This window comes from Cyprinodon tularosa, unplaced genomic scaffold (genome assembly GCF_016077235.1).
Source record: "Cyprinodon tularosa strain WSP-4 unplaced genomic scaffold, ASM1607723v1 ctg1019, whole genome shotgun sequence".
Taxonomy (NCBI): domain Eukaryota; kingdom Metazoa; phylum Chordata; class Actinopteri; order Cyprinodontiformes; family Cyprinodontidae; genus Cyprinodon; species Cyprinodon tularosa.
In genome coordinates, this window is record NW_024037804.1 from 86,959 (window position 1) to 159,047 (window position 72,089).

At 37.6% G+C, this 72,089-nt stretch overlaps 2 protein-coding genes across 6 annotated transcripts; both read left to right on the forward strand.

Moving 5' to 3' along the window:
- Positions 1-16,002: 16,002 nt before the first annotated feature.
- On the forward strand, positions 16,003-46,320 carry glis3 (GLIS family zinc finger 3). The gene is made up of 10 exons (XM_038279025.1): positions 16,003-16,193; positions 17,953-18,425; positions 20,186-20,315; positions 20,402-21,530; positions 34,220-34,381; positions 34,489-34,599; positions 40,436-40,550; positions 40,722-40,794; positions 43,557-43,630; positions 44,377-46,320. The coding sequence occupies exons 2-10, from the start codon at positions 18,047-18,049 to the stop codon at positions 44,496-44,498; spliced, it is 2,295 nt and encodes a 764-aa protein (XP_038134953.1). The 5' UTR covers positions 16,003-16,193; positions 17,953-18,046; the 3' UTR covers positions 44,499-46,320.
- A 2,415-nt stretch (positions 46,321-48,735) lies between these two features.
- On the forward strand, positions 48,736-70,921 carry rfx3 (regulatory factor X, 3 (influences HLA class II expression)). 5 transcript variants are annotated; one of them, XM_038279059.1, is made up of 17 exons: positions 48,736-48,879; positions 54,729-54,841; positions 54,932-55,023; positions 57,774-58,032; positions 61,505-61,579; positions 61,825-62,006; positions 62,131-62,250; positions 62,334-62,458; positions 63,698-63,813; positions 64,159-64,274; positions 64,378-64,532; positions 64,617-64,714; positions 64,811-64,960; positions 65,047-65,255; positions 65,348-65,501; positions 65,646-65,688; positions 66,949-67,229. In XM_038279059.1, exons 2-17 carry the CDS (start codon positions 54,734-54,736, stop codon positions 67,227-67,229), a joined length of 2,283 nt encoding a protein of 760 aa, XP_038134987.1. In that variant the 5' UTR covers positions 48,736-48,879; positions 54,729-54,733. The 5 variants fall into 5 exon arrangements, with proteins under 5 accessions (XP_038134987.1, XP_038134994.1, XP_038134973.1 ...); XM_038279066.1 differs by having other exon boundaries at positions 57,777-58,032; XM_038279045.1 differs by having other exon boundaries at positions 54,729-55,023; positions 66,949-70,921.
- The last annotated feature ends 1,168 nt before the right edge of the window (positions 70,922-72,089 follow it).

Below are 72,089 nucleotides of genomic sequence, written 5' to 3' on the forward strand. Positions count from 1 at the left end.
TGTTGGTCAAAAACAAAAACTATTCGTAATTACAAAAACAATAAAGTTTGGTGATTCTTTTTTTTTTTTTTTTTACAGTGTCCTGTCTGGCAATGTGGCAATAAGAATAATTGTCTTGATGCCAAAAAGAGCCCAACAGATTTTACTTTCACAAGTGTAGCAGTATGGCAATTGCCATATTGCTCCACTTGTTTCATGCATATAAATTGCTTTATTATAATTATGCAGGGAGTTTTACAGTTTATATGGACACTGCAATGTAAATAGAGCAGAAAAACAGAAGAAGAAAAGGAAAAAAGAAAGAGAAAAGATGAAAGAAAGAAGAGAAAGGAGACAATGACAAAACATTTTCAGTCTGCGTCATCACCTGTAAGGAGATGAAAAAAGAACAGCACAACCGAAAGACATGGTACGAGATCGAGAGCAACACCTTGAAACTATCGCTAAAGTAATATTATTAAGTCTGACATGTACTCTGTGTTACCTTGGTGATTCTTGCTCAAGCAGCATTTTTTAACTTTTGCAAGAATAAGAACAGATTTAGAGTAAGACACGTGTCCAACCGAGTTGCGTAGTTCTGTTCTGAATGGAAAACCTCAGCCCTTCTAGCATATTTGCTGGTCTTTCAAAGTTCCTCTGGTGCACCTATGTAAGGTGGGAAAAATTGAACAAGGAACTAGGTCATCAGCTGCAACAAAAAGAGTGAATTTTCTTTTGTTTCTCAGTCTGTAGTTATGAGTTTGGAAAGCTGCTGTACAAGAGATAGTGAATAAATTAGTCAGGTTACATCTCAAGGCTCGATTAATTTTTTCTCTATTTATTTTAAATCATAATTGATCAAATTAAAAACGATTCGTTCAAAGTCGGTTCATCATTTAATACTGAATGCTAAAAGCATATCAAAAGGGAGTTTGTCCAGTTGCTTTAAGTTCCTCTACGTTTCAGATATCCTTCATCCTTGGCATCTGTGGAGAGAAACCACTTGTTCTTAAAGTGAGATGCCTCCAGCAGAGCACTGAGCCAAGACTGTTTTTTTAATGGAGAGGAAAAAAAACAAAAAGAGCACACATAATTAGCAGGAATAGAGCTGTTGACAACTAGACACAGAAGCTTTGAGCTTTGAACCCTTTCTGAAAAGACATAAAGCACTGAGCTTGTATAACTTTTTTATGAAGAAGTAAAACACATCAGAATAATTTTCTGTCTAAAATAAAACTAATCAATCAAAGATTGAATCCAATCACTGTTCCATATGGCTCCAACCAGGTCAAAGACAGACATACTGTAGCTCAAGATAAAAACACAGATTCACGGCTACTTTTTATTGTAAAAAAAAATAAAACAAAAATTTGTATTGCTTCATATACCTTATATAGCAAAAGTTAAGTAGGAAGAAGCAAAATTAAGCACGGGTACATTGGCGTTGGACAAATTTGTATAGGAGAGAAAAACAAAAATAGAGCAAACAATTATTCTAGGTAAAGCTGTCAGATATGGCTCCACCCAGGAAAAAAGGCACAGCTTAACAGAAAAATACTAAGTTATGAACACATGCTATGGGGGAAAAAGAGATTGAACCGAGTTTATAGTAGAAAAAGCTGTTGTAATGGTTTCGCTAAGGAAAAAGGACTCAGCTGAATACACCAGCATTGAGCCAAGTGTACTTTCTATAGAAAGAAAAGCAAAGAGAGAGAACAAGCAGGTGGCGGTAGAAATTGAAAGTAATTTAGAATTTTAGAGCAGCATTGCTCATTTAGTCTCAACTGTCTTTTTTTATAGCTATAATCAATTATTTATGACAACTCACCAAAACAAAAAACTTCAATAAATACACTGTTCTTTCACTACCACATGTAAATTTGTTGGCTATTATATTCCTCTTTCTTCTGTCTCAGTCACTGGGTTAAATAGGATTTATCTCAGCACATTTTCTCAGATGAAAAAATTTGTTTGAAAAAAAAGTAATTGATGAGCACTGTCCAACCAATTATTCTGAGGGAAAGAGACACTCCAGAGCCTTACAAACCTGCAGAACTTTGTCATAATTCACCTTAGCAAGCACATTTTGCAGACATGCATGCCCACCTTTACAATGGATATTGTGTTGGACGTCAATGATCTGTGGTTTAAAATAAATATGGTTCCTGCTCATCCTCCTTCTCATTGAGAACATCTAACACAAATACTCAGTCACTGCAGTTTAATGAGCTCTCAGAGATACATGGTTTCCAAGGCCACGCTTCCCAGCTTGAGGAAACGATATATTGAACAATGTGGGAAAAAAATGTATAATAATTCTGTTCAGGGAGTGTGGAAAATGGTGCACTAGCAGCACTACTGCTACAGAAAAACCATTCAGGTAGACTTCTTTTTCCCCCCTTACAGGCTTTAATCAATTTGTCTTTTCACCCTTCATAAGCACCTCACCAAGCCAATGTTATTGCTTAATTTATTTCTTGGCAGTGGATAAAGTCACATACACACACCCACACACTACTATATCTGGAGCTTCACTTCCACCCACTCATAGCATACAAAGTCCTTATCACCAAGACAGCTCTGCTGCATAAAGTTTCCTTCTGCTACTTTAGACAGCATATCATCTTTGTCTTTGTTGGATAAAAATACCACAAATAGTCATTCTGGTTTTATATATTATAGGTATTTAAATTGGCTTTCTGTAGGTATTCATATACTGGAATCTTTAGATATCTTGCAGCATTTCATCCATAAATGGCCTAGCTTTTTATTGTGATTTTATGTGGCAAACCAAAACAAAGGAGTCCCTTTTTATTTCTATATTCTCTTGTCCTAATCACACACTCCACCAAGGTATGTTGAGTGATTTTGAGAAAACAGCTAATTTTCACTATAACACAGCTTATAAACCAACTAAACATTATCCAAGCGTCATATTTTAATTGTCTCATGAAATAAAAAACTAAATATTAAGAGAAATCTGTGCATTGTTCTTATACTTGGTAAGAACTGGTGTAAGATATAAGATAAGGTTTAACCCACAATAAACCGTCAGCAGTTGAGGTGATTTGTCTTTGTGGGGCAGTAAAATCACAAGTTACAAAAACTTAATTAACTAGGTGAGCCTTGGGGAATCTTTCAAAATGCCTCCCCAAGCAACAGCAGAAAGCACGAATGACCTCCAGCTACCACAGACCTGCTTACTGATACAGAAAATGTGATTGCTTTTCATATTCCACTGAATTTCCAAAATTTCCCATTTCACCCCAGGACACACAGATGCTCCAAACGCACCGCAGTAGGTAGAACAGAGGAGGCGTTTGTGTGCAAGAGTGGGCGTTATTAGCTAAATTAATTTTAATAAGCATCCCTTGAAAAATAATGAACGTGAGACAATGTGAACGACGAGTTTAAAAGCTTGTTGATGTATGGCAGACGGATAATGGGATAAGAGAAGTGAAACGGATGAGTTTAAGGAGGTGCGCAGTACTGCATGTTCAATTTATATGTAAATCAATCCACCTAATGGGATGACCTGGACCAGGTGCGACAGGATAGGAAAACGATCCCACCCGAAAGCGTTTTAAAAGTTTGAAACCTCACAGGGTTTACCTAGAGCTTTTTGTCAGCCCTGTTATAATAACCCATTAGAGAACAACCTAATGAGGTGATTTATTTGAGCTACCGCCACTATTCTGGCGACACGCATCCCTGCCTCAGCCCATAGGTGGGTTCACGCAGCACAGGGAGCTGGTTGGCCTTTCCCCCCCATGTGCATGTGAGTATAAGCTAGATCGATAAGTGACAAACATACCACCGCTAAGGCATTGCTCCATCTCACCTTTTCTGCTCTGTGGTTTTGTGAAACAAAAATAATATATGTCTCTCACACTGACCCTCCTTGTTAGAGCGACAGCAGAAGGATAATCAGCAGAGAACAAATGATGTGCTGCAAACCCCCCTGGTGGGTGACTTTTGACCGTACTGATGCCCTGTCTACCTGATGACTGTCACAATGTGGATGAAAAGTAGACAGTGCACCCAGTGTGTATCTCTACAATTTCTTAAGCAGATTTATAATTCTTTTTTTTTTTTTTTTGGTAGAAAGAAGGTTTTATTGTATTTTGAAGAGGAATTGCTGGTGGTGCAGTCCCTCTGTCTATCAGTCACTAATGGTGTGGAGCAGTGGGAGTCTAGGACACCTGCATCCGCTGCCTGATAATGAATATGATGAAGATGGATATTACTTTTACCCTGTTTGAAAAGCACGTTCACAGCGAGAGAGTGATTACAGCGGTAATTGGCATCCTCAGTGGCTGCCACTACAGATACTCATGATGAGGTTGTCGTGGCAAAAATGTAGATAACATTTACATTATTCATGCTAAAACAGGAGGCCTAACCCAACAAATAACCCATGAGACTTTTAAAAACCCCTTAGAGTTTGCCCTTTTTGTAAGAGAATAAAAATGTAAAGCATACATACAGCACATACATTTTAAGGTCAAGGTGCTATAAAGCCAGATTAGTTATTTTTTATAGACCTCAGCGACACACAACCCGATACAACCGTCTGTTCATTTATACAGGTGGATTAATAAATGCAGATATGATTTCCCATTTGAAGCTGGGGACAGTGTGACTGTCCCTCAGCAAGTCATTTTTTAAGGTAGTCAAAACTAATGACATAGCAGGAACCTTTCCTTATCAACTTTTCACAATTTTTGATTAATAAACAATACAATTTAATGCATAACTGGATAGACACATGGTTTTCCTTTCTTTATGGTATTCCTTTCTTTCTTCTGCTATTCTCTAAAGTGAAAATTTAAGGATTAAAGAGCTACTAGTCTGACAGATTACTTAGCTGTGGATTCTTGTAGCTCCTCCAGAGTTACCATGTTTCACCTACCAGCTTTTTTGATTGCTGTTCTTCCTTATTAAACCTGTCGGTTTAAATAGCCTTGTTTTTGTATGTTTACACTTGTTCCCTTCATTCATTATGGAAAATGGTTTTAACAGAGAGGGCCTCCCGATATTATTTTATGACCTATCAAAGGGGTATTGTTTGCCTCTGTTGTTCTCTAATAAACCCCAGAGGCCTTTTACATTACAGTAGTTGACTGCACCTAAGGTTCAAGTATTAGATTCATAGCACTGAGTAACTAAGATTAAATGTATTGTATTTATTATCATTGTCATTCATCCTTTAAAGAATAGTTTGAAAAAGATTTTTCATTTGCAAAGTATATATTTATGTGAAAAACAATAATTAATTTTAAGTGTGCTGAAGAAAAGTTTCCTGTTGTGAAAAACATATACAGGTGCTGGTCATAAAATTAGAATATCATGAAAAAGTAGATTGATTTCAGTAATTCCATTTAAAAAGTGAAACTTGTATATTATATTCATACATTACATACAAACTCATATATTTCAGATGTTTATTTTGTTTAATTTTGATGATTACAAATGACAACAAATGAAAATCTCAAATTCATCATATCAGAAAATTAGAATATTACTGAAGACCAATAAAAACAAAGGATTTATAGAAATGTTGGCCAACTGAAAAGTATGAACATGAAAAGTATGAGCATGTACAGCACTCAGTATTTAGTTGGGCCTCCTTTGGCCTGTATTACTGCAGCAATGCGGCGTGGCATGGAGTCGATCAGTCTGTGGCACTGCTCAGGTGTTATGATAGCCCAGGTTGCTCTAATAGTGGCTTTTAGCTCTTCTGAATTGTTGGGTCTGGTGTATTGCATCTTCTTCTTCACAATACCCCATAGATTTTCTATGGGGTTACGGTCAGGAGAGTTTGCTGGCCAATTAAGAACAGGGATACCATGGTCCTTCAACCAGGTACTGGTAGCTTTGGCACTGTGTGCAGGTGCCAAGTCCTGTTGGAAAATGAAATCTGCATCTCCAAAAAGTTGGTCAGCTGCAGGAAGCATGAAGTGCTCTAAAACTTCCTGGTATGTGGCTGCGTTGACCCTGGACCTCAGAAAACACAATGGACCAACACCAGCAGATGACATGGCACCCCAAACCATCACTGACTGTGGAAACTTTACACTGGACTTCAAGCAACGTGGATGAAGTGCCTCTCTTCTTTTCCTCCAGACTCTGGGACCTTGATTTCCAAAGGAAATGCAAAATTTACTTTCATCAGAGAACATGACTTTGGACCACTCACCAGCAGTCCAGTCCTGTTTCTCTTTAGCCCAGGCAAGACGCTTCTGACGCTGTCTGTGGTTCAAGAGTGGCTTGACACAAGGAATGCGACAGCAGAAACCCATGTCTTTCATACGTCTGTGTGTGGTGGTTCTTGAAGCACTCACTCCAGCTGCAGTCCACTCTTTGTGAATCTCCCCCACATTTTTGAATGGGTTTTGTTTCACAATCCTCTCCAGGGTGCGGTTATCTCTCTTGCTTGTACACTTTTTTCGACCACATCTTTTCCTTCCCTTCGCCTCTCTATTAATGTGCTTGGACACTGAGCTCTGTGAACAGCCAGCCTCTTTAGCGATGACCTTTTGTGTCTTGCCCTCCTTGTGCAAGGTGTCGATGGTCGTCTTTTGGACAACTGTCAAGTCAGCAGTCTTCCCCATGATTGTGTAGCCTATAGAACTAGACTGAAAGACCATTTAAAGGCTTTTGCAGGTGGTTTGAGTTAATTAGCTGATTAGAGTGTGGCACCAGGGGCCATCAATTTTGAACCTTTTCACAATATTCTAATTTTCTGATATGATGAATTTGAGATTTTCATTTGTTGTCATTTGTAATCATCAAAATTAAACAAAATAAACATCTGAAATATATGAGTTTGTATGTAATGTATGAATATAATATACAAGTTTCACTTTTTAAATGGAATTACTGAAATCAATCTACTTTTTCATGATATTCTAATTTTATGACCAGCACCTGTAATAGGAACCACTTGAATGGGTTTCTGTCCCCAAATATTTCAAGATGTGACCCTAAAACAACACTGTATTAATAATGTGTTGTTGTTGTTTTTTTTATTTCTTTAAAAAATATACTTTTTTCTATGTCATTATTTAAAGTCCCAGTGTATAAGATTTCCTTTTATTTAGTGGTGCAGTAAAAACCAGATGTGTCAAGTACAAATACTTTATTACTGTACTTAAGGACACTTTTTAGGTATTTATACACTATACTCCATTACTTATTTTTCTTCATACTTCTGTCTTCTACTCATTACATTTTTACACAAATATCTGTACTTTCTATTCCCTACATTTTTAAAATAAACATTTTTCGTAACTCTTGGCTTTGGTTTAATGTTTATAAATATTTATTTCACATCAATGTAGATTATTGGCGCCATCCGCATCTAGCGAAAACTAGATGTCGAAATGTCTGAAAGGTCGGACACAGGCGAGAGCGCATCGGGAGATGGAGACCAACAAGACCTCCCTCATCCTTGGCCCTATCTCAAAGAATTTTTTTTGAAATAGTCGAAATATTTAGCTTTCCATTCATATAGAGGCATCTGGCTGTTTTTTTTTTAAAGGTTACTTTACACTTTTATACTTTAAGAAGTTTTTAGAGCACATACTTTTTCACTTTAACTTGAATGAGGTCCAGTTGATACTTCAACTTTTACCAGAGTGTTTTTTTAAACTTCAGTATCTATACTTCTACTTAAGTAACAAATGTGTGTACTTTTGACACCACTGCAGTTATGTTTATCATGGCCTTGCATTTCAAACAGGTGGATTGGGTTAGCGTGTTATATGACATCTAAAGCCACTTGGAAGTTTTGATTTGGGTTATCAGACTAAAAGGCGCTGAACAAAAATACCCAACATCATTTTAAGACTTTCATTTGTAAACCACCTTTTTCTTCTATTTCCCAGTTTTGCACTACTTGTTGTTGGACTATCATATAAAGTCCATATAGAACATACCTGTTTTTATGATCGTGTGATAAAATCTTGATGATGAGGGATGTGATTATTTTCGTACATAAGCTACAGTAGGCAGAGGTGACCTATCTATTGATTTCTTATTTTTCTGTCCCTTACATCTAGATGAAGATGAGAAAGAGAGAAATTGGTATCCATCTCCAACCATCAATCTAAGCTGACTTCTCTAATCATCTTTACAGGGAAGGATGAAAGAACCAAATGACAGCAGGGAACACAGGGGTCTACATCCTCTCCTCCAGGCTCTCTCTCCTCCCTCTTCCTGCTGTGCTTTTTTTCCTTCAACAGGATGAGTAATAAAAGAACGCTGATACAACAGCCCACACATTTAGAGGGTATAGGCCACAGGCTTGTTTTAATTTGAGCACACATTCAGGGTTTTAAGCCTGAGGGCTCCAGGCGCCGTAAGCTCCTTCTTTCATGCTCAGATGTTATTAACAGTGCGCCTCTGGAACCAAATGAGCAATGGTGAGGCCCGAAGGCTCATACTCAGTCACTGCCCAATCAACAGTGACACTTCCAAAAATTTCTATGTGGACACAATGAGTGAACGGAAGCTTGGACCACATACGATGTGGATCATGAATGAAAAGGGATTCATATTAAGAAACTGAATCCAATTAAATTTGTGTTACTCAGTCATGACAAGATGAGGCTCAGTGACAAAGATTAATCCTTCTTTCTGATAAAACTTTGAAGTGCAAGTAAACCCTCTGCCTGTGGCAACATCAGAACATGGAGAACAAGAAGGCATTTACAGGTGCTGGTCATAAAATTAGAATATCATGAAAAAGTAGATTGATTTCAGTAATTCCATTTAAAAAGTGAAACTTGTATATTATATTCATACATTACATACAAACTCATATATTTCAGATGTTTATTTTGTTTAATTTTGATGATTACAAATGACAACAAATGAAAATCTCAAATTCATCATATCAGAAAATTAGAATATTGTGAAAAGGTTCAAAATTGATGGCCCCTGGTGCCACACTCTAATCAGCTAATTAACTCAAACCACCTGCAAAAGCCTTTAAATGGTCTTTCAGTCTAGTTCTATAGGCTACACAATCATGGGGAAGACTGCTGACTTGACAGTTGTCCAAAAGACGACCATCGACACCTTGCACAAGGAGGGCAAGACACAAAAGGTCATCGCTAAAGAGGCTGGCTGTTCACAGAGCTCAGTGTCCAAGCACATTAATAGAGAGGCGAAGGGAAGGAAAAGATGTGGTCGAAAAAAGTGTACAAGCAAGAGAGATAACCGCACCCTGGAGAGGATTGTGAAACAAAACCCATTCAAAAATGTGGGGGAGATTCACAAAGAGTGGACTGCAGCTGGAGTGAGTGCTTCAAGAACCACCACACACAGACGTATGAAAGACATGGGTTTCTGCTGTCGCATTCCTTGTGTCAAGCCACTCTTGAACCACAGACAGCGTCAGAAGCGTCTTGCCTGGGCTAAAGAGAAACAGGACTGGACTGCTGGTGAGTGGTCCAAAGTCATGTTCTCTGATGAAAGTAAATTTTGCATTTCCTTTGGAAATCAAGGTCCCAGAGTCTGGAGGAAAAGAAGAGAGGCACTTCATCCACGTTGCTTGAAGTCCAGTGTAAAGTTTCCACAGTCAGTGATGGTTTGGGGTGCCATGTCATCTGCTGGTGTTGGTCCATTGTGTTTTCTGAGGTCCAGGGTCAACGCAGCCACATACCAGGAAGTTTTAGAGCACTTCATGCTTCCTGCAGCTGACCAACTTTTTGGAGATGCAGATTTCATTTTCCAACAGGACTTGGCACCTGCACACAGTGCCAAAGCTACCAGTACCTGGTTGAAGGACCATGGTATCCCTGTTCTTAATTGGCCAGCAAACTCTCCTGACCTTAACCCCATAGAAAATCTATGGGGTATTGTGAAGAAGAAGATGCAATACACCAGACCCAACAATTCAGAAGAGCTAAAAGCCACTATTAGAGCAACCTGGGCTATCATAACACCTGAGCAGTGCCACAGACTGATCGACTCCATGCCACGCCGCATTGCTGCAGTAATACAGGCCAAAGGAGGCCCAACTAAATACTGAGTGCTGTACATGCTCATACTTTTCATGTTCATACTTTTCAGTTGGCCAACATTTCTATAAATCCTTTGTTTTTATTGGTCTTCAGTAATATTCTAATTTTCTGATATGATGAATTTGAGATTTTCATTTGTTGTCATTTGTAATCATCAAAATTAAACAAAATAAACATCTGAAATATATGAGTTTGTATGTAATGTATGAATATAATATACAAGTTTCACTTTTTAAATGGAATTACTGAAATCAATCTACTTTTTCATGATATTCTAATTTTATGACCAGCACCTGTATTCGAACATGTAATGTCTGGGTGTTGCATTAGAAAAAAAATCTGTTTTGTTTTTATCTATATAGCACCAACTCACAATTCTTTTTATCTATGTTTTCTATGAAGGTGAAACTTTTACACTACATTCTGTAATATCCCTCAGGAATCCTGTTTGAACTGATTTATAAGTAAGTAGACTGATGCTCCAAGCTGTTAGGTCACCTGGATGGTCCAGACATAGAGGAATGTGTCATTAGACTCTTGCCTTCAACTCCCTTGTCAGTGACCCCCCCCCCCCCCCCCCCAAAAAAAGCATCCTTCTTCATTAAAAAGGTTGCTTTCAGAGCAGATGGTTAACAATAACTCTCCTATTTCAACCGATTTTGCTGTAGGACACTGTCTAGAGGACACATTGCATCCCCTGGAGAGCCCTGGAAAAATTGCACCAGCAAGGGCAAAGTAATGCAACTTGGTAATGATCATCATGGGACCTTCATAAATCTCCTGCTGAAGTTTTTCAAAATAGAAAAAAAGGGAAAAAAAGAAGAGGATGGGTCTATTTCACAGAAAATTCAACATGTCATGTTTTGTGACCCAACAGGTCACTAAGATGCATCTCAGAATCCTGTGAACTACAGAAAACATCCTCAACTCATATATGTTGTCAGCATAGCTATGTATTACTCATGCTCTCCAGAATCCCAGCCTTTATGGAACAGTGTTAGGAAGTAAACAACAGTTAAAGGAAGCCTTTAACTGGAAGGAATAATTCCTGTCTGCAGTTTGCCATAAGCTCATAAAAGGGACACTGAAACAACTGGAAGCAATTAGTTAAAATGTGTGCATTCAATGAATGTATTAAATGCTTTTCTTGTAATTTCTAACCCCAAAATTTTATTTACACTGGAGTCAGAATCCCCCAGTCATACTTACACAGTCACAGACATTCCAACTCTGATAAGAAGATCAGTTAGGCAGCATAAGGCAAGAGTTAGGCCCACTCAAGGAAACATTGACATGTGACTAAAGGAAGCTGGACTTAAACCAAAAGCATTCAGATTGCAAGAAAACCTGAAGACTGCACCAGGATACTGCAATGTCTGAGTATCCTGGTATGAAAACGCCTTTCAGTAGAGAATGAGAAGCTGGTCAGTTACAAAAGACTGAAGCTTTAAACACAACGTTCTCATAGAGAACCTGTTATTAGCTTTAAAAGACTTAAGTCTGGGCTTGAGTTTCAAATTTAAGCAGGACAATGAAGATCAACATTTAGCGCTACTTTGGTATAGTTCAGATTGATTGATTTAGAAAGAGAGAATTAAAAAGTCCAGACCTGAAGCAAAAGAAATATCTGTGGCAGGAAATAAAAATTAAAGGTAATTTTCATATGCTATCCATCAAATTAAACTGTGCTGGAGATTTTTTCCTAATTGGATATATTCACCGCTTTTCCTTGGGAAGCTGGTGGAGACGCCAATGTAAAAAATGTAAATGAATATAGATGTTTTTCAGAGTTTGGTTGTAAAAAGAAATTGAAAATCTCATCTCTTTTCCATTCCCCCTCACACAAACTGCAGCGATTGTAAAAAAAAAAAAAAAAAAAAAAAAAAAAAGGACATTTTATAGCTTGTCTAGTCTGGTATCTCACAAAACCTCGGTTTTAAACCACAAAGTCAAAACAAGATGATTGATTGCACTGTTTGGAAGAGACATTTAATACATTGCTATATATATAATCTAACACCCTATGCGCATATTAATATCCTGAGAGTAAGTATAAGAGGTGCTGCAGGCTAATAGCAGCCATTATGATGAGGGATGATACCAATAAATTGATATCTCCAACACTCGCCAGTGTACTCTGTGCTTCTACTGTTAAAAGGATTGACTCAGCCTTCACTAACCTTGTGTTTAACTTGAACCGTCATTAGCAAATCAAAAGTAGATTAATTAATCACAGGTCCATGGCGGTGTGCATTAACTTAAGAGACCATTGTAATATAACTTAAAGAGAAATCACCTACGATTTCTCTTCCTGACACCAGAATGAGTACTTTGGTACTTCCAGGAGTGCTGGGTGCTGTCATCAAGAGGGAGAAAATGGATTCTGTAAGTGGGAGAGAGTCTATTACAGCATTAATTCTGCTACAAATGGAGCTATTCACTAATGGTCCCCGCTTAAATCTTGTCTTGTCCTTTATCAGTTCCTTTTTTCTATTCAAGCTTGATCCTGTTGCTTTTACCTTTTCCATATTTTTCAAATTCTTCACTTTTAAACCTAAGTGTTGCGATTTTGTAACTCTGATTAACATGTTGACCACCCTGACCACCCTTCTGACTCAGTGCAGAAACTATTGTTGTTCTCTCTCCAGCTCAGACACTTTGTAATCCTGTTAGACTCTGACTCATGTTGAGAAAAGGAAAAAAATAAATAAATAAAAAAGGCAACAAATGAATGCCTGATGGAAAGATCCTTCAACAAGAAAAATATTTTTCTGATAACATAAGGCCTCAGTAGCAGTTTTATATCTATCATCTTCACAGGCTTTGTTCTTTGACCTGTAGATCATGTCTTTTCTTATTATTCCTTCACTGTATCGACAAATACGTGGTGCCAATTTGTTAAAAGAAATGACTACAGTGCTGCCAACAAACCCATTAGTTTGCTAATAGTAGCCCCTGCTGGAAGAACTGGGAACTGCGTTGAAAGAGATATATATATATATATATATATATATATATATATATATATATATATATATATATATATATATATAAAGGTCAGTCATTTGATATTTTTTACATGATAATATTTAATTTTAATTTTGGGGATTTTTTCTTTGCAATAGACTAAAATAATGTTATGCATAATTGGGAAGTTGTATGAAATTAACACAAATCGTACCCACAAACGGACCAAGGCACATACTGAAGCAGCCACAAGGTCAGTGGTAACTATGAAGGAACTGCAGATCCACTGTTCAAGGGGGTAAATCTGTTTACAAAACATTCAGTTAAGCACTACATCAATATGGTCAAGATTATTGAAAGAAAGTCAAACGGAAAGCAGAGGAGCAAACATAAAAGTAGGGCCCTCAGTAATAATCACATGCAAAACAGTATGTTGGAAAACTAACGCTTAACTCCATGGTGGTGGCAGTATCATAATTTGCCCATATCTTTCTCAATAGAACTTAAAAGCTAGTATCAGCTGATGGTTCAATTTCTACCTAAACTAGTACAATTATAAAGGAAAAGATGCATGGAGCAGGTATTTTTCTACATATATGTCAGTTTACACACAGAATAAAATGATGTTATGATGAATGAAAATATTAATCTAAAAATAAAATAGATTGATTAAAGAGATAGATAACCACAGTTCCCTTCGGCGTAAACTCATCGTTCATTAACAATTAAATTACAATTACAGTTACGGAGCTTTAGCTTCGTAGTTTATAGAAGTTTATAGTATATACAAGGAATTAGCGGATAGGCATATATCCTTATAAAATTAGTTCTTTGTTTTATGAATTCTTTATGCACTGCCAGGAGACTGTACATCATCTATTCTGCAGCACATCATTATATTCAATAATCCTCTGCGGTGCCTGGTTCCTGTCTTTGTGTTCATTTCTATTGTCTGACAAACCTGAGGTTGATCATTATTACAGTGTGTGAACCAGATTCTTTTCTTCAATACCTTCCCTCCATCTGTAAACATGCTGGTTTCCATGCCGTTCTCAAACACAAGCCACAGACAAACACTTCACCGACGAGCTGAAAGGATACTAACAATGGACCATGTGCAGTGTTTAAGAAAGCAGAGGAGAGTGAGAAAGATGAGAGCTAACTCATAAAAAGGAGACAAATTTATCAGAAGAAAATTATATGATTTGATAGCAACATAGTGGAGGAAAATGTCAAGTGTTACATGAAAATCCAATCAGCTCATCGTAATCTGAAAGGTAATTAAAGAAGGTGTTCATTTCATGGTTATAATGTGGCATATCTGCTGTACTGACAATGACTAAATCTAGATAGCATTTTCCTTATTTTCAGAAAACTGATTTACTTGCTGATTTAATCTATTTATATCTTTTTCACCTTTATGACGTCCGGAAGGTTCTATTTAACCCACTTCTTGATTGCAAAGGTCAGCCAGTAATCAGGAATAAGTGGGACTTGTGACACAGAAATGATTTAATAAAAGTTATTTATTCTAATTTTAAAACTGTCTTACACTATACAACACTGACTGTGGATGGATAACTGAAAAAAAGGTTTCTTTATACCACTGATTAGTCCCTCCAATGTGCACAGAGGAATTTCAGCCCCTTCCTCTTTGCTAAACACCATCAACATTTTGGTGTTTCTTATATGATTCATACCGAGGTTGGGGCTTTTAATTTGCCTTCAATATAAACCATATTTCTCTCCAGCTATTCATTGAAATAATGATGTGCACAAAAGTCTACCACGCTGGTATGTAAACTCTTCATTTTAATTTACAAAAAGGATTCAACTATTTTCATCAAAGCCTACATGTAAGAAAAGCATCAGCAGTCAGTTGGAATCCTAAATTGAACTTTTAGGCTGACATGCATAAAAAAATTAACCCCACTTACTGTATCATACTAAAAAGACAATCCATGCGGTGAAGCGTGGCGGTAGCTGCATGCTGGGGTGATGACATTTAACAGAGAGAAGAAAGCTGGTGAGAGTTGATGGGAAGATGAAGTCAGTTAAATAGGGAAACTAGTGGGAGCAACAGAAGACATGCTGGGACAATGTCAAAAGGAGCCATAATTCATAAAGGCAATAAAAAAATTGTAGTTTTAAGCAAATCTTTTAGACCTCATTCAGCCTCATTACCAAAAAGGGTGTATCTTATCCCTATTATGTAAAAAGCTTTATGTTTTTTTAATTCTATTTAACTAAAATCAAAGATAATAGTTACACCGTAACCTTAGAAGAGAGTTAATGTGTAATTAACAAGCCTAATAGTTTTGTGCTTTTTTTTTTCAAATTAATTTAAAATTCTCTGAACTCAAACTAAAACATAGGCAAATAATGATTGCTTTGATATCAGATCCTGGTTCTAACAGAACATCAATCCCTGTTCAGCATCCCTTAGCAAAAAGTAGTTTATTCAAGTATACTAAAAGTGCACTAATTTCATACTTAAAATCAGGCAGTGCACGTAGAGTTTACTTATTCTAAACTATATTTCATATACAAGTGTACTTGACTATACATTCGTTTACTTTATTGTTTACTAAAGTGTACTTTAAGTGTAATTTAGTAAACTTAAAAATGTCCCAATTTAGTTTAAAGAAGCATTACTTTAGTAATACTTCAAGTACACTAAAAGTACATTGTTCGGTATACTTTCTAAATTTATACTTATACTTAAGTATTCTTAATAGAATTTACCCTAAGTACACTACTTTTTGCTAAGGACTTTTTATATTCATGCAGCCATTTTACCTGAAATGTTCTTTCAGGTGACTTAAAAAATAAATGTTTTATACATAAAGTTTATGATAAAAATAAATCATAATGGATGTGGATCTCTGCCACACAAACATGTCAACACACGCTAAACCAATAGCAAAAAAAAAGGAAGGAAAAAAAACAAAACTTAATGATTTACTCTTAAGGTGCACGTGAAATGACGTCGTGCGCATACAAGGGCAAAAGTGTAAGAAAAGAAAGAAGTTCCTGGAAGCAGGGGAAGGAGCTCGCAGGAGAAAAAAAAATGCGGGGGAATTTCTGACAGACTCAACTTTATTCTCACTAAGTTATCAAACAGCAAAACTAAAAGTTCTAATGAAGGAAATATCCCGCAGGATTGAGGCAGCCGTTCATCCTGACGCGCCAGTTTTGGACATCAACGCACAAATGGTGAGTTAGTGCGTCACAATAACACCGCGTTATATTTCAAATCCATCCTTTATTTAAAACATTCGGGAAACTGTTTTACAAAAATTGTGAGATTATGCCTATGTAGCTATGTGTTGGTCTAACTTATAACCCAAGTCACTTTTTTCACAAAATATTTCTGTGAATATTATCCTATTGTTCAGAGCGTCAATTTTTCTAAATTTGTTTAAATATGATAAGATATTTTTTATGTTTAGAAATAGCTTTATGATCTTGAAAAGATGAAATAACAGAATTTATAGTATTTTCCGGTTAATTTTTCACCTTCTTAGAATGAAACCACTTCACAAAGACTAATATTATATGAAATAGGGTTCAACAGTTGTTTATAGACATTTAAAGTTTTTTAACAACAGGTATAGTTTCTCAGGTTTCTAGGATTAAAATTGAAGGGGCTTTATCTTTATCCAGCCTGTAGTTAATTTTAGCCTCTCAAGAAATTCAAAAACATTTTTAAATTTCAAAGTCTTTCAAGAGGAAGTACAGCGGAATTTCATCAGCATAAAATGATACTAGCATAAGGATTTTTCTCTTAATTTAATCTTTATGTGAAATTTAGATATGCTTAATCACAGTTTCAAAGCATTAAGCTTCTCCTTTACCAACTTAGGGAGCGCTTTGACATTTGAATGTATGTCTAAGTGTTTCTTAAATCTTTTTAGATTAATCAATAATAGTTCAAAAATTGTGTGTTTATAGAATTGGCCCCAAATAGAGATTGCTGAACTCATCATTTGATCAGAATAATCTGCCATGGTTCGCCTTTCATAGACGGTCAAAGTTTGATTCTACAGACATGATTTAAACTATTTAAAAACACTTTAGTTTTCACATTATTTTTTATAGTTAAGATGTTTCTGGACTCTGAATCCTTTTTGATTTTGTCTGCAAGAACCATCATCATAATAGTATGGTCATCATCATGTTGGTCAACACGATTAGGATGCTGTTGGGTTATTGGATTGGTCACTCTGATAAAAATCTGATTCTACAGGTGTTCAGTGAGGTGGAACACTGCAGGAAGTCTTTATAAAACTCTATTTTTAAGGGAAATCATTATAATCTTAAGTGACATAGTTTGATTATTTAAGACTAAAGGTAAAGTATTTCCATTATTTCCCCACCTTTACATTACTTCAAATAATAGGATGGTATATTTATGTGTTGAAGACAAAGATGTCCTTTTTTCAAGTCACAATAAAACATTTGTTTTTTTATTTAGTTTTTTGAGAATAGGAAGTGTTTGGTCAAGCATCTAAATTAAAGCCTGTTAAGATTTCAAAAATATTTTTTGGAGTACTGAAATTACAATACAGAACGAAAACACAATGAGCCTTGAAACTAAGGAATGAAATAAATAAGATGAGCTAAGAAGGACAAATTCCAAAATGAGAGAAAAACATCCCAAAGAAGAAGAAATCAAAGTCTATGGGGTCTATAATGTCTGTTATTGCCTATAGTCTTACTACTGAACATATTTATCTTAAATAATTAAACCATTTTTAAAAACTTTGTTAAATTTGTGGTTGTCTGCAGTTAAATTCTTTTTTTCCTGTAGTGTGTTAAATTGTGTAGATTGTTCATTTTAGATAGTTTTATTATGTTTGTAATTGGGAATGTGAATATTTTACACAACTAATGTTGACTTTGATTTATCCATCCTGTCTTGAGTGATTTGTTGCAGTATATGGTATATGTAATTTATTTTATTTATCTCTAGGCATGATCTTTGGACACTCATTTTACATAGAAAACCTGGCTGCTGGAATAAGTCTCTTCATGATCATAGCCGCTGTGCTGAATTGACCTCAGCCATGAGTGGAAAAGGCTGCCAGCTCCTTGTGTCTCCTTGCAGTGTCTCTCCATCATTAAATGCGATCAGAGGGCACCCGTCTCAGACCATTGGGATACCTGGGTCCTCTTCCCCTCAACAAAACCGATTTGGGTCATCTAGAGGAAGAACAGAGAACCCAAAAAGAAAAAGCATTCCTTCTGTAAATCCTGGGAAACAAAATGAAGGCCATGTCATCCTGCCTAGCCTGAGCCTCCGCAGAAAGGTTTTGACCAATGGGAGAGATCTAACCGTTCCAGACGGAAACTCACAGCAAATGGACCCGTTTACACTTCAAAACACAACCACAGCAATAGTCAAGAATGCAAAACTCCCAAACCCCTCTAACTACAACATCAAAGGTAAAATCTAGCTTAACAAATGGTGGGAATATATCAATATTGAAATATTTATGTGACTAAAATATCAGTGCAGCTTTATTTTCCAGAGCATTGCTTTTCAAAAGTATTTAAGCTTTTTCAAATGTTCTCGTGCTAAAACCAAAAACTGCAACATACTTTTATTGTGAGTTTTCCATCATAATAGCCTGTTTTTTATATCTTCTTTAACTCTGTACACCTTTAATGTCACAACAACAAAAAAAAAAACATGAATGCACAGGTTCTCCCCAGGTTCTCTTGCTTTCTCCAACAGTCTGAGGTACTGTAAACCCCATCTTTTGCTCAAAGATTGCTGGAGACAGGCACCAGCTCCCTGTGACCCTATTGGAGAAACAGTATATATGCTTAATTTATAATGTTCGTCACCATTATGCATCAATGTGTTGGTCTATAACAGAGAATCCCTCAAAAACTATTTCCAAATTTGTACCTTTAACTTGAAAAAATGTGGATAGGCTGAAACGGTATGAATACTTTTGCAAAGCACTAAGATGTTTAGAAGAACGGAGAAAAGCAAGAACTCATCACAGCCTTTAACAAGGTGTATACTGTTGTAGTTTGACTAAAAGAAGAATCCAAAATAGCTTTTGATGCAGGTTCCTTTCCTTTGTGGATCTCCTAAACTCGTTATGGCCTCATTATCTTATTTATTGATAATCTGTCATGCGCAAAGAATGAAAATAAATGTCCTGCAGGACAGCAGGAGAAGGTGAAAAGCTATTAGTGATTAACAGAGCAGAGTCTTCCGTGTCTTATTTGTGCTGTGTGAGGAAAATTCCACAATCTCGCTCCTTAGAAACAGAAATCAAGAGCTGCTCCCAAAGGTGATCACTTATTTGTTAGAATGCCAGGTATAGTAGTGGTTTAAAAGAATAAGATTTTGATTTTATTTTTTAAACTTTTCACTTGTTAATTTTGTACGTATCCAATACAATTCATTTAAGCCACCCAAAAAGATCTGATGTGGAGGAAAAAACTAAGGCTGAATTAGCTGCAATTATAGGTGTAGACTCCTTTTAAATTCTTTCACAGCCCTTTAGTTGTTCAATTTATGTATTCTGTGTGTTAGTAGTCCATCAGCAGTCATTGTTTTGCCCATTTTAGAGTATAAATTATGTTGTGCCCACAGCCCTTTTCAGAAGACTCCACATATTTTCTTACAAATTTAATTCTGGAATTTAGCTTTTTCATTCTGAATGCTGATTATCTTCTGGTAAAGCCCCTGTTTTATTCATTTGGGTTTATTTGTGTGATGCTAAACTATAAAGCCACTCCTGACCTTCAGTTCTCAAGCAAACAATCAATGGTTTTCAGTTAAAACTGACTAATATTTGGAATCTCTGTTTCAATTAAAGAAATGTAACCTCAAACTTTGATGCTGCCACCTCCATGTTTCTCTAAAATCATAGATACAATTTCCTTTTTTTGTTATAGTCAAAACAATTTAGATGGAGGATTTTATCCAAAAAAGAATAAGTGCTGAAATTGACCAAAAAAAGAACTTGAGGGTCTGCATACTAATCTGATCTAACACAGGTCTGTTTGCTTATCACTATTAATGTAACATTTATTTCTTATGGTCAATTTTTACCACATACGATCTGGCTATTTGACAGAGGTGGGTGTGACTTTATGTTAATGGCATAGATAACTTTAACCTGCATGCTCTACTTTAACTTTTATACTCCATGAAAATATTTAATGTTCCCACTTCTCTCCAGCTGACTTTGCAGTGTCTGGATGCACTATAGTGACCAGCAGTCCTACAAGTGTTTTCTCAGGACCAATGTTTCCTGCAAGGCCTTGTCCACCATCATGTCACAGTATGCCCGTTTCTCATACTGATGCCAGGTGAGAAAACTCTCGTAGTGTTATATTATTGATGTGGAAGTCAAGATATCAGAGTGTTTGTGAAGCAAATAATGTTGTTTTTTTAGGTCCTTACCGTCCAGAGAATCCCTGGCATCCACCACCCTCAGCCTGTTTGAAACCCAATCTGTGTTTAGTGGCAAACAAGATTGGCCATATGGTTACCGTGTGCTTCCCCCGGTGGGACTATCTCAGAGCTCTGCCCAAGCCGGTGAGGGGGGTGAACAGTTCAGCCTCCCCCCTGGTACCGCCATGTCGGGCACGACCACATCAGGGGAAACAAGCACCTCTGCCTCCTTGCCCTCATATCTTTTTGCAGCTGAGGCCGGAAGCCCCAGACAATCTCATGCCAAGAAGAGAGCGCTCTCCACATCACCATTATCAGATGTCTTCGGCGTTGATTTTAATAGCATTATTCGCACCTCACCTACGTCCCTTGTGGCTTATATCAACGGTTCATCCCATTCCACACTCTCTCCTGTTCAGTCTGATGGATATGGTCATTTCCTAGGGGTGAAAGGTCGCTGCATACCTCCCAAACATCCATGCAGCATGCTTAGCTCTGTACAAGGACTCTCCCCACTATCAGAGTGTGGCCACATGCAGGGGCTCGAAGAGGGTGGGAGTCTGGAGAACCAGATGGCCAACATGATGGTTGGGCCACAGTACCTTTCAGAAAAAGAGGGGCTTCTGGAGAAAACCTCCGACTGTTGCAGCCAAACATCCCACAGAATCCTACCACTTGTACAGTCAGAGTCAGCAACTTTGATGAGAACCCAAGAAGCTTCTGCTCCACATGGGCCTCCACCACCTTACTACTCTCACCATCACATAAACCCTTCCCGACATCACTGCAAAATGAAAGCCCAATCTCAGAGTGCTGCCACACAAGCTCCCATGTTTCCACACAGGAATGGAGTCGGCTTTTTACCCAAGATTCCCATGCTTGAGGAGGAGGACGGGGAGGTAGAGGACTGTGGTACCCACTTCTGCAGGTGGATGGATTGCACTGCCATTTATGACCAAAAGGAGGAGCTGGTAAGGCACATAGAGAAGCTCCATGTGGACCAGCAAAAGGCAGATGACTTCACTTGCTATTGGGTTGGCTGCCCAAGAAACTTAAAGCCATTCAACGCCAGATACAAGCTTCTTATCCACATGAGGGTCCACTCCGGGGAGAAGCCCAACAAATGCTCGGTATACCTTACATATCTGTCTCTATCTAACTGTGCTGAAGTTGGTTCTGCATTCTCCTTCTTTTTATTCAATTCTGAAAATGCACAGTCAGCTCAAAAGGTTTTACTCTTCTGTGAGATGAATGATTTAATAGCAATGACATAGAAGCAGGATAAATGGCAGAGCTCACAGAATTAACTTCACTATGAGCCAATTAAAGCTCAAGTGTTTATCTGAACAGTTGATACATCAAAGTGCCAAAAAAAATCTTTATTAGTGTGAATACCCTCATGTGCAATGGTACTGTAGCTGGCAAAGGTACTAATTTAAAATATGGCCAATCTCATTTTGACTTAAGCCATAGGGCAATTAGCAGAGCTCTGTGATAATTGGCATGGGAGTTAACTCAATTATATAGTTATTAAATAAGCACAAAAGAGGTCTAGCACTGCAGCACCGGCATTGCCCACTGGGCTTCTACTAGCTATTGTGGTTGTCAGCTTGCAAAGGGTTTGCCACGCCTCCTTTTGAAAAGCTTGGCTGGCTTTCTGGGTAGGTGATGCCCTATAATCCCATTTTCCACACATTTGCCCCTTTGGCCAAAGAGATTATTTTCTTCAGATGTGAAGATTGCCAAGGCAAGAGTTTTATACAGGAAAGATGATGCACAGGGTAATAAAATATATTTTACAGTAAAATACATTTAAAAAATCTATTAAGCCAAAAAAATTTAGCTGGTGGAGATGTTCAGTCATCCAGTTCATAGTCATTCCAAAAAGTTAAAGTTAAAAAAACAAACCACTGGACTTTTTTTTCCAAGTTTGATGACGTTTCGCTTCCCATCCAGGAAGCTTTCTCTAATCAAAATGTTTGGATTAGTGTTGAGTTCCAGGCTTTTATAGAATAGCCCAACAAAGCCCAATAAAAAACATAAAAGCAAGGTTTTACATTAAAAGAACCAAGATGTGGAAGGCAAACTCAAAACAAGCAAATGGCACATTAATGATGACAGTTAAGTAATGTTCTGGCTTTTACCTTTACATTTAATATGTTTTTATATTTTTAGTCCTTGTCTGAAGAATTCAACAGTTTCTGCACATGAAAGTCCTATGTTACTGCAACATTTAACCTCCCCCTGAGATCAATAAAGTATTTTTGAAAGGAATTTAATCTAATTTCAGGTTTTCAGTACATTAATGCCAAAGATAAATAGAAGGCAAAATACAGATAGAATATAAAATGTATAATCCGACTCATCTTGTTTGCCTTAGGGGTCTTGATGTTTTTTACCCGAGGAGTAAACTCTTGATCCACCTAACTTGCTTAGTGCTTCCAAGTTTGGGCCAGGTCTTTGGGAAAACTGTAACTGCTTGAGTATTTTTTAAACCACACTAAGACCTAGTTATGATAACTGAAAATACATGCACTTTTCTTCTGCATCCTGACAGAAAACCCTCAAATCTGTTTTTTGAAGGCAGTTTTAAACTGATACAGCCAGAAGTGTTTTGTGGCTGTATTTAAAGTCCGAGTCTCTAATAGCAACTAGGTTATCGGTACATGTTAAATAATTACTAGCCTATTTTAGCCTGTTTGTTTCCTGATCTCTAACTTTCCATAAAAAAAAAAAATCAAATAAAAAATCAAAAGGTGCATCATTCATTCAGTCACATGTCATTTTTTTTGGGAAATTCTTTAAATTATGGATATTTAAGCCAGCCAGTAGTTTCTGTACTTTTTAATTTACATCAAGCGGGATTATTTGCTTACTTGAGTTGCTCTTTAGGAAAATAGATTTCTTGCAATTACTTTTCGACTTTTAATTTTCAATTTTGTGCATTAGTAGCTGTAAAACCAGCAGTACTGCCAGATTTAGCATCTTCCAAAATCTGTTCTGTAGTCAAATGTAGCCAACCTCAGCAATAACATTAGTGGACCTTAAAGCTACAGTGTGTAACTTTTAGCGACATCTAGCGGTCACACTGCAGACTGCAGCAACATGAACATCTCCCCCCCACCGCTTCTCCCCCCCAACAGTGCGGCGAGCGTTACGGGACAAAATGTCTTCCACGACGTCCGCATCACCTACCTTCTCAAGTGATGAGGTTTGTTTACATAGATAATTTTACAGATAGTATTTCATTTGTCTGTGTTGGGTATAGATTTCATGTAGACTTAAGATAATGAATATACCCGTTATTTTTTCTACATCGTTGTGACGTTTTGGCGATCTCGCAATCGCTAGTTTGTTGGCTCTGCGCTGCCGTAGCGCAAAGATGTCTGCCTCCATGGCTGCGAGACCCGCTCCTATGTAATTATAAATAACGAATTCTAAGGCAACGCAAATATTAAGGTTAAGAGGCTGAGCTCGTAGATGATGATAAATAACATAGTTATGTATAATATATTACATTTCTGACTGTATATCCCTGTAATTATTACACATTGTAGCTTTAACTATATTTTTATAGCAATGTATACGTCAGAGCTGTTAAACTGTACAATTATTATAAAATCTTTCCAAACAATGTATACTAATATGCTTATACTCATTTTGACCTTGTGTTCCGTTGTAAGCCTGTCAACTAAAGGTGGATGTGGCTGTGGTCCAAACGCAGAGTAGAAGGAGGCAGAGATGAGTTTTTGCTGATTTAATGAAGACCCAAAGGCAACAGAAGCAAAGTCCAAAAAGAAAAAACAGAAAACCAAAAACCATGAGACATCAGGGAAAACACACATGAGGAGCAAAGAAACAACAATAATCCAACAATGAGGAACTGCAAAGAAGTGTATATATGTCGGACAGAACAAATAGTAGACTAATCAGCTAATATGGAGCAGGTGTGGATAGAAACAACTAGAAGGCAGCTAAGGGAAAGGAGACTGGGATAAGGGTACAACAGAGAGTAACTGAGAAAATGCAACACTGCTTAAATATAACACAAAATGGAAAAGAAACCAATGACCAACAAAACAGAATGACATTAATAACTGAAAACACAAAAAGACACTAAAAAGCAAGTACAACAGGGGAGAACCATAACAAATCCGGAGTTTTATTTTTTTTATTTTACAGTTTGCCCACTGCTTTAAAATTTACAAAATATACTAAAATGGACATTTTAAAAAAATCACTAGATTATTTGAAGTCTGCTTTTTCTGTCAAAGTGATTAAAAACATTCCAATTTGGAATTAATGTTAGTTTACAATATACAATATATATATATATATATATATATATATATATATATATATATATATATATATATATATATATATATATAGATATATATATATATATATGACAGTGAGACCTGGAGGGGCATGGTTGGGAGGAATGGCCGCCCTGATCTGAACTCGAGTGGTGTTCTGTTGTTGGACTTCTGTGCTCGTCATGGATTGTCCATAACGAACACCATGTTCAAGCATAAGGGTGTCCATATGTGCACATGGCACCAGGACACCCTAGGCCGCAGTTCGATGATCGACTTTGTCATCGTTTCATCGGACTTGCGGCCGTATGTCTTGGACACTCGGGTGAAGAGAGGTGCTGAGCTTTCCACTGACCACTACCTGGTGGTGAGTTGGCTCCGGTGGTGGGGGAGGATGCCGGTCAGACCTGGCAGGCCCAAACGTGTTGTGAGGGTCTGCTGGGAACGTCTGGCGGAGTCCCCTGTTAGGCGGAGCTTTAACTCCCATCTCCGGCAGAACTTCGAACACATCCCGGGGGAGGTGGGGGACATTGAGTCCGAGTGGACCATGTTCCGTTCCTCCATTGTCGAGGCGGCTATCTGAGCTGCGGCCGCAAGGTTGTCGGTGCCTGTCGTGGCGGCAACCCTCGAACCCGTTGGTGGACACCTCCAGTGAGGGATGCTGTCAGGTTGAAGAAGGAGGCCTATCGGGCCTTTTTGGCCTGTGGGACTCCGGAATCAGCTGATGGGTACCGGCGGGCGAAGCGGCATGCGGCTCGGATGGTTGCTGAGGCAAAAACTCGGGTGTGGGAGGAGTTTGGAGAGGCCATGGAGAAAGACTTCCGCACGGCTCCGAAGCGATTCTGGTCCGCCATCCGGCGTCTCAGGAGGGAGAAGCGGTGCAGCACCAACACTGTTTATAGTGGGGATGGTGTGCTGCTGACCTCGACTCGGGACGTTGTGGGTCGGTGGGCGGAATACTTCGAAGACCTCCTCAATGCCACCAACATGTCTTCCATTGAGGAAGCTGGGCCTGGGGACTCTGGTCTGGGCTCTCCAATCTCTGTGGGCGAGGTCGCCGAGGTGGTTAAAAAGCTCCTCGGTGGCAGGGCCCCGGAGGTGGATGAGATCCGCCCGGAGTTCCTCAAGGTCCTGGATGTTGTGGGGTTGTGTTGGCTGACACGACTCTTCAACATTGCATGGACATCGGGGGCAGTCCCCCTGGATTGGCAGACTGGGGTGGTGGTCCCCCTATTCAAAAAGGGGGACCGGAGGGTGTGCTCAAATTACAGGGGAGTCACACTCTTAAGCCTCCCCGGCAAGGTCTATTCGGGGGTGCTGGAGAGGAGGGTCCGTCGGATAGTCGAACCTCGGATTCAGGAAGAGCAGTGTGGTTTCCGTCCTGGTCGTGGAACGCTGGACCAGCTCTACACCCTCAGCAGGGTCCTGGAGGGTGCATGGGAGTTCGCCCAACCAGTCTACATGTGCTTTGTGGACTTGGAGAAGGCGTTCGACCGTGTCCCTCGGGGGGCCCTGTGGGGGGTTCTCCGGGAGTACGGGGTGCCGGGCCCTTTGATACGGGCTGTCAGGTCCCTGTATGACCGGTGGCAGAGTCTGGTCCGCATTGCCGGCAGTAAGTCGGGCTCGTTTCCAGTGAGAGTTGGACTCCGCCAGGGCTGCCCTTTGTCACCGATTCTGTTCACTACCTTCATGGACAGAATTTCTAGGCGCAGCCAAGGTGTTGAGGGGATCCGTTTTGGTGGCCTTAGGATTGCGTCTCTGCTTTTTGCAGATGATGTGGTCCTGTTGGCTTCATCAAGTTGTGATCTGCAGCTCTCGCTGGATCGGTTCGCAGCCGAGTGTGAAGCGGCCGGGATGGGGATCAGTGCCTCCAAATCCGAGGCCATGTTCTTGAGCCGGAAAAGGGTAGAGTGCCTTCTCCGGGTCAGGGGGGGTGTCCTGCCCCAAGTGGAGGAGTTTAAGCATCTTGGGATCTTGTTCACGAATGAGGGAAGAAGGGAGCGGGAGATCGACAGGCGGATTGGTGCAGCGTCTGCCGTGAAGCGGGCACTGTACCGGTCCGTCGTGGTGAAGAGAGAGCTGAGTCAAAAAGCGAAGCTCTCGATTTACCGGTCGATCTACGTTCTTACCCTCATCTATGGTCATGAACTCTGGGTCATGACCGAAAGAACGAGATCGCGGATACAAGCGGCTGAAATGGGTTTCCTCCGTAGGGTGGCTGGGCTCTCCCTTAGAGATAGGGTGAGAAGCTCGGTCATCCGGGAGGGACTCGGAGTAGAGCCGCTGCTCCTCCACGTCGAGAGGAGCCAGTTGAGGTGGCTTGGGCATCTGTTTAGGATGCCTCCTGGACGCCTCCCTGGTGAGGTGTTCCGGGCACGTCCCACCGGGGGGAGGCCCCGGGGAAGACCCAGGACACGCTGGAGAGACTATGTTTCTCGGCTGGCCTGGGAACGCCTTGGGGTTCCTCCTGAAGAGCTGGAAGAAGTGGCTGGGGAGAGGGAAGTCTGGGCCTCCCTTCTTAAGCTGCTGCCCCCGCGACCCGACCCCGGATAAGCGGAGGAAGATGGATGGATGGATGGATATATATATATATTTACTTTTTTTTATTAATAACTTAAGTGTATATTTGGGGATTCATTAGTTACACTTTAGCATATTATTCAAAGACAATATAGGGAATACATTTTTACCTGTTTTTGAAAGTATTTAATAAATATAACTATGCTCAGATATATTTTCTATGATAAAATGTTTATGTCTTTCTTTTCCTGAAAGCTTAAAGAGGGATTTATAATTATTCATAATCTCACCCTCCTCCAAAAGACATAACAGCTTGTTTTTTTTATTAAATAAGTCAAACTGTGTTTCTGGAGGAAAAGCTTTTAACTCAAAATCTGTCATTTTTCATAAAGTATTGAATAGTTTTTGTTTAACGTACAGTACATTTCAGAATTATTTCTCAATAATAAACCATGAAGACCTCTTAAATTATCAGAGGCTTCTTTCTCAGTCTTCCAGGGCCAGGACCAAATAAGGGAGCGCAGCATTCAGAATTTATACGCATCAGTTCTGGAACAACCTCCCTGAAAAACCTGAGCAATGACAAAACTTTGGCTCCCTCAATTTTGGACTGTAAACATATTATTTTCCACAGCATTGATAAGTGCAGCACTAATAAGATTGTAAGATTAGAGATATAACCTGCATTTTGACATCTTAGATTTTCTTATTTAGTTTTTTTATTTTAAGTGTGTCAGATTTATTTGTGTGTGAATGGTGCTATATGTCAATAGATGTACCTTTTCTCGCTGAAGGGTCCTGCAGGTTTTGTATCTGTAGTCAATTTTTACCTAGCAGGTCCAAGAGTAGAGGCACATTAATCGTGTTGTCTTTTCCTCACTCCCACTTAAGACTTGGATGACAATTAAGAAACCATCGGCCAAACATCCTCCATTTTGCTGGTTTTAACAAGTTAAATTTTAACTTCATGCATACCTGCAGTCGACCTTCTGCTCCAAAATACTTACTTATTAGTTGAAACCAGCTCTGTTGCCATGGAGGCTGCTGTTGTTTGATGGCTCCCTCTAATCATTTAGTAATTAAAGATTTATGGCGGCAGCTTATTGCCAAAAGGAGAATTTGAGCTTGCAGTTATTTTTTTAGGAAACATCTGGGCATAAAAAGAGAAAATTTTAACAGTTTAACCACAGTCATTTGCTTGGACTTTCTTACTCCTTATAAGACTCATTTTCTTAATTTAAGTTTGATTTAGTAACCTTTAAGTTGAAATTATGCATAAAAAACAAATCATTTAATAAGTTTAAATACATAAAAAAAATTACATATATTTTTTTTTTTTCAGAAAATGACTGAGAGATACACAGAGTGCATAATATCAGAGGCTCACTTTGCTAACAACACATAGAACAGCTCTTGTTACACTTTGCACACACAAGGCAGGTTCAGACTTGCACCAGTTATCCCACAATTAGGTGAACAATTATTAAACAGTTTCTTTCAAAAATACAACCTGCCTGTCAGTTTCTGGGTCCCAGTGATTATATCCTTAAGGGCTTTACAAGCATATTCTATCCAAAGACTTTAAAGATCATTTGAAAGTGAAATGGGAGTTTTCTGACTTTATTCAAATAGAAGTTCATTATTTGCTGTTTGTATTGACTGCTTGTTAACAAATTCTCATTTCAATTATAGTATATTTTACCTTTTTTCCTTTTCAGGGTAGAGCTCCAAATAGCTACAGTATATAATTTCAGAACGTTTTGGTACAATAGGGTAATTTATTTTCTGAAAGAAGCAAAGTTCTTGCCAGACTATAAGTGCTGGATGGCAAAATGCCTGTCAACTAACCCAATACGCAATACTTCAAAGGAAAGCATCTTGTGATTACTCAGCTTATAGAAAATTTAAATAGCTGTTTAAACTTTGTTTTTATTGTGTTTCAATGTACATATAATGTTATAATAATTTATGTTGCTTTTTTGTTTTTGTTACTTTTATATTTCACAGCACTTTTGTTCAGTCAGTGTTATTTAGATTGTGCTTTATAAACATACTGATATTAACAAGCTGGGCGACAAAGAATACATCCATACAATCAGAAGCATTCCCTATGAACAATCATTGTATGGCAAGCTGCTTGAAGGAGTGCTGTATTCTATGTGTTTGGTAATTGTTAGCAGTTTTTTTGTTGTTGTTGTTGTTGTGCAGGCCTTCAGGACTCTGGGGCTGCCTTTCCAGCTCCTTCCTGTTAGCCTCCTCGCTTGCACCTATTTTGACCTTAAGTTGCCTGTCCTCAGTAATTCCGTGTTCCCTTCCTGAAGGCTCTTTTTCTTGTTTAGCAGTTTTCAGATCACTAGTCATCCAGGGTTTATTAAACACACTGTAATTCTGTGTCATGGAGTTATCCCCATGTAGCTATAGCCTTAAAGCAACCTTGGATGGCTTCTTCAGCATCTTGTGACCATCTTTTTACAATCACTTTTAATGCAGGTTGCTTCTTATAAAGAGGTTTATACTGTACATTAGTCTGAGCAAAGAAAAAGGAGAACAATGAGGTCTTATTTAAGAGAAATGTGATAGCCCAACATTTGCATAATGTTTTGTTGTTCTTGTACAGCAGCAGATAAACTTTAGAAACATCGAAAATGTAGCAGAAAGTGAGGCGAATTTAAATTTATCAATCATTGCCACAACGGCATTTGACTGCTGTGTCTGCAGATTACAAACAATGGCACTGATGCCATTACACACACTTTTGGAAGGTGGAATATAAACAGTTGTCAAAACAACAGCGGTAAACTCTCTTGGTTAAAGATTAAATTTTTCAGTAACATGTCATGGATAGCACCATCTGTTGTTCACAAACACTCCCAACATACCTCTCTGAATTTTACAGTCTTTTTCAGATCTCTGTTTGCTCGTATGGTCAGAAAGCCTGGTGTAGAGATACTGGAGTCCAGGATATAATCTTGTAGCCATGTTTTAGTAAAACACATAATATTGCATTCTAAATATGGCTGGGTTCTTGCTAGGGCTTGGAGTTTTCTTACTAAATCCCTGTGAAATCCTACATTGCCCGTTACGATTGATGGAATACATTGCTTTTATTTTCTCCTCCTCTCTCTTCTCCTTTGACCTGCTTTGCATCCTGTGGAAGTAGTTGAAGTGCTATTTTAGCTTTGAGGATGTTGCTTATGTATTTGCATTGGTTGTTATGGCTATTGGTACACATTATTATTTTTTTGTCCAAAAATGAAAAGAGTTTGGCATAAATCATTTCAGTTGTATAGCATCTAACACCAGGGGGAAAAATCCTTACGAAAAGAGACTTTATTTCAAAATTGGGGAATTGGAGGTCTTCAAAAAATGATACCAAAATAAAGCTAGCAGAGTTACTGCATTAGCAGATACTATGAGCAGAGCAGTGCAAAAAAAAAAAAAAAAAAGCTTGTAAAAATGCTCGCTGGAGCAGAGTCATCATCCACAGTCAAACCAGTTTTGTCTGTAAAAGTTTTGTTTTGTTTTGTCAAAAAATAACATAAAACCCTAACTATACTTTCCAAATTAAGTCAAAGACAAATGCATTTTCACTTAGCTGTGTCCAATGGTCTGCTAGTACAAAAAAGTGTTTATAATAAAAAAAAATGGCTGAGTTAAATTCAAGAATGTGTATGTAGGAGTTTCGCTGCAGGAGTTACTGGTGTACCTTAAAAAAAATGGTGTTAAGTGAATATAACTTCATCTGGATATTTTTAGGTAAAACCTCATAATTGAAACATCTACAACGAAGTTAAAATGTACAAATGGATGATGACCCCCATTATGATGGCAATTTGTTTCATAGTAGTTAAGAGCAACAAGTTCAAGAAACCTGAATGAGATATGCTAATTTGGTCAGAAGTAATTGACCACTATTCTTTCAAACTATTCTTGTGAATCTTGTGCAATTAAAAAACAACAAAATTTAAATGTATTGCCAACCTAAAACAGGTAGAATTTAGAAAATGTTTATCAAACAGGAAACTATGTTTGATATAACAGTGTTTGCAAACATCGAATTTAAGAATAAAGAGATGCCCAGATTTTGTGGTTTAGCATGACCTAAAACTAATTGACTGGATTTCAAATATTCCTCAAAGGTGTGACAGAGAAAGATATAGAATAGGCATGAATAAATGTGTTAAAACCGGTTTGGGGATAGTGAAATGACCTCAGACCTGAACCGGGCACCAGACAGAGTCCGCTGGCACATAGAGCAGCTGTCATTGTTCATCTGGGGCGCGAGTATCTGCCAGAATCTGTCAGATGTTGGCTGTAAGACTGAGGAGCCACACTGCTTTCTTTTCATCCCCAAACATCCCTTGTGGCACAGTAAAAAGCCCTCTTCATGAGAGCTTTGGAACATAGAAAAGCAGAGTGTGAGTAACACAGTTACCTACCTCTGGACTTGGCTTGTCTTCCAGGATTTTAGTTTTAACTTGGGCTGGTCCAGATTGGTCTTTAGAGGTTATTTATCTCTGTCTGTGTTGCTTCAGACAGGTGTCCTTTTTTTCTTGCGCTAATTAAAGCCCAGATGCTTATTATAATGCAAAGCCTTTAAAGTGACCTTTCCAAGATAAAATAGACAGCGAGCCAACAGATCTTTTTTAAATGGAGGTTAATGTCAAATATTTTCTGTACGTTCTCTTTTTCCGTTTTCTTGTGTTTCCCAGAAAAATTATTTTTCCACCAAATGTTTGGAATTTAATCTCTGTACAAATTTTAAAACATACCATGTAAATGCCTTCCTTTAAAGAAAGTGAAAATCTATTTTCAAGTTCAACTGCAAAAACAAGATTGGCTTGTTTGACTTTTCTATATAGAGACTCACTCTGTTAAGAAAGAAAGAGAAGAATTTCTAATCCTGTGGGAAGAAAAAAGTTAATTTAGTTTTTTGCAGTAATGACTCAGAGGTATTAAATGTGAGGAATTCAATCCTAGAGAAAGAATAACACTAACAGACATGGTCTGTTATCCCAGTCAATAGCCACCTCTTCAAACCCCCCAGCGAGAGAGAAATATGTTCCAAGACTTAGAAGAAAAGGCTCTGAATGATTTGCGAGTTTTACGGATGAAGTCACCAGTCGCATGATGCAGTAAGCAGTTATGTTGTGTGGAATTAGACACGGAATTAATGTTTTCTTCCAATGTCAGACATTAAACCTGCAGAATACCGCCTGCATGGTGCTGCCTTTCATAACTGCATTTTTAGCAGTCTTATAGTAAACCTTAATGTTTATTAAAAATAACAACTTTAATTTGTTATTTTGCCTTTTGTTATAATTCTTAGCAGCCCAATGCTGCCAAGGTGATTTAAGATGTATGTTTCAAAAACGATCAGAGCCTTTGCTATGAATGTATAAACACTGACCCCTGCTGGTCATATTGCAAACATAACATATTTATGGTCTAATCTGATAAGGACATCATTTTGGAAAATGTAAGCATTAAAACAAGTGGTTTGTAAGGAAACTAAACCTTATTACTCTGAACTGAAGCCTATAACTGTAAAAGCATATGCAAAATATTTAGATCATTTATACTTAATTATTAAGATTTGATTATTGAATTAAATTTAAAATCTAGGGTATGCATTTGTTTTCAGTTGACTCTGCATAGAACCATATTTTCTTACAACTAAACATGTTTTGGGGTTTGTCTCCAACACATTTTCACATGTAAGAAATCATTGCATTCCTATTTGCAATGGAGAGGCATTACCATTACTCATCATAATATATAAATATGCTTTAGTGTAGCTCAAACTGTACATTTATGGTAGCTGTTTTGCCTGAGCGGCAGCCCCCACCCCGATCTTATACTTACAGTATCACGCGCTCTAACAGGTTTCCTTTCAGGATTGATCTGTATTTAGCTCCCTTCATTCTACTGTCTCACTATCCCTGCTGAATGAAAGCACACTGCATAATAGTTTAGCCTCCATGTATCACATTGTAGATGATAGGTTGGAGGTGATGTGCAGTGTGAAAGCAAAAAAAAAAACAGATGACAGAACATCCTCTTTGTGGCATTTACTCTTACCTCCAGAGGTTTTTATAAATTTCAAACAGGACTTCTTGAAACTTTATTTCAACAATTCCTTTCATATTTCAACTTTTTCACAAAGGCCAGATTTGTAAATCACACCACCAGTTGCTTGATGTAACTTCCCCAGAACTACAGTGCGCTTCTTGGATGCTTCTCTCATCAATGCCTAACTAGCCCAGTCTGGTCAGGTGAGGCGGACAGCCATGTTTTGGCACTGTAGGATTGTGGTTCGACTCTTATCTTCCATTTTCGGATGACGGACTCAGCAGTGCTTTATGGTATTGCTTTATAACCCAACCATGGCTTAAACTTCTCCATGATGTTATCCTTTATGTACCTGCTACATTCCTTTGATTCATAGTTTATTAAAGTTCTCTAAACAACCTCCTAGGTCTTCACAGAACAATGATGCATGTAATTATTTACTTATTTTAAGCAATTATAAACAAGGGAATGCTATTTAAGAACTGTGTTTTTCTGAAAATTTATCGAAAGGCTCTCTTTTTTACATATGTGTCAGATTAAAAGGGGGGAATTAATTTGATTTGTACTTGTAAAGAAATGATAAAACCTACCCTTCTCAGTTCAGGACTGTATATTAAGATCTATCAGCAGACTAACTCTGACAAAAGAGTATCAAACTTTATCATTCTAATTTTACTTGATTTATTTAAAGGTGGTTGTGTGTCCAAATATTTGTTTCAAGGCAGTTTAAAAACATTTTGGTTCTGTCTTTTTAAAGATGATTCTCTGACTTTTATGAATTCGGGAATCATGAGAAAATAACACATTTTATTTGATTGTGACTCGCTTCAAACCTTTTCTCGTTTTTAAATCTGCCAACCTATGAGTTGGTCTCAATCTAACCGCACTTTATATTTATCCTGTCACAGTTTGAAGGATGCAACAAGGCTTTCTCTCGGCTTGAAAACCTGAAGATCCACCTGCGCAGCCACACAGGGGAGAAGCCCTATCTGTGTCAGCACCCAGGGTGCCACAAAGCGTTCAGCAACTCAAGTGACAGAGCTAAACACCAGCGAACACACCTGGACACAGTGAGTGGTAGCTCATAACAATCAAACTGTATAATTAGAGATGTTATTTCAATTCTTTGGATCAGTATGTGCTCACCTACAAGGTTTATATGTCCGTGGTTGTGCAGAAGCCATATGGCTGCCAGGTTCCTGGGTGTGCAAAACGTTACACTGACCCCAGTTCTTTGAGGAAACATATGAAGTCCCATTCTACCAAAGAGCAGCAGTTAAGAAAGAAGGTGAGTTTACTAACTTTATTTCAGTGTCACATGTATATATTGCATTTTCTTCATGTGTCATATATATATATATATATATATATATATATATATATATATATATATATATATATATATATATATAAAGCATAATGGGAGATTCAAATTTCATGAAAAATAATGTGTGATGTGTTTGTAGAAGAGCTCAGGCATTTGTCTTTAGAGGCTTATGATGAAAAATTAACTTCACTTTCTCAACATGACAGCTGTGCACATGAAATAAGCCTCTCTAACATACAGTATGTGACATATTTCATTTCATTGTGCTTTCCTTCATCCTAATTAGCTCTGTGACAGGCTTTCCATCCCACTCACTTAGCTGTGGAACTTAACTGTACACAGAAGATCATTATCTTTAATTAAAGGTGTGCATGCAGTTAGAAATGACTAGCAGTAGGGTTTGTCAATTTATGCACACTTAGGTTAACAGAGGCAGAAAAGGGTCTCACAAAATGACTCAGTCATGTTTGTCTTCCTTGTGTTTTCCCACTGAGGCGCACTCCATTAAAAGTTGCACTTTACAGTAGTGCAATTTTGCTATTAGGATTTTTGCATCTGAGTAAAAAAAGGTTTTACATTTTCAAGCGTGTGTCATCTTAGATTCTAACAAGATAATTGGGAATTTGCAAAGATATGTTTGGTTTTATTGTCATTGTCATCAAAAGTCAAAAAGCCTTTATTGTACAAAGATAGTTTCTTGTCATATTTGGGTGTCAAATGCAGTAATGTGAAGCTATTAGACGAAGAGGTAGACAGAATGGTTTTGCGCAGGGCAAGCAGGATATGAAGCAGAGGGGGGGAAACAAAGAATCAGATGTGAGAAAGGCTCTTTACATAAAAATAAAAGAATTTAACTATGAACAAAAAACCACTGAGTTAATATACTCAGCACAACAAATGAACCAAAGTGGTAATCAAAGGAAACCAGGTGCAGCAAGGGAAGGATAAAGAAATGCACATTAAGATAAGGAGATTAATCGAAAGCTCAGTTGATACTAAAAAGAAACTAAAAACCACAGAATAAAAGATAGAGATTCAAGAGAAATATATTTTAACTGCACCAAAAAGGAAAGAACAAATTTAACAAATGAAGAAAAGTAAGAACAAATGCATTGACATATATGACAAGACATTGTGACTTACCTACAGACTTGTTTTTAAACCGGATCCAATTCTTGATGTATCCGATGTATCTGTATATTGAAAGTGTTTACCCACTTTATTATGGGGACAAAAGTTTCACAACATAAACATATAAAAAAAAAAAACAAGATAATGCTGAAAACAAATAAAAAAAACAAAAACATTTAGAGTTCTAATTTGTAAGACTTTTTTTTTTTTTAGAAAGCTGCAATGTGACACCTTTATTGTTTTCTCCTAAAATATTTTTAAAATTTGCTCAAAACACACCAGTCTGAAATAGGCATATTTAATTTCCTGCATAAAGATTATTAGAGTGTGGGATAAGGAAAACTTTCTGCATGTCTTTTGCTTGTTTTATCCTTTTTGCCACATTGTTAAGTTAACTGCCTTTCCTCATATAGTGCAGTTTCAAGTCATGGAACTCCAAAGCGCTTAAGGCTCCATTCAGTCATTCATCCATTCTTGCACTGATGGTAGCAAGCTACACCAGTGATTCTTAACAGAGGGTTTCATACCCCTAGTGGTCATTGCAAGGGGTACATTAAAATGTTTTATTTCTCCGATAATTATATAGGGCTGGGATCTTTTCTACTTTATGAGGACCCAACTAAAACATAAAACAAGCATTTTTAAACCAAAAAGTATGTTTTTCTCTCAGTTCATCTCTAACTTTGACACACATCAAAACCAAGCAGAGGAACAGACTGGTTGTAGAGAACAGCCTGGTATCAGCTGCTTCTCCACTCCTAATCAAAGCAAGCTCAGGTGTCATCAATGATGAAAAGAAAGTAAGACAAATGAAGTCAGTCTTATTATAATTATTGTTCAGTATTTTGTTCTCATTTCATCAAGTTTAAATGTGATTTTATGGGAGTAACTCAGAGAAGCTCCAGTTTTATGAAGGCAGATTAATAGTAGGATTTTATTCTGTATATAATTTGATTCTGCACTAGGTTCCGGGCAACATATTTATGTTGTTTTTTTGTATTTGACTTGGGAAAAATAACCTGCCAATTAATGAAATGCTAAAGTTAAAAAGATTAAATACAATACTTTTTATTTTATAATCCACTTTTTAATCAATACCTTTGACTGAGAGGGTGCTCATGGTAGGACAAATTGCGCAAAGGGGTACACAAGTCAAAAAAGGTTAGGAAACATTGAACTACACTGTAGAACAGAAGCTGCGAATATCCCACGATATTCTTCATTATTTATTTGATTGCATTGATTGAGTACTGCAGACAAACACTTGCCAGAGTTCAGGTCAGAAGTTAAGATTTAACAATAAGATATAAACTTAACAAAATCATTTTGATGGCAAAGTTTAAAATGCTAACAAATTTCCCAAAATACATGATCCCCAAAACCTTTGAGAAAATTTTCTGTGGACTGCAGAGGCAAAAGTGAACATTTTTGGAAGGTGATCATCCTGTTATATCTTCCATACCGTAAATTAATATACTATTTAAGAAAGAAAAAAAAAACATGCTTCTATTAAAACGTGGAAGTGGAACTTTAAGGGAATGCTTTACTTCCTTAGGACCTGAAAACTAGTTGCTATTGTTGGAACCATGAAAACTGTAAGGCCATCTGTTTATGACTTTACCTGCTGTTATATGACTTTAAGGAATGCCTTTTATCCTTAAAACCAGTGTAGCTGAATGAAAACATTTCTGCTTTAAAGAGAGGATCAAAATCCCTCCTCAGTGACTTGATGGAAGTTACTACATAGGTGGCATGAATAGTTATTTTATTTGGGTGAATTTAGATTTTCTAAGGCCTTTTAACTTAAATAATTATTTGTTTAAAAATGCAAATAATTTAAAAACTGTTGTATTCACTTGGATATTCGTTGTTGTTTGCATGTCAGAAGAAGCAAAGTCTGAGAAGTAAACTTTTCCTAATTTACTCTGAAACTTAAAACATCCTGAATTGCATTGCCTATTAAATAAAGCTATCAATAAATATTAGGCATTAACACAAAGTCAAGGCATTTATTAGATAAGCAAAATGATTATCAGCCAAGTTTAGATAATATAAGTTTTTTAATCTTTACCAGTGGTATTCGGATTGTCCTTACATGCCTCTGGATTCATAAAACATCTGATAAACAGATGCTTTATTTGATTTCTGCACATTTTCTAAAATGTTGAAGCTGATGACTCATTAGATGAGGCTTTCACACTTTTCATCAGCAAAAAATGACTAAAGTAAAAAATTTATGTAGCTTTTAATCAATCATGCATGACGGCTTTAAGCCAATTCAAAGTAGCCTTGATTCAGGGTTGTCGGCTGATTTCAAACATTAACTGCATTCTACAGATTAGCTTTGACTTTTATAATGAAAATTCCAGAAAATTATTAATTTGTTATGTTATATGTAAATATGTGCTTTCTACTGGTCACATCTTCTGAAAACATCATTGTCTCAATGCTTGGTTTATCGGTTTATTTCTTTATCTATTTGTATTGTAGTATGTAGTAGCAGTGAAAACCACGTATAAGAAAGTTATTTGTCCCATCAGCCATATTTTTTCTAAGTCACCTTTATTTGGTTTTCTTTGTTATATCTGTCATTGTTAACAGCTGAGGGGCAGGAGAAACATTATTTTCTGGGGCACAAGGCCACAGGGAAGGATGTGGTCATCGTGAAAAAATTCCCTGAGAACAATCTTACAAAAAGTGGTTTGGATCAGTTTCCTTAATTTTATAGCAGTAGAAGTAAATAGTTGCAGACCTGCTCAGTGACTTTAGACTTACACAACACGTATTGTCATTTTGTATACACAGAGTCTATACAAAAAGAAATTTCATTTTTTTACAGCTTTCATGAAATTTTCTTTTCTTAAAGTGCAGCAGTGATCAAATGTAAACAGTATAGGAGAAAAAAAAACATAGTGCAAAAAAAAGTGTATTGATACGGAAGTTCAGAGCATTAAGTATATATGGTGCTATTATATAGTGTTTTGGTTTGATGTTGTCAGTGTGATGCAGAGTCTGTGACATGATTTATAGTTTTCCCAATAGTTCAGCAGTCTGATGGCGATAGGGAAGAAGCTGTTTTGGATTCTGCTGGACCTGCATAAAATGTTGCAAAGCCTCTTCCCAGAGGGCAGCAGGGAGAACAGTCCATGCAAGGGTGTAAGCGGCTTGGGACACGCAGCGCTGGGATGAAATGTCTCTTATTGAGGGAAGAGAAGCCCCTATGATCTCTGCTGTCTCACCACTCTTCTCAGCTTCTTCCAGTCTGCTGCACTGCAGCAACTGCACCAACAGTGAGACAGCTGGTCAAAACAGTTTCTATAGTGCTTCTGTAGAAGGTCGGGTGGGGTAGATGGGCTCTCCTCATCCTCCGCAGGAAGTACATGTGCTTTTGTGCCCTTTTGACCAGTGGAGTGGTTCCGTCGGTAGGCGAACTAGAACGGGTCGAATGTTGGCAGCAGACTGGAGCAATGTGTTCTTTTACCAGCCTTCAAAGGACTTCATCATGATGCGATAGGCCGGGAGTAATTGAATGAGGTGACCTGAGGCTTCTTTGTGACCAGAATGATAATAGCAGACTTAAAGCATGCTGGCACTATAGATTGTTCCAACGAGGTGTTAAAGATGTCTGTGAGGACACCAGCAAACTGACTTGCACATTTCTTGTACACCTGCCCTGGTATGTTATCGGGGCCTGGGGCCTTTCGTAGGTTGACTCTCCTTAGAGTTTTCCTCACTTTAGCTACATCCAGGTTGAGTGCCTCCTCTCCTTGGTGTGGAACAACTTTCACTGCTGGAGTGCTGTTTAGTGCCTCTAACCTTCAAAAGAAGTTTTTTAGTTCATTTAGGAAGCATCAGCAGCATCCAACAGGAGGGGAGGGTGTGTTGTAGTCTGTGATTGCACATATGCCTTGCCACATCCTCCTGGTGTTGCTGGTTTTATGGAAGAGATCCTGGATCTTCTGGCTTTGATTCTGCTTTTCTGATCTGATACATTTCAAGTTGGCACTGTCCTCAGTGCCCCTCTATTGCAAGCTTTGAAAGCTTAGTTCCATGCTTTTAGCGATTTCCGAAACTCCCCTTTCATCCAGGGTCAATGGTTTGCCGGTGGCTATGTTCTTTGTGATCCATTTGCTCATGTAGGATGACACAGTCATGGCACACTCATCTATATTTATTTTGTTGTCATAGGTTGCTGCAGCTTTGAACATGTTCCACTCAGAGCATTCAAAACAATCCTGGAGTTTCTCCATGGCCCCCTCAGACCACACTCTGACTTCCTTAACTGTTGGTTTCCCCCTGATTAGCTGGGGCCTGTATGCAGGAATTAGCACGACAGAAAGGTGTCTGATGACCTGAGGTGGGGCCGGAGCAGCGCAGAATGCATCTTTGATGTTAGAGAAGGCTAAATCTAAAGTTTTTTGACCCCGAGTTGCAAAGTCCGTATGTTGGTAGAAATGAGGGAACACAGTCTTCAAGTTAGCTTGGGTAAAATCCCAAACAATGACGAAAACGCCCTCTGTGTATGCAGGTTGAAGCTCAGAGATAGCCTGGTATAGAGTCAGTGTTAGCATAAAAATACATTAGGTACCGAAAGAATAAACTTCCTGTCTGACTTTTATGTTCTCGATCTCTGTTTATGTTTACCTTTTTTGTGTTGGTTCTATAGATGAAATCGTCTGCAAATGCAACCCAAGACATGCTGACCGACTGTTTAACTATTCACTCTCTACATTCCAACCTTTCCCCTCTGGCGAGGATAGACAGCTTGAACCCAGCTCTTGGTGCGTCTCATGAGTCATACTTTTGTATATTTATGCTCTAACTGTTTGCATAAATGCATTTAATATTGGAAATAAAGACATCCAAAACAACAACATATGCAATTAAAACCATATAATAGGTTTCTTGATTCGATTCTCAGCCCTGAAGTATCTGTCATTTCTGTTCCAAAGGTGCAACACAAGGACAGGATACTTATAACAGTTCCCAGCTGGCTCAGATGTTCACAGTACAAGATAACTACAGGTAATAAACACCTTTAGATATTTTCATCACCATAATTTATGTTTTTATATGTTTCAAATATTTTTGCATTTCTGGAAGTACTGGTTAGCATGTCAATGAATCCCTACTTCTTTCAGCTGTGCATTCCAATTCTAGTTCTTGCTTTCAAGAAAATGTCAGCATTACTTGAAAAATAACTCGCTCTCTGTTCACCGCAAATTTGAATGCAGGCATATCTTTCAATGATGGTAATAATCAAACATTCGTTGCCATGGATTCAAGGTTCCAAATTTATAATTGTAATAATAGTAATAATTAGGAACAAAAATATTTTCTTAAAAGTTATTAAGTTTTGTTTTTTATTGTATTTCACATTTATTTATACAACTAAATCTCTATGAGATATGAGATCTCATATTGAAGAGAGTGACTCATTTTAATTAGACTGACAAAATATATTAAAACAGACTGGAGTCAGTATGATTCATACCAGAAAAAAAAGAAAGCAGCAATAAAACATTTAGCCAACCAGTGATTTTTATTATTTGTTGTTTAATGTGGGTTTGTGTAGTGGATGTTACAAAAAAAGGGAGCTTTTCACATGTAATGGCCAGAAACATTATTCACTTGTCAACCTGGGCAAAATGCCTCTTCATCAACTCTTCTTTTCAAAGAAGCTAACAAAGGATTTTTTTGTCCTCATGAGCAGCCAGATGCTTACGGCTCCTCAATGGTTGGGATTGTTCTCAGACCAGCGGTGAGCCAAAGCTTTCACTGCGGGATGTCTGAGCAGACAATCAGCCTGTGAGAGAAGTCCTCGCCTTGACTCATTGGTCTCAACCACTTGCCTCAATGGATGCTATAGCCACCACCAAGAGCTGCTGAGGAATTCAATGACTGAATCATAAAATCCAGAAAATACCATTTATGCTCTAATGAAAGAAGAGAGACAAGGCTGTAGTTAGTTTTTTTTAGTTGCTAAATCAATTGTAAAATCTTCTGAGGATTTTTTTTGTCTACTAACACACAATTCTGAGTCTAATAGTTCATCTCATTTTCATGTAGACTTAAAAATTATTCAAACATTTCAAACATGCAGCAGCTACCGAATTATAAAAAAATACAGATCTATCTGTCTTCCTTTTCTCAGAAGGGTATATTATCAAGGTTATTCCTCAATAATAGGGCTTGATGTTATTAAGTTTATTTTATGGATAAACTAACAATGTTCAAGCTGTTAACTGGCCACCACCAAAATCACCAAAAACGATTTTTTTAAATGCCTGAAAAGGCATTATACTATCTACTATTGTTTATAAATAATAAAATAATTCAACTTTATTGATCTCACATTGTAGAAATTTATCCCTGTGTTTAATCCATCCCCTTGGGGAGCAGTGGGCTGCCATTGTTGGGTGCCCAAGGAGCAGTGTGGGGTTAATGGTCTTGCTCAGAGATCCAGAGTGGCAGTCTATGGAGTGGGGATTGAACTCAGAACCTCAGGATTCCAAGCTCTATGCCCTAACCCCAAGGCTGCCCCTCCCCTACTAGGCCGCCACTCTCTTTTAACCCTTTGGCGAATCTAGCCTGCCATATAGAGGCACTATACTGGCAGAGAGTAGCCTTATGAGTATTAGTACTTAGTATGAGGCTGCAAATTCGGATTACCAAAACTAACGGGTTTAAGAAAAATATATTTTATTTTTCTTCACCTACTGGACAAACAGGTGCATTTTTTGTGCATTGGCTAGATCCAGTGTGTTTGTTGCACCAATATATGGCAGAAGTAAAGCAGATAGAAAGTCAAAAAGTATAAAAAAAATGCTTTGTTAATTTCCCACAAGGTGTTAAGCACCTTAAAATCAGCCAAACCAAACAATGAAATATCCCAGGTTTTAAGTTTTTGTTTTAATTTATGTGTTTTTCTATTGCCGCTGCCACTCTGTTTCAATAATACTGTTTACTTTACACAGCAGATGATGATTAGCAGATGATGTATATGTAGTTTAAAGTGTTTTTACACAGCAACAGAATTAAATTACTGCAATAAGACAATGCTTTAGAAGAAGTGAGGTAGGGCACTTGTGTAAAAGAAGGGTTTCTTTTCCATCCACACACATATAGAAAATATCGAGACAGAGTGAGAAGGTGATTAGTCAGTGGTTGAGCTGCATTCTAGTTTAACCAATCAGATGTCAGGGTCTGTGTTTTTGAGAGAGCTTGAAATAATTTGTGATTTACCTAAAGCAAATATCTAACAAATTTAATTAGCTACGGTTTCCATCCATAACAATTTTAAATATCATCTCGTGATTTTGATGAGTTCTTATGTATTTCTGTTTAGTTTATTGCAAAATTAGGAAAAAAATACATTTATGTATAATACGTTTCTTTTAATGAAGTTATATATAAAGATTTGCATTACGTTTTTTTTACTGAAGATTGTAACTTAAATACCATGAAACCCTTTGATAATATTTATAAGAGCTGTATTTCTACTTTTTTTTTATTATACAGTTTTACATATATAATAAAACCTTATTCAGTTTCAAATCTCTGTTTATAAAATACATGTTATAATTTTTCATTATGGTATTTAATAGAGTGAACTGGAAGCAGCTGAGGAATATGTTCAGGGTTCTCTTATTTAAAGAATGTATTTTTATTTTCCTCTATGAATAGTACATTTATTCAACCTTGAAATACTTCAGATTTGTTAATCAGCTGATCTCCAGGGACACTTCTGTGCCTTCCTCCTCCACATGTCACCCTCTCCCTACTAGCGGATCAGCACTGCTGAACAACTGTGATCTGAAGCAACTTGGCCAGCCTCCAGAGGTAGCAGATCAGAGCTCAGGTATTCAAAAGTAGAAACAAAATCTAAACTTATCAAAAGAAAAAGCATTTGCACCCCTTGAAATTTGTCAGATTACAAGAAACTTTAGTCTACAGCATATAGATTTAATCTGATGAAACATAGTTAAAATAACTCAGTTTTAATGGGAAGGAAAATGTGCCATTTTTATATTCTTCTTTACTCTAATTCAGTACAAGCAGGAAAGATTTTTTTTATTTTTATTTTTTGTTACTTTGCCAAATGTAAATCATTTAAAGAGCTTTGAACACTTGCAAGGCACAGTAGTTTGTCAAAACCATCACCTGTGCTTTGCCGTTTGTCTTTACAATAAACATTAGGAGCAGATGTCGCTTCTGTACAGCAGCAATCAAGTACCTTTCAAATACTTGTCAGCTCAAAAGGAAATAGTTTCCAACCCAGACTTGACAGCTGCAGAGATCTTGACAAGATTCTCTGGTATCAAGTGTTTGATGTGTAAGAGCAGGACAAGTAAGATAAAGTGGCACTTTCTCCTTTACCCTATAGAAAACTCCTCTAGACCCTGTATTTATGGTAGTGCTTATGGAAACCATCTTTTCTGCAGTAGTCAGTTATCACCATGGCTTGACGTCCTCACAAATAGCCTTTGAAACGCTTTGAGTAGATCATAGAAAGGTGCCAAGGACAAGTACGTTATTGCTGTTTGATTTTCTTCCTCTCCCACTGCAAACGTGTATAAATGTATTTCTGTTTGCAATCTCCTGCAGAATGTGGCGTCCACGTTCGAAATCAAGACGCCTCTGCTTATCAAGAGTTGCATGGCGGGGATTACTTCTGTATGGTGGATCACACTACGAGCAATGTCCCCAGCATTTATACAGAGGCATGAAATCACTGTTGTCAGTGATATCATGCTGATTTATCACTTTATAGCAAATAAATTGTTTAAATGTACAACTATACTGTGTAATCAATTGTGAAAGTCTCAGGAGGGCTGCTTACAGAAGAACTTCAAGGTTTTCATGTTTTTTACATGGTTTCTGAACGTCTTAGATATAACATATGGCAAGTCTTATGTTTTATCCTTTCAGGTGGCATTTTGCACAATGTCAACACTGCAATCAAAGCAAAGTATGCAAGGGATGATTTATTACAGTTTTTTCTTAGAACCGTGTCTTGGTTTCTATAGTAACAAGGCAGCCTTTATTATCTGACAGCAATGTCATACGTATTACTTGTTGCTTGAATGTAGTAATGTGCAATGAGTGTTCCTGTGCTTAGATAATAAGGCAAATGACTGTTTGTGCTCACACCAGTGGTTTTGAATGTTTTATTACCACAAATTATTTAAACTCGACAAATTGGTAAGCCCTCTATTAAAGCATGAAGTAATGCTTTTGGACTTCCTCGTTTTCATTTGTCCATATGGTAAGAGTTACGCTGTTATACTAACCAGGTGAAATCATAATTAGTTGTTTCTTGTTTGTATTTTTACAGATGATCAAAATGTACATTACTTGTTATGTGATTTTAAACTGAATTTTCTAGTTTTGCATAAGAGAAGCAAACAATTTCTTTTATCTCTTTTATGTGTGTTTTATTATATTATGTATGAATTGTCTAAAGATTTATTTTGGAAAAAAAATTTTTTACAATAAATTCCAAGGTACAATAAGTTTTATATTTTAAATTTGAGCCTAAAAGTTAAGATTTTTATCTTTTTATTCAGTAAATGGGACAAAGTCAGGGGAAGTGTCTTAGTGCAGTAGCTTGGAAATTAAACATAGCAGCACCTTACAGATGAATTTTGATACTGCTGTGGGAAGCCCAGTATGGGTGTTATAAACCAAAGTAATGAAAGGCAGTTTGTAACATAACCTGCCATTCAAAACACTAGAATTGCATTATTGTATTTTTTTATTTATTATTTTTTTATGTTATGGCTTTTAAATGCTGTCAACGACAATTGTGATCCTTACGGCGAACACTTTGGTCATTAATGCCTCAAAGCATTACATATTTAGAATAGAAGCAAAAATAAATTCCATTATTATCCCACAGTGGCTAAGAAAATGTTTCTAAATTCTAAGGCTAAAGTGTTTTGGTGGATGATCAGAAGTCGTTTCGCCTTTCCCATGTTTATTGCAACTGATTTCACACATATTTCTTGCATAAACAAAAGGCTTTTTTTGTTTTTTTAGAAGCTGCTTTTTTTTTATGTTATTTCTCTTGAAAATCAAAGAAAGTTTTTTTATTAAATTGAATTGATTAGAACTTAATTGAATTGTGACAGTTGTCCAGATGCTGCTACATCATCAATGTAAAGAAGAATCTTTGTGTTTAAGGAGTTAAACATTTAAAGGCTCTAAGGCTTTAAAGGTAAAGGCCAACAGTGTTCTATTTGTTTAGAGTTCCATTATTCCTATGAAATATAAACTCTATATCAATTCGGAAATTTGCATCATCTCAGCCTTTCTTAACATCCAACCGCCTGGGTCCAGTTGGAATCATCTTTCACATCCACTTAGTTAAAGCTAAAAGGACATACAGTTTTACTCAAATCTTTTACCAAGAGTGTTATGTTTCAGATAGATTTCACTAGTTGCTTAGCAACAACTACGACAGCTTTTCCAAAAAGCATCTGTTTAGTAAAAGCTTATCAAATAAAAAAAAAGTCTTGTGCTGTGGACACAGGTGGTTCGTAAGGCTTTGTAGTTGAAATAAAGCTGCTAAACAATGCGCCTTTGTTTTGTTGCTGCTGTCAGATTTAAGTTTATCATGTATTTTTAGCCCCACTTGTACAATCTGCTCTAAGTTTTTACTTTTAGCTCTAATTTTTTAGTTCTAATTATGTTTGCAAAAAAATAATTAAGGTGAACATATTCTTTGAAGAACAAAATATGCTTGCACAAAGTTAGAATCAAAACCAGCAGTACTAATGAAGAACAAAGTTATTAAACTTCTATATATTTATTATCATTTTACATATTTATAATATGATTAAAAGCAGCACCTTTACAGTGTAGAAATTTCAGAATTTGTTGTTAAAAAACGCAGTAAAGTAAAATAATCTTACAGTGCACAAGAAAACTGTATCATAGAAAAGTATCCAAAATAAAGCCCAAATGGGTAATAGTGTAGTGTTGGGAGTATTATAATAGATTATATTATACATTGAATTTCAATATAGTGCATATATTGAAAGATGAGCATTTTGGCAGAAATAATGCAAACTTGACTAGACAAAAGGGGAATTGATGGAGTTATTTTAAGTTATTAAGCATTACAATTACAACATTACCTGTGTAACTCTGGTCACATGCTTATCAGTATTATACTGGATGACAGGGAGCTATTCACTTATATTCCAAGTACGTAGAAGTCCTCCATCTTCCATCCACCCTCCCTTGGTATTAGACTCTAACTTAAGATGGAAAATAAAAGACATCATTAATGATTTAATAAAACAAACAACAAATGCTGGATATAGATCAAAGGAAGTGGAAAAGGTGGGTATGTTTGAGGTCCTGAAAGATAGATGATTTATGATATGAGATTTATGATTTTGATGATAGATTTATATTTGCACAAAGTACTTTTACAGGACAAACCATGAATATATTTGTGAGATCGAATGTAATTACCAAAAAAAGTGCAAAAAGAAGTGCTTTTTCCTTCTCGAAGCAGATGTTATAAAAAGGTTCACTGTCACTGAGTTAAAAGAAAAATGATTAGGATTAACACCATATGAAATCAAGAGCTGCAGCTAGATTCTTTTAGTTCCAGATGTTGAGAATGCAATAAAAAAAATTGCACCTTTAAGAGATATATCAAAAACAAGAGAAAAAAATGAATATTCATTAAAGTGAGTAACTATTGTGCTTCCCAAGGAAAAGGGTGATCAGGATATCTAAGTCTGAGTGGCTTCTGATAGGAAAGTATATTAAAAAAAAATCTTAGATATATTTCACATAAAGAACTAATCAGTCAACAGAAACTGTAAGAACAAAACAGTTTTTGGGAAAACTGAAAAATCACAATTTGTGTGAAACTTGGTCAGTCATTCATCCCAATAAAAAGAGTTTTGGAGACACCGCTACTGCTACTTTTCTAAAAAATAAGAAAAAACAATAAATGATTGACACCAAAAGATTTCAGATTAAAAATCAGCAGAAATGTTAGGATATTGTGTAAACTGTGGAATATATGGGCAAAATGTGAGGAAATGTCACACAATTACAGCAGTCTTACTTTTCCACACCCTCTGAGATTACATTGAACGAGACAAGAGAAAAATGTCTGCCTATTATGAAAGTAAGATCATAACTACATTCCAGGCTAAACTTGTCAGTTTCCAGTATTCAAAGGAATAGGTGATGGTGTTAATTTAGCTTTATTTTTAGACACTGAATAACAGCAAGCTCTCTGATCATCTGAGGTGTAACTGTCCAGATCTTCTCATTATCTCCGACAAGCTTCCCTGTACCTAACAAAACAAAAAACAATCTCCACAGCATGATTCTACCCCCACCGTGGTTTACCAGTTGATTGGAATTTGTGCTGTAAAGAAAAAGTTCAAATGCATTTTTATTTTCTCATCAGTTTTCTATAAAATGGTTTTCCAGTCAACAGGTATCCCAATTCCAGCTGTGGATGCTGGGATTTTTGAACCACTAATGTCTTCTATAAGACCTCACCTATGATGCTAAACATTTTATCTATGGGTATATTATTCATTTTAAATGTTGAAGAAGCAATAAAAAAAATTATTTTCTCTTAATAATAATAATTGTTAATAATAATAAAACTTTGGATAACTGGAGCAGAAAGCCAATGTATTAAAATAAGGAATAGAAAGAACGATTATAATTGATTACTTACATAAGCCTCTTTGCCAAATTAAAGAAATATTCTAATCTTTACTGTTTATTTTTTGAAATATTTTGAACATAATTAATGTCTAAGTAAGTTAAATCCGACTAAACCTTGCGATTCGCATAGTATTTTGTATTTTTCAGAGAATACCACGTTTACTTAAATTAATACATACATACATATAGATGTATTTAGCCTATGGGTGCGCCTAAATCCCCTCCCACCTGCCTGGTAAGGTTGCGCGCAGCCGATGAGTTTTATAGCAACTGTTGCCCAGTGAGGCAACGCCATAGTCCCGTAGTCCTGGCGACTGTAACCCACCAACAACAACCTCTCGCTCCATCATTACCACCTCCTCCACCATCCTCATCTTCATCAACCAGTCCGCAGCTCAGGTTTGCTTTAAACTAATTCGTTTATTTGTTTCTAAGCCGGAAAGCAACTGGTTTGTCCCGTCACTGCTTTTTTTTTTTTTTTTTTTTTAAGCGCCTCTGGTTTGTGTTTTGTCTGCTGCTGGATAATAGCCGGGGTACTTTGCTAGCCGAGGGTGTTTCTTTGTAACGTGTTAGCATACTTGCTAAGATTCACTGTAGATAACAACAACGGCAGGAGAGCGGAAACTACATACGCGGGCTCGCGGGGAGTTTAAATGTTAACATTTTAACGTGTGTATTTCTGTTTGAAGTTGCCACGCTGAGCGGTAGCAGCTTTCTCGGGCTAGTGAATGATGCTAACTGGTCAGCTGGAGCAGGTGTCTGTTGTTGCTAGGCTGCTAACGCCAGCGATGCCTCCCCTCACAATGCCTGTTGGGTATTCCATTTTGGGGGCTAATGCTGCGGCGAGAGCTTAAGTTTAAGTTTTAGGGTGTTTTTTGAGTTTTGGTTGCTGTGCAAAATCACTACAAGGAAAGTCATTTGAGCTAAGCTTGCTTTCACTAACTGGTTGACAATAGCTAAGCCATTACTTTCCCTTTTGTCTTAGGCAGCTCGATAGCTTCGCTAGCTCTCCATCTGCCCTCTTTGTGGAATCAGATGGCTGTGATAAGCTTTGTGATAACATGGGGCCAGGCTGAAGGAAAATAAGACCTAATTAATTAACATTTGGTCAGATTTGTCTTTTAGTGAATAAGACATTCATCCTAAATTTAGTTATTTATCCACAAACAAGCAAAATTACTATCCAACCTTATTATAGTGCTGTAGCTGAACATAAATCTCATTTCAATTTATGTATGCAATATTTTATACTCTTACTATAGAAATCAACCAACTTTTTATAGATGAATAAATGGTTTCCTCTTTTGGAAAACAGATTCATTTAATTACAGAAAATCTCAGATTTTATCCTGCAAAAATTAAAGGTTACTAAATAATTTAATTTAACTGCTATTTATAGCACAAAAATAACTATTGTTAGTTACCTAGAAAAGACAATAGAACTTAAAAATAACAAAAGTTTCACTTTATTATTTTTATTTTTTTAGTAATTGGTCAAATCTAAATCATTGGAACAGAATTAAAAGAAACAAAAATATAAAATGGGCTGGAAAAGTTTATCCCTGCATTGCAACTAGTTTTAGTCAGCAATCGGATAACTGTTTTCCATCAAAAACTTTACTATATTTTTTTGTTTTTTTTTTTGCAAGGGTTGCTTATTACTTAAACAAATTATACAGTAACTTCAACAATAATTACAATTATTCCTAAAGAATCTGCATTAAAAAATGATGGAAAAAAACGATTATATATACAAGTATTCAAAGTTAACGAGTAACTAAATCTGTTTTAGGACTTCATGTTTAAAACTTTGAACATACTGTTTTTAGGCCTAGATAACTACCATGTTCTGTTTAAAAAGCATCATTATTACTATTGTTAAGAGCATATATCATTTTAATTTTAGTTTTTCTTAACCCTTAAGTGATATATTAAAATCTGATTTCTACTTTTTATTTTATTAAAACTTTTATTTGTTTTTGTTTTTTTTTTTTTTAAAGCAAGTTTCTTAGTGTTGCATCATATTTACTCTTGCACGAGTCCACTGGGTCTATTGTTCACCTGTTCAACCCTCTGATTCCCATTAGGAAGGAAAACATGCTCGTGTGTGTGTGCGTCTTGAGAAGAGGGGAAGGACAGAGAGAGCAGGTGCGCCTCTACTAGTGGGAGACTCCAGATCGTCCCAATTTACTTTAATCTGTCCTCAACAGAACAGAAGAGTTATTTAACAGTAAACAAAGAACAAGTAGTTATGGTCTCAGATGTGAATCGTGTTTCTGCTCATTGTTGCAGAAACACCTGATTGGTTGGACCTAATGATTCATAACCCAGTCACGATGTGCAAGAAAATGATTTTTATTTGTTGACATCTACTTTAGCTAAATTGGGTCACCCCCCCTGACCACATACACAAACAAAACAGGATGTTAGGAACTGCCAGTTATCAGATCGTGTTACCACTTACCTGTAGTCCAGGAGGGCAGAAATAGTGCTGTGCCACCTGGTGCCTGGATCCTGTTGCATTTCCAATCACTTAAAGAGGGCCTGATTAATTCAATTATTCCACCAGCCATTTTCATGGCCTCACTGCATATTTGCTTTGTAAATTTCCACAGCCTTCCTTGCTTTTACGTAGATTTCTAATACAAAAAATGTATATTAACCGTCTGTAAGTTCTGCAGTGACAGACGCCTTTATGATGTTTTTTTTTTAAACTGGAACAAACTCTTTTAGACTTTTGACTTTTCCACACACCAGATCTGATTTAAATCTGTTTTTTTGTTGGTTTTTTTTGACCCAGCCACTTATACTTCATCCAGTTTCATACATTAAAATCCCATTGAGATTCCTAACATTGTCACTTACTTTCAGGTTTCTTTGCAATTTTTAAACCCCCATAAAAACAAACACTTCTTTGCATACCCTCCTCCTCCTTAGCTCCAAATTACATCTCCCTCCACCTGCTTTTCTGCTATACAAACACCTGATCAAGTCATTGTGTGTGCGTTGGGGTGGGGAGAGAGGAACATGTCTCTTAGGCCTACAGTCTTGTTCACTTACTCACATGTCTTGGCTCTACTCATTACTCCCCAACTTTGTCATGCGTGATCATTACTTAGGCAAATTGTAGTCCTTTGAATTTTCTGGTACCTGTGACTGTGAACCTTTTGTGCTCCACGTTTAATTTTTTTTTCAGGCCGGGATGTATGCAGGAGAAATTGAAGGGAAGAAACTCAGGGCAAAATGCTGCGCTCCTTGGTGGCTTTTGTTCCTCTGAGTCTTTGTAGGGCTTGCACTTGCTCGCTGGAGCACAGCATTTAAGTGGGCCACAAGGGAGTGCCTGAATGGTGTGGCAGGAGGTGTGTGTGTGTGCACGTCTGTGTGAAGGGGGTTGAGGTGAGGCAACAAGGGTGTGCTGTGATGCAGGGGCTCCTTTTCTCAATTAGGTGGACTCGGCTGGGGCCATGTGCTTTAGATTTCCAGTTTTTCCCTCCTTTGTATCAGGATGCTGTGAGGTCTGGGTTACAGGTTGGAAATTAAGTGTAACGTGTTATAAGGTAAAAAGAAATATAATATTGATCTACAGTAGTAGGGTCTTCTATAAACTATATTCTAACAGTTCTTTAACGGCCATATGATTGTCTGCCTGGAAACGGTCTGGGAAATGTTTACCAAGGGTTTGATAACTTTGAGTAAACAATAGGAGATACAGTGATCAGGCTTATCCTGGCCTGACCTGCTGATTGCATCTTCCCTTTTTTTTTATCTTTTATCTCCAATGGCTCCCATAAAACATACCAAAAAATTACAGTTTATTGAAGTTTTAAATGCAGGACTTGCAAGAGTACCTCTATTTGTGCATTAAAGCATATCCTCCATATCTATCAGATTTCTTTTTTTGGTGCAAAGAAGTTTACATCAATCATTCCTATTTTTGATTAATTTATTTAAGAGAGAGCAGAATAGAAACATCCCACAGCAAGAGGTGTCCTGTTGTAGTCATCTGCCAGTTCAGGTTTCTGATGGGATTAACAATATCTGCATTAGTATTGGTAATGGTCAAAAAGGTAAAACTGGGCTGACTTAAAACTGCTGTTTATCTCCATTTTGTTGCCTTTTGTGTTTGAGTAGGGGGAGGGTGCTGGCCATGTTTGATTTGTTTGGTGATGTAACAATGATTGTAATGCAGCACAGGATTGTGGTGTATTCAACTGGGAAGCAATTTTACCGGTATGGGCTTTTTTCTGGTGTTTAAAGGGTAGGAATATAATAGCTTTATAATTTAAATATTGGTCATAACAGTGCTATTAATATTGACAATAGACATTAGCCCAAGTTTTAAATTTTTTTTTTCATCTAGTTGGCCTGGTATTTACTGCTTCTCCCAAAAAAATGTTTGATTTTACATGCATATATATTTACATACATATACAACGTGTTTACGCAAAGATTTAAACAGATATTCCTAGAGTTTTAAGAGTGAACTCACATGTTAATTGTAACAGTCAGAAAGGATTTTAGAAAAAGAAAAGGTTAAAACATGATGAACCAAACCAGGACAACAAAAAGTTGTTTTATTTTATTGAGAATGTCGAATAATTAACACAAGTTTCTTTTGTTTTGTTTTTTTTTCGTTTGCCATTTCCCTTAGTTATTGCATCACAACTGTCCGAGCTTTACGTACTTAAGCTTTACTAGTAAAATTTACATGCATGGCGCTCAAAGGACAATATCCTATCAATTGAATGGAAGTCAAAGACTTTTATAATTGTTATTTTGCAGCTGTGATTTGATCTCTTGTGCTCCTCTAGTGTCTAATATTGATATTGCACAGAAATTCTGACAATATGGTAGGCTGTATTAGTTCATGCTTTAAATCATTTATTAACAGTCTGGTGAGCAGCAATACATTCAGCCAGTTGAATTACATTTCAATACTTTTTTATGGGTCTCAGAGTGATGATGAAATGTAATAATATAATACTTTTTTTATTTTTAGAATCCATCTTTTAGCCAGCTGGCCGGTTGTGTGCAGCAACAGGTTGGGGCTGGGAAAGGGCTGCTAGTCTGTGCTTCATATAACAAAAGAAATCTGCGTTCAATCCATAATTTTATCTTGTCTAAAGAAATGTTTTGGGTGTTTTTTTCCCTCCTTTTTGTGTGAGCGACTTGCTTTCAGGTTGCACATAGTTATAATCTTACTTTCTCAACACAAAGTTAATGGCTGCAAAAACTGGCTGGTGCCGTGGTGAAGGTAATGGAAAGGGGCAAGCTGTCCCCTGGAGTGATTTGAAGCTCTAAGGAGAACCAGCTTAATTAACCAAGAGAGGCTTGCTCATGGAAACTGTGATGTGGCCTTTCCCTGGAAGGAATGGGTGATGGCAGCGACACTATTATTAACTCACAAACATGGGTTAACCTTAAGTGTGTCCTCTGGTCCTTCCCTGTAGATGTGTTCTTCACTTGCTGTAGACGGAGAAGTAATTAGAAGACCAACGTCTATTTTTATGTGTAGAACTTACAAATGGCTCAGAGTTTTCCTCTGACATTCAGGGTCTTTTGTCAGAAGTGATGTTGAGCTTCTGAAAGCATGGAGAGGCAGCGGAAAGAGAAGCAGCATCTATTTAGAGTTGGTTAAATATTAACTTGTTTTATGGCTGCAGATGTAGAGACAAGACCATGTGTCAGTGATGCATGAGTCCCTGAGTACATTGCGTACCTTGGGGCAGAGACAGGTGTTTGGGTACAGTTGACCCAAGCAGCCTTTTACTTGCATTGATTTCAGCAAAATAGACAAATATCTTTATGGTGACACCTCGTGTTTCCTGCTCTCCCAAGATTAAACTCCCATTTAGACATCCTGAACAAACTCAAACGTGGATAACTGCTGAATTCATGCATTTTCTTATGTAATGCCTTACAGGTCTGACCTTTAGTGAAGGCAAGTTCATGAAGCATTCAGTTTGTATTTCTTTTGGTATTGAAGTCTCGGATTTGATGACTGCTTATCCAGCTTGTGTAAAACCAGAACTTTCAAATGAAGCCTTTGAAAAGCAGCTGGAAAAAGTTGTGAAGATTAGTTTTCTTAGGTTAAAGAATCCGAGGTTTACTGCAATAAGAGTATTATTTGTTTGCTTTTTGTTTTGTTTTTATTATGTGATGCTGTCGATTCATCTGGTCAATAGTTGTGAGGTTTCAGTTCCTGACGCTGTTATCTGTCTTATAGGAATGTTTTCTCTTTCATTCAGGCGCCATGCAGACCCCTGAAGCAGGCGCTGACTCCACCTCCACTGTCCCTCTTCAGACCGCCGTGCCTGTCCAGCCTGCCGGCTCCACCCAGCAGGTGCCTGTTCAGCAGCAGCAGCGAAACCCTGGCTTGATTTGCACCCCTTTTTTTTGTTGTTGCTTAGAAAATAGTTTGAGCAATTTCAATTTTTGCATCTTATTCCACCAGGCGCAGACTGTTCAACAGGTTCAGCACGTTTACCCAGCACAGGTGCAGTATGTGGAGGAAAATAGTGGCGTCTATACCAACGGCAACATGTGAGTGGAGGTGTTTTCCAGCTCTGCTCTTGCACAACTTTGAAATTGTCAACCCTTTAGCCCCAACTTTCCCTCTTTTAAGTCCCTTCAAACGATCATTTATGTAACAAGCACACAATGTTGTAGACAAGCACAGTTGTCTTTTGTTCAATCTAACCCTTTGTGAAAGATTTAGTCATATGTCTTATTGTACTCAGTGCCCTGAACATGACCAGAAATTGACCAATTCTTTTTTTCTTCTTGAAGTGACGGTTTTATTTAAAAAGAAAAAAAAGTCCCCTTCGTCTGAGAAACAAAGTTACACACATACTCTGCAAACGGGTCCAATCTGTGTTTGTTCTCCTGAGATAAAAGCACACACATTAAAGTGTGCACAAACACAGACAGAAATGGACTTGTGTTAGGGGAGCTGGTGGGTGATAGACAAGCTCTAGACTAATGTCAACATAATATACTGTATAGCTCCTTTAAGGCATGCACTCCTGATATTACATCACCTGTAAGAGGTTTTGTGTCTGCTCTAGCTTCTTGGACAGCCACAGTGATGGAGACATTATATGAAGCAGAATTTCTTTTAAAGGAGTCATAACCAGGTATTTTTCTGATATAGTCTTTCTGAATTTGAACCGAAATTCATATTTAAACATTTTTAGGAGAACAAATTTAAAAAGTTCATTGGACCCTTTTTTATTATTGTTTTTGTGTTCCTGAGGTAAACATAAGAATCTGAATTGTCTGTATGCAGATTCATGTGGATGTAGCGTTAGCAACATTAGCAGTTTGCCATCATACGTCTATGATTGTTTCTTGCTCTCTTACACAATAAATAAAACATTCCACAAGCAGTAACACTTACCGACTGCCTGCAGGTGATTCCCTGATTTTTTTTTATATCGTCCCTTTTAATGGAATAGAGACGGGAGTGCTGATAGAAAGTTAGGCTAATACTAACACCCATCCAGGAAGTTAAGCTACGTTAAAGCCGGGCATACACTGTGCGATTTTATTTTATTTATTTATTTTTTATTTTTTTCTCAGTCGTTGCACGCAGCTTCTGCTCACACTGTACGACTAAACCCTGTGGTTCGTTGTACAGTGTGAGTTCACAGCTCACGATTTATGTTCGGCCCAACGCCCTCATGTGATCTACCTGCTCACACTATACGACTAAAAACCACCTCAGACTGAGCTTCGCAGTGAGATGGAGCTGCTTTGACTTGTCTATCTGGAAGCCAAACAAATAGAAGGAGAATATTAAGCTCACTACAGTGAAACGCGCTGCCTTGTTAATTTGTGCAATTTTGTGCTGAAAGCTCTAAAAAGAAAAGGTGACGACGTATTTGAAAAAAAGACATGGCTGGGCAGACGTGGCTACTACGGTCTGTCAATTTTACAGACAAAACTGCATTTCACTCATTGCATCCCTGCCGTGCTGCTGTATTTACAGAAGAATCCTTGTTTGTGCACTTAGCGATTTGCCCACGACAGTCCCAACCTCACGATTCCTGATCGGGAGAGGCTGATCGCCCCTCGTTACCCCCAGTACACTACATGACTCACGATCAGACTGAAAATCGGCCCAATCCAACGATTGTCACACAACTGGAAAATCAGCTCGAAAATCACACAGTGTACGCCGGGCTTAATCCAGCATGAGGACCAGAATCGTACTTTGTGGACAGAAGGCTTTACTGGGCTGTTCTACTTTAAACAACGAGCTCACATGTAATAACTGAGCCACCCTCACACTCCAAATTTACCAGCAGCAGTACCTTTTAACAAACCCCAACACACTTTTTAACATGAAAAGTTCTGATTTACCGGTGATGACTCCTTTGATAGAGAAATCTGTTTGTAATAATTGTTACATGTAATGCCTTTTAAAAGCTTTTTCATCCCTTGTAGAATTTAATTGCATTAAGTTACAGCAACATGTTCAAATAATTGTGTGTGAGAGACTGACTCAAAGTTGTTTGTCTTTGTATCTTGGAATCATATTATTCTTCTTTTTTTTTATCTTATAAAAATTTCAGAAGTCTGGCATGACCTTTTTAATCCTGAAACTCTAATGAAATCCAGAGGAACAAAATGCCTTTGCCAATAACCAGAACATGTATTAGTTGCCCTCTACAAAAATCTGTCCTTTCCAGAAAAATGGCAAACATGTAGAGGATTTGTGGCCTGGCCAGATTTTGGATTACATCTTTAAGTACTCATTTCTTATCAATAGGCATGATGGTGATGGCATCATATTGTTGGGATGGTTTACTGTTTCATTGACTTGGGAAATTGACCTTATACTGTCCCTATAGATACACAGTGACACACGTACACACATCTGTTTTAAATATCTACTGAGGACCTTGCCTTGACATTTATTGATTTCCATTCATTTTCAGACCTTTCTATTAGCCAATTCACACCTTTGTGCTAAGCCTAACCCACAGCCCCCAAAAGCCCACTAACAGAAAAGGTCCTAACTTTAAATCAAAGTTTTCCCTTTACCAGTAAAACATCAAATCATGTTCTCACTGAGCTGCAAGTACAACAGACACACACGATCTCCTTAGCCAGTACCTTTATGTATAGAAGTACGAGCATTAAAGGAATGGTCAATACCCAGAGTATAAACTTATGAATTGTGTAAACATCATGTTTGAAAAGCCCATCATTACTTACCAGTGTGTTTGTGCTCTGAGTAGTCCTCATAATGATTTCTTTATCTGACTTCTGACCTCTCCTCTGAACAGAAGGACCTACACATACTCTGAGCCGCAGCTCTACAGTCAGAACAGCGGAGGAAGCTACTTCGACACACAGGGCAGCTCATCGCAAGTATCTGCTGTGGTGACGTCTCATGGAATAACCAACAATGGAGGAGGGAGCACTGGAGGGATGAGCATGGGTATGGCAGGGGGTCAGGTAATCAGCAGCAGTTCTGGGGCGTACCTGATGGATAATGCTGGACCCCATCCTGCCACCCCGACCGCACGAGCCTCTCCAGCCACTGTAAGTATCATAGTGGATAAATGGCCCTTGGCTTTAACATTTGTGCACTTTTGTTACGTTTTGTATGCTTTTCTGAGGTTGTATTACTGTATGTATGTCTGTAGATCAACATTCATATCTTACTTTATAGGGAAAAATTGCTTTTGATAAAGCTTTTTTTGCCCCATGTCAGTGTAGATTGTCTAGTATTCTGTAGCAGTCTGTTTTTCTAATTGAATCCATAGTCGTTCAACAATCTTGGAAATCGCAGTTCATACTGAAACTAAACATTTGAGTCATTTAGCTCCTTTATATTTGTTTAAAGTGTACTTTATCCCAGGGTGTTAACATTTTTAGTGAATTACACGTCATATAATGATCTGCTATAAAAATGTTCCTAAGAGCTTCTTTGAAAAGGAAATGAGGCTTTAAGACGTGACAAAAAGTGGCAGAATGATTAGAAAATTAAAACTCTTCAGATGCAAACACTCCTTATTATTTCCTGTTAGGTGTAGTGAAGTACACAACACAGCCACACTGCTCTGATTTTAATTTGGGCATAATTTGAATGCTTATGACTGAAGTTTTAGCACCACTTGTGTAGTGTACTGCAGAATCTCATTATTTTTCACGACAAAAACAAACATTTAAAACTGGGGACACACTACACTGTTATCAGAGTCCTTTCAGATAACGCATCAACCTTGCCTGGTGAGACAGTTTAAAGGGTAAACAAACATACCTGTAGGTGGCAGTAAAAGATGACATCTCAGGACTCGGGCACTGTGTTGTTTTCCCTTGAAATGAAAACAATGCCATTTGAAGTGCTTTAGTTTTATCACAGTAGTGATTTTTCTCAAGTTTAAATGTGATTTCTATTGTTTGTAGGTTTTCTTTTTGATTCTCATGTTGAGTTTTTGACATTTATTTTCTTGTCTGAAGGCTGTGGAATGACATTGAACATGCGCTTTAATTATATTGAAGCATGCTAGAATTTCTCTGTTGAACAAACTACAGACTAATGTTTGCATGAACAGAAATTGAGAATTTATCTTAATTAATTTGATTTATATATATATATATATAAAATAGTTTTTTTGGATATATGTCAACAAATCAAATCATATATGAAGTACTGATTTTTACTTCGTGTTAGAGCATGTTTTACCATTGTTGGAAATGATCCTAAATTGCTCGATCCGTATTTTGATCATTTTTTAGCTTTTGGTATTGGTTGATTTTTGGTAGTTGTTTGCTTATATTTTTAAGGTAAAATTATGGAGTGTCATGTCCTGGCACCTCTTTTTCTTTGGCTTTTAGCAGCATGGGTTTTGAGATAGGCCTGTAATCTGTCTTCAACACCCACCTGCATGCAGATTTGACTGAGAACCAAACATGTTGGCCTGAGGTCTGCTCTCATCTGCTCGGTTTTCCTTACACACTTCCAGACTCCATTTTTCACATCCGCTCAGCCCCATTTCTTTGCCTGCGGACTTAGCCTAACATGCATTCCCCTCACAGGGAATCATGGGTAAAAACAAAAATTAATGTAGTCTGCCTCCAGCTTAACTTGCAGCAACTTTGAGCCATTTACACAACTCTTGAATGGACTTGGATAAGCATAATTTAGCTTACAATTAAACTATACAGATTTCCCAGATATTATACATTAGGGTTATCTGGTCTTTAACAGTAAGTAAAATGTCAACATTCTATAAACACAGGTTCCAATTTTGATATTCATGTAGCAGAAAAGGCAAAAAATGCCTTTTAAGTGAAAATAGTGCAAAGGAATACTTTACTCGACTGGATATCTTTTATTGAACCCCTATTAGCAATGGCAAATTAGTTCATATTCTGCATGATTATCATTCTTAAACTGCGTTGCTTTCATGACGAAGTTTGGCACAAATAATTAGAGGTTAACTCATGAGTTACTCTAGAATACTTTGATATACATAGAAGTTCAACTGTTAAATGTTGAGGCAGCAAAACATCAAAATCACCCAATTTATTACGCCTTCAGAATCAAGTTTATTGCCAATTAGGTTCGCACTTACAAGGAATTTGACTTGGTGTTGATGGTGCAGACAAATTGGATGTATAACTAATTTCTAATGTCACTAAATTTCTGTCCTGATGAGACCAAGCATCTGCTTGGGTCTCATCCTTTTAAACGACAGAAGTGGTTTATTCAAATGCAACTTTTTAAATTAGATTAATGTGAAGTCACGATTCCTTTTTTTTTTAAAGGCTGTTTTATATTATGGATACTACTGCTGTAATATTGCTTTAATGTTTAATATTCAGCAATATTTACCTTTTTTTTGTAGCTGTTGGAAAACGCAAGTAAACATTGCTGATTCTGACCTAGGATTTAGTGTTAAGTTGTTTTTTTTATCCTTTCTTTATGTGGAAAAGTGGATTCCTCTTATTTAGACATTCTAAACCTACCATCATAATAAGACACAAAAACTGTTGTCTTCTTAAGATCGCTGCTGATCTATTTGCTTCTTGCCATTGTGATTGCACTCCCCTTTATGCTGCAGGGTACCAACCCTCATGGACATGGACAATAAACACACCTTAGTGTAGTTTTGTCTACAAATTAATGTTTCTTTTAGCAATAACTCAGTGCAATATTTATTGATGTTACTTCTTCAGTAACTCAGTGAAATATATATGTATATATATACACTTCTTTACCCTGTATATAGCTAGCTCTTAGTTACAGAAAACATATTTATTGTGCAGGAATAAGGTTTTAGCTCTGTTACACTGGTAGCCAAGTAATCGACATTTTGTTGTCAAGATTCATCTTGAGTATTTTTGTGCAATGACAATAAAGGAAGTCTAAGTCTAACTCCCCTCCTCGAGGGCCGACATCCTGTATTTAGATAAGTGCCCACTTTACCATACTTCTTTCTCTTAGTTTTATTTTGAATGATGGCTGATTAACAGGCTCTTGCTGAGCTGGAATCATCCGATTCAAGTGTGTTTAAAAGCAGATAAACTTGTAAAGGTTGCAGGACACCAGCCCCCTAAAGCTGGGGTTAAATCCCCCCCCCCAGCAAACTTAAAGGCCTCCTCTACAGAGAGTGTTTTTATTGCAGATTTTGTATTAGACAGCAAGTATTGATTGTTTTGGTTGTTTTCTATTTGTACCCTTTAAACTAGATTTTTATCTTGATCCATAAATCCTTAAATTTAAAAGAAATATATCTTTTTTTTTATTAAAAACTCTTCCTGTCCTGTTTATTGTTTTTATTCGCCAGCTTCATTCCTAATCAAAAATGTTCCTTTATTGTCGAGGATTCCTGCTGTGCTTGGGATTAGTGGTGCTTGCTTTGGGATCTCTACCTAGCCTCTTTGTATTTTTGCTTAATGCCAGTAATGTGTTTGAACGAGCTCCTTAGTTTTCTTGCTTTAGTTTTGATTTCCCCCCGCCTCCCCCCTCTTACATTTTGTTGTCCTGTGCTTCGTGGTTTATCAGATTGAAATGGCGATTGAGACGCTCCAAAAATCTGAGGGTTTATCCAGTCAGAGAAGCTCGCTGCTCAACAGCCATGTAAGTTGCTTTTCTAAACGCAGTCGCCCTAATCTTAACTTTTGCAAGTCTCCCTCCTTTCGCTGTTCTGCCTTTTTTCTCATCTTTGTAGATCTAAGTTCAATGTGGTGCTTTCGGTTTTACGCTGCTTTAGATGCTTTGGCAAAGCTGCCATTGTTGCGGCATCAGATTCACAGAATGAAGCCTGAAGAACTTTGTGTATCAGCGTGCAACGGTGAGTTAAAAGCACTTTGTCCTTCTTTTAGCTCCAGTGGCTGCTGGACAATTACGAAACAGCAGAGGGAGTAAGTCTACCACGATCCACCCTCTACAATCATTACCTGCGGCACTGCCAGGAACAGAAACTGGACCCTGTAAATGCAGCATCTTTTGGCAAACTCATTCGCTCCATCTTCATGGGACTCCGTACAAGGCGCCTCGGGACAAGGTTGGCTATCTTTCTCTTGGTGGGATTTATTCCCCAGGAATATTACCTATTCAGTTTTTGGGGCTTTTTTGTATCCATCTAATCTTTTTCAGTGATTTACCTTTTGGTTTTGTTTTTTTGGCAGAGGGAACTCAAAATACCACTACTACGGCATACGTGTGAAACCAGATTCCCCGCTCAACAGACTTCAAGAAGACATGCAGTACATGGCTCTCAGGCAGCAGCCTGTTCAGCAGAAGCAGAGGTAGGAGGCCCTCGTGTTAAAGCACCTGCTGTGATAAAAATCCAAGTGGTTATAGATAAAAAGGTTTACCATGTTGTCTCTAGGTTCAAGCCAGTGCAGAAGTTTGATGGTGGCTCCGCAGACGGTTACACAAGTGGGGGGCAGCACATCCCTGGTGCGGCAGAGCAGACAGTCATTGCACAGAGCCAGCACCATCAGCAGTTCCTAGGTCAGCAGCTTTGCAATTAGACTAATTTTAATATTATTGTCATAAGCAGTCATTTAAAAGAGATGTTTTCAAGCCTTAAATTCTTTATATTAAACTGCATTAGAAAAAATATTTTACTAATTCCAGAGGAGAAATTATCTTAAGCTGTCTGTTTATACAAACATAAACCTAATTTACAACATTAGAAATAGTAGGTACAGGTTAACAAAACTAAAAGAATAAAAATGAAAACAAATCTGGTTAATATGAGTTGGAGTAATGTTAAAATAAAGCTGTAATATCAGGAAAAAAGGTAATTTTCTCTTTACCAGATTGTCTAAAAAAAAAATCAAACTTCAACAGTTTAAAAAAAAGACATATTCCTCTCCACAATTAAAAAAAAACTGTAAGGCTACAGATAGGTGAACTGTTTGCTTCAGTTCATTGAGTTTTACAGGTACTTTTGAATCAAGTAAATGTTTGTTCTTTGACTACACTGAAGCAACTCTATCTAAACCATTCCATCCATTCAGTTATTTTTTATTTATTTTTTTATTTTAAGACCAGTACCCTGTTAACGACCTCTTGTGCAATGTTTAGCTGTTAAACAGATGGCCTCGCCTTTAACTCCACAATACTTTGGTGTTCTGTTTAGGGCTGCAACTAATGATTTTTTTGAAATTGATTAATCTGTCTATCTTTTTTTTTTTTCGATTAATCGATTAATAATCGGATAGTAAAAGGTTCTTTGAGGAAGATTTTTTTTTTTAATTAAACCAGTTGAAATTTAAACTTTTCCACTTGAGGAGTTCTATATATATGAAATATTTTTATCTTAAATGCAAAATGTTTATACATTTTTTTTAAATTATGATATAATTACTGCTCTAAGTGGGTTGCTCTGTCAGCTAAAAGCATATTTTACAGTTTCTATACTCCAGTTAATGATTAATTGATTAGTAAATGAGTTGATGATTATTTCAATAATCGATTAATCCAATTCATTGTTTTCTTTTATAATTGTAGTGCTTTTTAATTTCATCATTCCAATGCTAACCCTGTAGAAGCAGGAGTGTAGTCTTTAAGTTTCCCTTCACTGATGATCTCCGTTTTAAGGTTGTTGGTTGTTTTCATTTAGTAAATCATAACAACTGAATTTGTTCTGTTTTTATGAAACTGAGGTTAAATTGAAATATTTGTATGATACCTTTATGATGTGGCTTATATTAGGATGATTTAGTGCTTATTCTATGTTTACAGATGCATCACGGGCACTCCCTGACTTTGTAGAACTGGACCTGGGACAGAGCAATATGGAGAACATCAGTCCAGAGGATGTGAAAGCTCTCCAGTCCCTTTACAGAGAGCACTGTGAGGTTAGACAAAGGAGGTTTTTTGTTTTGGGGGTTTTTTGTGCAAGATCAACAAAGAATGAGACCCAATTTAGAGATAGCCACGGTCTTTGTTATAAATGTGATCTGTCCAAGTTCCTAGTTTGTTTTGTACCAGAATGCTGCAGTTTGGTAGTTATATTTATACAAAGTGGACCTAACCTAATGAAGCCATAAACAGTCATTAAATTATTTCAAAGGTTTTCACTAATTTGATTTAATTGATATTATCTTTTATATTTTGTTATAGCATTTTAGAAATACCGCTTTTGCTGCCTGGATGTTTTCTTATTATGATTGTATTTCCTTATTTCTCTTGCTGTCTTTCAGGCCATCTTGGATGTTGTAGTCAACCTCCAGTTCAGTCTAATTGAAAAGCTGTGGCAGACGTTCTGGCGTTATTCACCTCCCGACACAGTAGAGGGCGCCACTATAACAGAAAACAGGTGAGCAACAATTCTTCATGAGATTGTCTTCATTAGGAAATATCTAAGGTTAAGAATATTATTTGGAAATAATGATTGTGAATATGGTTTACTCTCTCTGCAGCAGCATAAGTGAGATTGAAGCGCGGCTCCCTCGAGCGCAGCTGTTGGCGCTGTGCAGGAACGAGGCTGTTCTTAAGTGGATGAGCACCTGTGACCATTTAATGTACCAGGCCCTCGTAGAGATCCTAATTCCTGATGTCCTGAGACCCATTCCCAGTGAGCAGCAGTGACAGACACCATTCTACTTTATCTGATAAGCTGGACAGGTAGTAACTATTGTGACTCATCTCTTGTTCCCAGGTGCCTTGACTCAAGCCATTCGCAACTTTGCCAAAAGCCTGGAAGGCTGGCTTAGTAACGCCATGAATGCCATTCCACAGAGAATGATCCAGACCAAGGTGCTCTTTGTAAATATATATACATCCTGGACTTTAGATCCATTGCATGGCCGTCTGTAGTTATAACCTGAGCTCTTGTGTGCATTCATGTCACAGATTGCCGCTGTTAGTGCCTTTGCGCAGACGTTGCGCAGATATACATCGTTGAACCACCTGGCTCAGGCGGCACGTGCTGTGTTGCAGAACACATCCCAAATCAACCAGATGCTGAGTGATCTCAATCGCGTTGACTTTGCAAACGTACAGGTCTGAGCAGTTCAGAGGGCTGGTGTTTGTCTCTTCTATCCACCCATGCATTAACCCCTTGATTTGTTCGTCCCGGTGCTGTACAGGAGCAGGCGTCCTGGGTATGCCAGTGTGACGAGGGAGTGGTCCAGCACTTGGAGCAGGACTTCAAGGCCACCCTGCAGCAGCAGAGCTCTCTGGAGCAATGGGCAGCATGGCTGGACAACGTGGTTACCCAGGTGCTCAAGCCCTACGAGCACCGGCCCAGCTTCCCCAGGGCAGCCCGACAGTTCCTGCTGAAGTGGTCTTTCTACAGGTCTGGAAAAGGTTCAAGCATTCTGAGCCTCATTGATGAGCACACTGGTCATGTCTCACTTTTCCTTTGTATTTGGTTTGTTTTATATCTAGTTCTATGGTGATCAGAGACCTGACTTTGCGTAGTGCTGCCAGTTTCGGCTCCTTCCACCTAATTCGCCTGCTGTATGACGAGTACATGTTTTACCTTGTGGAACACCGGGTGGCTCAAGCTACTGGAGAAACACCCATTGGAGTCATGGGCGAGGTAAAGTAGATGGATTCTGTCCATTTAACTCCCATGTGTTCTGTTGAATTTTTAGTTAACTATTTCTGTTTTTGTTAATTTATATTTTGGATACAACTTTAAGAACCCCTAATATCTCCTCTGTGTATTACTCTCATATTTCAGTTTGACAACCTCCACAGCTTATCCCTTGCTAGCATTGATAAAGGTAAGCCAAAACAATATCCTTCACATCTCCTAATGTGAAAATTTAGCAAAGATTGTCTGAAAATATTGATAAGGACAAATACTGTATTATAACCGGAAAAGCAAACTGTGATTTCCAGACATAAAAATATATAGACAAACATACTGCTACTTTTGATAAAATAAGGTTTTAAAAGTTTCCCTGAAGCACAAACAATTGGATACCTACATATTTCCATTTACCAATGTAACACTCTTCCAGTCTGAAAAAAAAAAAAAATCAACTCAATTTTGGGATGGAAATGTATCTTCCAACAAGACTACTCAAAACATAGTAAGAGCATCAACAAAATTAACTAATTTAAAGCATATTCATGCGTTAGAATCGTCCAATCAAAGTTCAGAGGCCTCATATTAAGCTTTTCTGTGCATAAAAAAAAAACATACAGCCCAATTTCTAACACAAAACCTGGGATGTATGAAAATGAACTTTGCTTTAAAGTTTGCAACAATCTACCCAACTTTTGACCTGCTATGAGAATTTGAGCCAGCCTTGCAAATTTTTAAAATCCACAATAAAATAAGCTAAAAAGCACTAAAACCTGCCGGTTAAAATTAAATGTGGTTCTATAGATAGAAACAGAAGGGGTCATATTTACATCTTAATAATTTGTTTGCAATAACAGCTCAGATGAGCAGCTAGGAGATGCTATTTGGACTTCAGACAAATTTGTAGAGCCAAAAACTTAAATAATATTCTATAAAATATTATTCTTAACCTTTTTTTTTGTTCGCTGTAATAAATCACCCTGAGATGTGTTGACAAAGTCTATCTGTGAAAGCCTAGCAGCACCGTTGCCATGGATATCTGAACACCCACTGGGTGTCTTCCAGCTATTTATACTACTTTACATATTAATTTGTAGGCGGACACTGGGCATTGATGAATAAAGTAAAGGGGTGCGGTAAATGTCTACACATGGTTTTATACATCCGCTTTTTAGATTTCTCTTTTACACCATCACAGTTTGGGGCTCAAGATCTAAATCCAATTCAGAACCTGCTTCAAGGCTTTAAAATTGCTGCTCTTGGACTCCATCTAGCCAATCGAATTGAACTTTTACCGTTACAAAATAAATAAGTAAACAAAGAAAAAAAAAACAGGGATGCACTGATTTAAATCTGTCATGTTATGTTTTGACATTTTATATACAAAGTATTAGATTCAAAAAAGCAATGCTGAATTTGAAGCTGATGGAGTTTTTCTTTCTTTCTTGTCTAGATGAAACTAGCGGGATGGACAGTGACTTGGAAGAGGACACGGAAGAGTCTGGAGAACCCCTCGCCAAGCGTGAGAAGCCGGAGCATGAGGTAATCCAAGTGATCCAGGTGGGCGGACTGGAGGGCGGGCCCCACCCGGTGGTGGGTGTCGTCCAGCCGAGCGTCCTCCATTCGCTGCCACAGGCCCTGCAGGACCACACCGAACACATCCTAACGTCCTCTGCTGGGACTCCCACCATTCGCCATTGCAGCACCACAGGCAACACATATGCCTCCGTTTGAGGGTCTAAGGGCACAGCTCACCTTGTCTGCCTAGTTTTACCGTCTCCCTCTTCACATCTCTCTCTTTGCGTCTAGATGTCTACATGCTTTGTCTCTGTTTGCGCTCTATCCAGCTTAGTGGGTGGAGGAGTGACGCTCCAGCCAAGTTGTGCTCTGTCCTTGTCTGTTTGGATTCTGGATGTGTAGTCACCTTGTTCAGTCAGAGGAAGGGACCGGAGGAAGAAGGGACTTGAGCGCGCCATTTAACATTTCCTCTTCAGACATGACTAAACGCTTCTGCCTGTGTACACAGACGGTTTTTATTTTATTTTTTTTACCCTCAAACTGCTGATGTCTCAAAGCTCAAATCCATGTCACTAGTCCCAGTGGTGCAAAAAGCATTGACTCATTCAAAAACTCCATCTGTTGTACATAGTTTTGCTCTTCTTTTCGATTGATATTACTCCACTCATGGTGCTATCATTGTGGTTTGTTTTTATGGTATTTCTTTGTCTTTTTTTGATCTCTGTACCAACATGCTGATAGACTTCTGATTGAACGAGATGTTTCTGATTATTGTATGTAGCTAGAAAACAAAGGGTCAGTTTAGGTGGGAAACTCCGGTTTGACAGTCATGCGGTACTTAAAGCTTGCACAAAAACACTTGCATCTCTTATCGATATGGAAAAATATAACCTGTACTGCTGCTTTTGTGTATCCAGATGAGATTTTTGGATGAAATTGAAGAGAAAAAGGAAAAAAAAAAATCTTTTTTTTTTTATGTAATGCTTGCCTTTTTAGATGCTTCGTAATGTGGTTTAGGTGATGTAATCCTGAAAGAAACTTGGCAGCGACGTTGTTCCCCTGCTTTCGCAGTTTCTCACTTAATGAAATTTCTTAAGTGTGCAGTGGACCAAAAATATAAACCACCAGAGGAAGCTAAGCGTGAGCCTCCCGACGCTGTTCCCCTGTCCTGCAGTGCCATGTTGTGACGAAGAATTGAAGAAAAAATAAATCTTAATAGAATGTCAGGGATTTAATGTACCTCGGCTTTATCATAGTGCCTTATCCTTAAATGCAGCTTGTCCGCGTAATCCTGACTGAGGTTGCCCAGCCACAGATTTGGCTTTCTGGTGACTCGTGGCTGGATTTGGGCTGGCTCATCAGTTCTTCATTTGTTTTGGGGTTTTTTTTCTGTTAACTACTGAACCTATGAGTCACAGTTTTAGCCCCGTCCTGCCTTCACTCTGCCTTCTTGCATTTAGCCTTTGTCATCGAATGAAGTGAGTGTGTGTCTGCGTGGGTGTGTCTCTTTGACTGTGTTTTCCTGGGTCTGCGCTCTGCTTTTTATGTGCTCATACGCCCTTCATCTGTGTGTTTGTGTGTGTGTGTGTTGGGAACACATCCATCAGTCACCCTACCTCAAACCGGTGGTGCCACAACCCTTTTGATGCGTGCAGCACAGTCACCAAACCTTAATGCACACACACCACTGTACTGCACAAATCTCAACCCGAAGAGAAAATCTGCATTGCTTTTCTCTCACCTCTGATGTACTTTGATTTCGGTTCTTAGCCCATAAAATGCTTAATTTGTTCCCTGTTTAGAGACCATCTTTGTACAGTGGACCAAAAGTAGATATTTTCTAATATTTCAGAGATATAAAGATATATAGATATATATATATGTATAGTATATAAAGTGATGATACACTACATATATTTGTTGCTTTTTTTTAAATGTGTTTGACCTGATTGTTATGACGTGAATGTTTTTTTTGGTAGCTCATCTGTAATTACGTCATTGACTGTGAAATCTGAACAGCTTGGGGAATACAGCGCCTTGCAAAAGTATTCATTCCTCCTATCACATTTTGCAAACTTACTACTGCAAATTCCACTTTCCTTATTAAATTGATGCCTAATTGTGGATTTTTAACATCAAGAGAAAAAGGTATCATATACGTTTTTATTCAGCCCTCCTTGGCCCAGTTATTTGGAAAAGCATCTTTTGCTCATTTAACATGTCTGTTCAGATTCAAGCTAACAGCTCTGCACATCTAGATCTAATCATCTTGGATTTAAATTCTGGAACATTTTTAGCTTTGTTTTATGTTTAGGGTTGTCCTGTTGGGAGGGAAACCTCTGTCTAGTCGCTAGGCGTTCCAGGACTGCCCTGCATTTAGCCCCAATCATTCGGCTAAAGGAAAGGTATCTGAACACAATGATGCAGCAACAATTAAATAGGCTAGAAAGATGAACTATGGCCTCATTTTCCCTGCTGTGTCCATGAGCACAAGTAGAAAGCTTCCCTTTCTACTTGCTTCACATATCATTCCTCCTCCTGAGCCAGCCTGTTAGTCATGGATCATGTCTTCATAGGTTTGCAGTTATTCATCCTTTACTCTTTCCAATTTCACGATGTTTTACACCTACCGTATATTTTTTAGTTCAAATCAGTTGATGTTTTATCTGGTGGTTTGGGTTCTGTCAAACAGAGCACTCTAAGCAAACCCTAAAATTGTTATAGAAAACCAATTGGGAATGTTAACGTTTATCGGACAGATGTTAAAGGCAGGAGAATCAAATAGAAATCCAGGGAGCAGATGCTGCGTTCAGAGCAAGTAGAAAGCACAGAGATTTAATTATATTAGTCGGAGCACTAAGTTCAATGTATAGTAAATGACGTTGAGAAGATTGCTCAAGAAATGCAAAGGGCTTAATGAAAAGATGCACAACCTTTGTTTACTTTACCACATCCAACAATGCATACCTGGCAATGGGAAGCCGTTTGGCTAAAGCTTGCAGCCTTCACCTGGTAGCTGTGTGGGATTGAGGTCGTGTCACGTTCATGAACGTCTCCAGCAGTTGCTTGGAACCGAACAGAAACCACAGCAGGTTATTGATGGATATCAGATTTAGTCCTCCTTCACTACTCTTTTTTTTGCTGTATTTCATAAAATCTCAAATGAAGACGTTTGTGTTTGTAACAAAACATGCAAAAAGTTCAAGAGGCATAGATACTTTTGTCAGGCACTGTTCCCTTTGAATCCTTAGACAACAACTATACTTGAACTGTTATAGCCTTCTGAGTCGGGGGGGGGACGATTGAGATTAATCCTCTATGTAGGAGTTTATTTGAAATTTTTGCAGTTCTTTTTTTATGCTTGTCTGTAACATTTCTCCACAAAAATGTTTATTTATTAATATTTATTGCATTTCTGTTTAAAGTGCTTATACATGCATTCTACTGGCATCTGAGGATAATCAGAAGTTATCCCACTGCAAAGCGTAAACCTACTGTACAGAAAGGAGGTTGGTTGGTTCTGTTTATTCTTTGTATTATCTGTAAGTTAAATAATTGTTTTAAAAGAAAAAGGGAGAAGGAGGGGTAGCGCTGTATTTGCTGTATTTACAAATCTTTGTGTTATTAACGGTGCACAGGTGGTTTAACTTCTTTGTTTTTGTGCAACTTAGATGGGCCTCAACATTGACTAGGTTGGGAAAGTGCAAATACTTTGTGTCATTATGTTACCGGGTCAGCGGACTCTGCCATGTTCTGTTTGTTGGAGGAATTTGAAAATGAAGATGCTGGAATTCTCACTCTGATCGTGCCGACTTGAAATATTTGACCAGATCCTGGAACTGACTGAGCTCAGATCTGGCTTTCCAGTTTTATTCATTACGGATTATAAGTTAAAAAAAAAGAAGGAGGAAAAAAAACGAACTATGCTGTGAGTAGCTGCAAGTTTAAGGCCTTTTTTGTTTGTTTTTTTCTTAACCGTTCTTTGTGCCCATTTTATGCTTAAAAAAAATTCAGGTTCAGGCAATAACCTCAAAGTGTAGTGGAGTAGTGTCATAACACATGAAAGGATACTGGACTAATCTCTACTCTCCACATCTTCACTCACTCAAAGATTCCAGAAAATCTTTAAAAAGGCCCTCTATTTGTCTGTATGACATGGTTCAAGTTTTCTTTCCCTAATTGTTTAATTAATCTTAGCTTCCTTATGTGTTTTTGCCAGACAATGTGGATCATTTCTTATATTTAGTGCCTGAAAGGTGTTTGTCCCAGCCCGCTATCTTCCCTAAATTTGAAGTGCTTTAAAAACTTCTGGATTTGTGATTATCAACAATCTGACCACTTTCCCATATAACATTTTCAGACAGTAATAACAGGTACATCTCAATAAATTAAAGGTCATTTAGTTGTTTCATTAATTTAATACGAAAAGTGAAAGAGATTCATTAAATGCTGATTGAGATATTTCCAGTATTTATTTCCATGTTTATTACTTACAGCTTAAGATAAATGCTTCCCAGAAGTCCTAGATACTCTGTGAGGTTTACCGACCAATCAAGCACAGCGATACTAAAGTTTATTGCTTATTGAAGCAGATGTTTGGACTTTGAATTCTAAATCTCCACAAAACTTTGTCAGTAGATGGAGGCATAAGTCCTAAATCCTCTGGTAGACAGTCTGACTTTAGACTTCAGAAAATATAGTAGATCAACACCAGCAGAGGAAAAGGCTCCTCAAGTATAAAGTCTCCTGAATGGACCTCTAACAATAACATGGACTCTTTATCTCTCCAATCCATCTCCTGCCTCTTGGGCTTTGATTTCTGTGTAATATTGAAAAATGTACTTAAAGTGAGGAAAATAAGTATTTTAGCACCCTGCTATTTTGCATGTTAGCTTATAAATCATGGAGGGGTCTGACATTGTCGTGAGAGACATAATCTTAACAAAAAAAAACAAAAAAACGCAATGTATGATTTTTTTTTTTTACTATTTATTTGTATGATACAGCTGCAAATAAGTATTTGAACTCCTGAGAAAATCAATGTTAATATTTGGTATAGTAGCCTTTATTTTCAAT

Excerpts from the sequence above, each read along its gene's own strand:
- glis3 (XM_038279025.1), top strand. The coding sequence starts at position 18,047 with ATGAGTGGAAAAGGCTGCCAGCTCCTTGTGTCTCCTTGCAGTGTCTCT. Across the intron at positions 34,600-40,435 it reads AGCAGCAGTTAAGAAAGAAG|ATGAAATCGTCTGCAAATGC; the intron begins GTGAGTTTACTA and ends TTGGTTCTATAG. Across the intron at positions 40,551-40,721 it reads CAGCTTGAACCCAGCTCTTG|GTGCAACACAAGGACAGGAT; the intron begins GTGCGTCTCATG and ends TCTGTTCCAAAG.
- rfx3 (XM_038279045.1), top strand. The coding sequence starts at position 54,734 with ATGCAGACCCCTGAAGCAGGCGCTGACTCCACCTCCACTGTCCCTCTT. Across the intron at positions 62,459-63,697 it reads GCACCATCAGCAGTTCCTAG|ATGCATCACGGGCACTCCCT; the intron begins GTCAGCAGCTTT and ends CTATGTTTACAG. Across the intron at positions 65,256-65,347 it reads CTGAAGTGGTCTTTCTACAG|TTCTATGGTGATCAGAGACC; the intron begins GTCTGGAAAAGG and ends TTTTATATCTAG.